The sequence below is a fragment of the Lactuca sativa genome, chromosome 2 (assembly GCF_002870075.4).
Source record: "Lactuca sativa cultivar Salinas chromosome 2, Lsat_Salinas_v11, whole genome shotgun sequence".
In the NCBI taxonomy this organism is placed as follows: Eukaryota; Viridiplantae; Streptophyta; class Magnoliopsida; order Asterales; family Asteraceae; genus Lactuca; species Lactuca sativa.
In genome coordinates, this window is record NC_056624.2 from 211,569,344 (window position 1) to 211,641,432 (window position 72,089).

The following is a 72,089-nucleotide window of genomic DNA, read 5'->3' on the forward strand; positions in this document are numbered from 1 at the left end:
GGCTCCCAAGCCTGACCCACTCAGTTTCTTTGTATTACAAGTAGTGGCGCCAGAGCATAAGTTGGATGACTTGTCAAGTTATTTTTGGATTATAGACATGTTGTTGTAAATAACTGTTGTAAGGTCTGTATTGAAATGTTTATGCTTTTGGTCTGTTTATCGGAACATGACATCCCGAGTATTGTAATATAATGAAAAATACATTTCTTTAAGAAATGCTTTGGTAAATCTTATTTTAACATATTTTGTTTTGGGAACGAATTCTGCAACTCTTTAAATCAAATGATTACTCTAAAATCATTTTAAAAGCATAAATTAAGCCGGTCTTTTCTGGCCGTGATTTTGGGGATGTCACATAATGTCATGAGCTAATGCGTCTTTACGTGAAGCGTATGTACTTTTATGCAATCATTTTAGACGAAACAATTGGTTGCAAAGTAATAGGCATATAAGCGTTGAAGTAAAGATGGCTATGTTCTTGACAACTATAGCACATAATAAACGGTTCAGGATTATCAAATGAAGGTTTCAACACTCCATAGAAATAGTTCATAGATGCTTTCATGAGGTGCTAAATGCAATGATGATTTTTGCAAAAGAAGTTATAATGCCAACGAAATCAATGCAATCGTAAATTCCTCAGAGAGACATCGTAGGTTAAAAGAAATCTTTCCTGGAGCAATAGGTACTTTAGATGGAACTCTTGTACATGCAGTTGTGCCTGCTGATCAACAAACTCGCTACAGGGGAAGAGGAAAAGGTGAATGCTTTCAGAATGTTTTAGGAATTTGTGATTTTGATATGATATTAACATTTGTATGGGCCGGTTGGGAGGGTATAACACATGATTCGCGAGTTTTGAAAGAAGTTGCATGTAATCCAACTTCAGGCTTTCCGTTCCCTCCTCCAGGTTTGTAATTCTTTTTAAATTTATTCTAAAATACAATTTTAAATTTCTATATACAATACTTCATTCAATCATGTGTATAGATAAATATTACCTTTGCGATGCTATATACACCAACACTCGTGGATTTATGACTCCTTACCGCAACACGAGGTATTGGTTAGTCGATTATTGACGGCGACGTGCGTTAACTAAGGAAGAAAAATTCAATCATGCACATGCGCAACTCAGAAATGTTATTGAACGTGGTTACTGTGGTTTGGTTGGTTAAGGAGATGGACAATTTAGAGGACGATGTTCCAATTAGGGGTGTTTGAGATTGCTTATTTGAAATGTTTATTGACTTATTCCGGTTTGGTTTCGATAATAAGAAGCTTTTAGTGTTTGGATAAAAAGATTTCAAAAACACTTATGGACTTAAATAAGAAGTTTTTAATAAGTCACTTCTTACTTATTGACTTATTTAATGAGTTTTTAATAAGTTGTTTTATTATTATACCTAAAATAAGAGTTTGACAACCACTAAAAATAACTTATCCACTTATTTTAGTTAGATACCGGATAAGCAAATTCAAACACTTTTTATAAAACTTATTAGATAAGCTAATAAATAGTTTTAAAAATAAGTATAAGTTGATTTAAATAGGCAATCTCAGACACCCACTTAATATTGGACATAAGACCCTCCCCTTAAGATGGTATGTGGGGGTGCTCTTTATGGCAACCTACTTGTCATTTGCCCATTAGATGTCTAATAATTGTTACCTTTTCAAGCTCTTCCCATTCATATAAGGTGGTAAAGGACACACCCTCTTATGGTATATAATTTTATGGCACTTTTTGAATAGTCAGGGCACAATCTAATTTTGACAGTGTGATTTATCTTAGAAAATACAAGTTATGATCACAAGGTAAACCAATACATTGTCATCGTCTACATGTACAAGTATTTGCCTATCAATCAAAATAGCATTTTTGCAATAATCATATAGTTTAAATTTGTTTTTTCCACTGGTAACACTTCCATGCCATACTTTCATTCTTTCTTCATTAATTTTGTTCTCAACCAAAGGGTGACTTCATGTCAAAAATTTGTTGCAAAGGATAAAAACGATAAGTTATTTTTATTTTTATAAAACTACTTGTATGTATAAACATAGATACTATGTATAAACTACTTGTATGTATAAACATAGATACTATTTGTGTCCCTCAATTATAAACGACGCATTCATTGATCACTTAATATTTTCGAAGCCATAAAATCATATGACATCCATAAGAAGCAAGATCTTGCCCATTTTTCATGTCCATTACGGTCAACCCAATCATATATTTGTGGTAAAACATGGTGGAGTCTAATTGTGTGATCTTCGAAGTCATCTGTTCAAAACATTTTTGCATGAATCCAAATATATATTTTCATTTCTCTTTATTTTCTTTCATTTCGAACAAATATTCATTAGCAAATGTTTACAACGTAATCCATGATGTTTGTTTGGGTAAACACACCTAATAGTATGTTCAATGGATTTAGCTTTATCAAATATGATGCCAAGCCCTCCAAATCACCGATTGCTCCATGGAGTTTTGATTAAAAATCAATTCCATGATTTCTCATCCTCTATCTTCCATACTCGGTAGGCTATATGAAAATTTTGGTTCTTTCCACCTACGAGTACGACTAGGAACAACATTCTCAAGTATTTCTCTTTCAAGTGAACAACATCTATAATGAGCACTTATTACGTGATGAGTTGTCTTGTGTATCTTATAAACATTTCAATTAGTTGCACTTTTCATGCCAATATTAAGCTTATGGAATGTTTATTTTGAGTCGATGTCAAATTTATCGATTAGTCTTTGGAGCTTTAAAATAATTTCATTTGGCATATGGGCTCAAGATTAACACCAGAAGTCGAAAATATATGACATTGGAGTTCATATGGAAAGTTTCACATGATGTGGATTGAATAAGCTCCTATTTACTTATCTTGGTCTTCCGGTTGGATCTAATTTGGATAGGGTTCAAGGATGGAAAGTGTTAATTAAAGATTTGAGACAAAGCTATTTAAATAGAAGGTGAAGATGTTATCGGTTGGGGGCCGCTCTATGTTGCTTACCTTAGTTTCTTAGCTCTTTTGGAATTTATTACATGTTAATTTTTCCAATGTCATTCAAAGTTAAAAAGTACTTGGATTCTTTCAAATTTCATTTTTTTGGGGAGTTGGTAAGGTTGAAAGGAAGATGCAATGAATTAATTTGGTATTGGTCGTAATTGTTAGAGATAAAATATAAATTGGAATTGGATGTTGGGGGCATTTAACCATGCCTTACTTCAAAAGTGGAGACGACGACTTGTAAATGAACAAAATGCACTTTGGGCTATGGTCAACAAGTCAACTCATGGTGATAAATAGAGGTGGAAATGGTGTCACCTATTTGAGGAAGCATGAAGGAAATTCAATTGGAAGGTATGTTGAATATTTTGAATAATTATCATCCTGATGAAATTGTAGATAAATGGATATGGCATTTTGACAATTCACAGTGGATGCTACCAGAAGGTTTAGTTATGAATTCGTTTGGAAGATGCTAGTGTTGCTACTAGATGGAATCACTTTGTTCCAATAAAAGGTAAACTACTTGCTTGGGTTTTCCTGAATCGTTTTCCAACTAGACTAAATCTAGTCGATAGAGGTATGTACTATCTACTTTATGTCTAAGTTGCTCCACCTTCAAAGAAGAAATAAAGCATCTATTTCAAGAATGTGAAGTGGCGGCTAGGAGTTGGAGTGTGATTGTTTGTTCATATGATGTCTCCCTTCCATCCACAAATGCGACTTTAGATATGTTTACGTGGGTGAATTCCATGCACTACTCAAAGACTAAACGAGAGGTATCGGAAGCGATTATCATGACAATTTTGTGGGTTCTATAGAACTTTCGCAAATCTCTCGTCTTTAGCTTGAACAGACTTCGAAAAAAAACTATTTTTGACGAGATTGTTGAATTTTCCTTTAGATGGTATGTAAGTAGAAAACACAAACCCATGGTCAACTAGGTTAGTTGGTTACAAAAACCAATTTTCATCAAAAACTGTTTTTTTTTCTAGCATCTAGTTATATAAAATTTGAAACATTGGATAAAAACTTGTATTTGGGTTCGTCTCATATATAATTTTTTGTTATTATTTAATGAGAGAATTTCATAAACATCATTTTTAAACATCAAAATATCATATTTGTCCAACTTAATTTCTAAATATCATATTTACCCTTCATAAAAATTTAAAATATCGTATATGTCCTTAAATATCAAAATATCATATATACCCTTCTAAAATATCAAAATATCATATATGTCATTCTTAAACATTTAAATCTCAATGGTAATATCTAAAATATCATTCATCTACAACATGACAATATTCAACAACAAAAACTAATCAATCAATACAAAAACTCCATGGAGATGGCTGAAGTTTGTCAAGAAAGTAATATTCCAACAAAGTATATGTTTTATTATTATAGACGTAAAGATAATATGGTTAAAAATTTGAATTATTATAATAACACTAAGAAGATATAAGAAATTATTCTTTGTTTAGTCGACAGTTTAAGTTAACATATATGAAATTATTCTTTATTTAGTCGACAGTCGTGACTCTTGCATTAATTTATCTTTGGGGAGTGGAGATGTGATCAGTGAAGATGTGATTGAATCTTTTTGTAGGGTTTTGAGAAAGCCAACACTTTCCTAATAAGGATGCTAATAATAACCACTTGTAATTAAAAAAATAAAACAGACAAACATATTGTTCTATCTTATTTATTTATTTATTAAATAATTATAAAGTTATATTTCACAAATTGCATGAATATAATATTCCATCAACTCGCCGAACATAAATTATAAATTATTGATTAAGCGAATAAAAAATAAAACTGTCCCCCCTCAATTATTATTAGCATCATTTGTATGTTTTAAATTGAACATTATTGTGTTTAGTCGATCAATGGTGGGTTAACACGATGTAAAAACTAAAAGAAAATATATCAGTAACACAAACTTACCAAAATACTTTACAAATTACAACCATGGTATTAAATCACACAAATACTTGTTTTCATGCTAAATCAAATCCAGCCTTGGAAATGAAGGGCAAAAAACAATACATAATTAAGTCTAAAAAAAACATGAATAAAGAAAGCATTTGAAAGCAAAACACGAAAAACATTCGTTCTTTATGAAACAACTTTCTCATAAGTCATATATGAAGAACGACATGCTACAAGCTACAAGTACTTGGATTCGTTCAAGTTACATATGAAATGTCATCATCTACCCTTCAATCTTCATTGCTACCCTCCCCACCATGTCTGAATTCATTACAAAAAAAAAAAAAAAAAAAAAAAAAAAGCAAAATTACTTTCCAAAAACTTATGCATTTATAATGATGATGTGGCATTGTATAAAAAAAAACGTAACGTACTTTGGCCAAATTTCTATTCTTTGTAGTGAACTTTGTTTTGCCCCACGAAAAAAAAAACGTACTTTCAAAAACTTTGTTCCATTTTATACACGAAATCTTTGGATAATGACACGTCAGCAGAATTATAACTAACGCACATTGTGTTTTCTTCTGATAAACAAATTGGCCAAAGTAGGTTTACCTTTGTTTTATATGCAATTTTCCCAAAAATCAAAATAATAAAATGAAGAAAGGAAGACAAACCGCCAAGAGGTGGTCAAATTTCGAGCCTTTCTATCCAACTGAAGATTTTCCAAGGCAATGGAGGCCCGATTAATATCCTCTGAGGTGTCATCATTTTCGTATCTCCAATTGTAATCATCTTTCTTGTAGCTAGAGTTTGAAGACCCTCCACCTCTTCGGTCTGAATAATAATCACAAGGCTATTTCAGTCATTTTTAACAAAAATGTTATGAGAATTGAATTCCATCTTGAAATCCCACGGAATCCAAACGGCCCCTTGTTATGTGTAAAGGAATAGTAATGCTTACCAGATGCCTGGGAACCAGAACCTTGTCTAGAATACAAAGAAAAAAAAATATCTGTTAGTAATAATAAGATTAAGATGGAATTAGATGATAAGGTAAATGTAAAAAAAGTTAATAATAACCTTCCAAGAGGAGCTAATCCCCCAATAACAGATGATGAAGAAGGTCTACGGTTTCTGGAATCGGAATCCTGCTCTGGAATCATCGATCTCCTTCCACTACCTCTTCCTTGAGATTGATTCTGCAACCAACCAACCAAGATACTGTATTGTTTCTTTTTGACTTAATGAACTTAATGGGGTAAGTTATTTAGAGGAAAGAAAGAGTATGAAACCTTAAATTTCAAGAACCCTTCAAGTACATCCAACAGCAATGGACCACTATCTCCATTCCTGTTTATATCATATCCATTCTTGTTACTGAAATCTCGTAACTCGGTTTTCCATGCGTCCTTTTGCTGCAAAAAGAAAGAAACGTGATTGAACAAAAACTACAGAGATTCATGAATATGGAAGTTTTTATGAAACCATATGATTACCAAATTACACTCTGGTAAATAAACTTTTAGTGTGTGGCCAAGCTGTGCCCAATCCAAGTATTCACATATTAGTGCAGTTAGAAGCCGGCCTGTAATCATATTAAAAGTTTAAAAACAAACATCATGCTCTAACGAGTTAAATGCCAAACAAAATATCTAAAATAAACATCAAGAATGGTAACCAGAGGGTAAAATGGTAAGTTTGATATTACAACTTTGCCAAAAAGGGAACTGTTTGATCGATCGATTTTAAGACATCTTGGTAAAGGAAACTATTGCATGTGTTTTGGAATTGAGTAGTTTAATGTAGATTATATGTCAAGTGGATCTTGATACTAAAGCAGTTTATATCCATGAGAATGATAGAAAGTTACATGCTGTTTTTTTTTTACTTGATGTATTTAATGGGGGCGTGACTTAATCCGGTTGTTCCTTTTTTACTTAATGCAGAATGAACGAATTAATAGAGAAAGTTAGGGAAATGAGGCTTTTCCCATTAAGTCCTAGCTTTCTACATACTTGGCCTCATTAACTTTTCCTCTCATTCCACCGAGTGTGCTATTATTTTCTGAAATAGCTTTTATACATCATTTATGCCGGCAACATTTTATCTAAACAGCACTTAGTGGAAAAGAAAAGAAAAAAGCAGGACCTTAGAAACCTTAATAACTAAGAAACATGAGAACATAGCTCTGATGATGGAAGTTTAGAAGATACCTGAAGGGGAAGCATGTAGTTGTTTTGCTCGATCATTGCAGCTACCCAACAGTGCAGGAGGTAGGCCCTCATCTTGTTCAATTGCCTTATCCTCTTCCTCTATTGCCTCAAATACACTTGCTCTCAGCTCAGCCTTTCACCAATACAAAATGTATCAGGCATACCATTATTGAATTGATCAAAAAAAGAAAATATCTTTGTAGTTTCAATAGATTCCTACTCGAGAAATTAGGTTAGATACTTTTACAGATCCTCTCTAAACACATTGTATATCAAACATAGTTTTCATCCAATAAACAAAAGAGAATCGTTTCGCTACACAAATCCTCCATTTGAAGCTCAAAACTCTTGACCGAACCTAATGGGAAAGAAGTTAACATTGAACCTGAATACTTGCAGTTTTCTATATAACTGTTCAATAAATGTTAAAGTTTGAAAGATAATGAACAGCAATATCCGTGTCCAACGGACAATATTAGTCTTAATAGCTTGAAAAATTGAACTACTTCACAACGAAAGATCCCATCACTAGCAAGCTCAAGAAAACAAAAGTAAGATCACAAGCTTGATTATCACCTAAGACACTCATGAACACAGCAGAAAACATTCACATTTTGGTCGATCACCTCAGAATCTAACATATACACGATATAAAATACATAAAACCCACCCGATCCAACAACCCTATGCACCCCATTATAAGCGCAAAAATATTTTGAACCAATTCGTGAAATACCAATATAATTGAAACTCTATAAAGAAATTTAACCGAAATCCAAACGAATTGAAGAATAGAAACAATTTAAAGGGAGATGTGTTTTACTCGGATCTTAGCGAGAACCCCTTTCTTTTCTAGGGTTCGAGTGACAAGGGTCTTCAGGTCCATCATTTCTCTAGTATAATCATCCATCTTACAGAGGTTGTCGTGTCGCTGTTCGTCTTCTCCAGTCCTCGGAAGGAAACTTGATTTTGGGGTTGTTTTGAATTCTTTTTCGACTGTCTTTGTGGTAATTCGGGTATGCAACTGCAAGACGTGAACCGATTGTTCGAAGTTGAAACGGGTTCTCAATTTCGGGGATATGGAGTCGATGTTTGCAAAAAGCCAAAAACAACAATTATTTAAATTGCTATTTTAGATTTCAATAAATGATAATAATATATACGAGTACATTTTTTACACCAAATATTTTTAAAAATTTCACACCAACACACTGAAATCTAAAATTGCTATTTTAGATTCCAAAAAATATTTTCAACCTCTTCTACTCTAATAAATAAGAATCTTTTTGCCACATGTCACGTTCTTATTATTTTGCCACATGTAATTTATAGTAATTTTAAATTAAATTTTATTCCACATGTCATTTTATGGTTTTCCATTTTATTAAATTTCACATAATATTAAATGTACTAATAAATGCATATCAATTTCATTAATAAACTATCCTTTAAATTTCAAAATTATCAAGTTAAAGTTTTATTAGTTTCTTTTATTTACTTATCTAAATTATTTGTTTAAATTTAAAAGAGAAATAAAACACCTTAATTTTTATAATTCAACATTTTTTTCATTTTTCTTATAAATTCAAAGTTCTTAATGTTTAGAATTTTATATTTAATTTTTATTTTAAATAAATCCATGTAATACATGGGTCTCACACCTAGTTTACTAATAGATTAACACGATGTGAATATTAAATAATTAGGACTTTTTCAACTCATTTTGATCCAATCTAAAAAAGATGATGCTCTCATAATTCAATGTTGGTTAGATCCTTGACGCATCCCGATCATATATGCTTTAAAAATCCGTTTCAAATCCATTGGAAAAAAGAAAAAATAAATAAATAGGAACAAAACCATAATTTAAATATGTTATAAATTAAAACATAAACCAAAAATATGCCACCTATCAACATATCATAATAATGAAAATTTTCTCTTTCGGTTTTTTAACTGAATTTTATTAAAATCCAAATATCCAATTTTGATTAGAGCATATTAGCCCTAAGATATAGGGCCTCATATGTGGTTGTAAAAGAAATAAACCCCAAAAATAAAGATGTGGTTGTAAAAGAAATAAACCCCAAAAATAAAGATGCATATAAATATTGGACTTGGTAAACATGTAAAGATAAGGTGTCATGTTGAATTTTTTATCTTGAAATATAAATGGGTTGAAAGATCTTAACATTAACTTTATCCGTTTAATTTATATGTTATATCATGTCAACTTGTTACTTAAACGAGGTTATATATCTCCCACAACCATTTTTGTTTTGTGTCGGGATTAGGGTTTAGACGTTATAAACATTTAATGTCATGTTAAGTTGAAACACTAAACGGGTTGAAAAAGTTTGACTATAATCTTATCGTTTAATTTTCATATTGAGTGGTGTCAACTCGTTTACTTAAATAAGTTGTGGTCTCTTACCCAACACGATTATTTCAATTCGAGTATGTGCTTAGTTAGGAGGTTTAGGATTTAAACCTTATAAACATGTTAAGTCATGTCGCATTGAAACACTAAACGCATTGAACAAACTTGACCATAAACTTACTTGTTTATTTTTTTTTGTCTCAACTCATTTACTTTATTTTCTGTCGAGTTTGTATCAGGTTTAGGGTTTAGGGTTTAAACATTACAAGCATGTTGTATCATAATCAGGGGTGGATGCAGAATTTCACAGTATGTGTTGCACGGAAAAGTCATGGGTTGCACGATAGTAGAAAAAATAAAAAATTTTGAAAATTTTCGAATTTTTTTTCACTGCGGTCGGAAAAGTCAGGGGTTATCGGTGCCGCCCTGGACACCCCCCTAAATCCGCCCCTGATCATAATGCGTTCAAATACAAACATCGTATTGGGTTGAAACACTAAATAAGTTGAAAGAGCTTGACCTCTAACATTACCCATATAATTGTGTAACGTGTTGTGTTAACTCATTTGAATGGGTAGAGCTTTAGAAGTCTTTTAACTAAACTCGTTTATTTTATGTAATATTCGTGTCAGATTAGTGGGTCTTGACAGTTTTTCTCGACTTCTAATACATATGACCCATTTTAATGCGATTTTCATTTAGTATATTGCCCAAAAATTAAGGTTTCATTAGTTCAAGTAAACTCTTCAGGGTAATTTTCAATGCACCAGCCACCAAGCAAAGTAGCAAACCCATATTCTATACCATTTTTTAAAAAGTCGTTATATTTTATGTAAAGGAAAAAAAAAATGAATTTCATGTATTTTATTTGATCTAAATAAGCCATAAATACGTAGATTTTCATGGAAAGTGAAAAACGTTTGATCAAGTGGTTATCAACTTATCATCCATTTTTTGTTGCAAAATCAGCAATTTATTAAAACGATATTCAAATTTGAGATTCAAATGTGAACCGCATACTTTTTTCGTCTTTTAAATAAGTTTAGATACTGTTTCACATTATCATTAATCATCGAATATTGGAGCCGAATTGGTGTTACTTTAAATTAAATACTCAATATAAAGTGTGAAAATTGATAAAGAAACATTATATTGGCTATAGAATTTTAGATTGGCTAACCGGGTGAAAATTAAAATGATTATTTTTGTATCAGTCGAGATGAATTGATCTAAGACATCTCTTGTACATTGTCTTTACCTTTCTTATGTATGATACTATGATTGATACAATATTAAATACGATTATAAAAACTATATTTATAATTTTAAAACAATAGAATATACTTTTCATCATCCACTGTGATCAAGAAATATAACCCATAACAAACAAATTTATTTAGATATGCAAACCACACAAATATAAAGAAAAATATAGTGTGAATAACGAGAAGAATGCATGATGAATCAGGATCAGGATCAAGAAAAACAGCTACAACATGAAGATCTTGGTTTTTTCATAGTAGTCGACAACCCTGTAACACCCTTCACTTCCTTCTTTAACTCCTGACAAATTTTGGCTTTCACCTCTCCTCTTTTTGGAATAAGCCTCGTTGTTGTTCTCGTCTTTTCCATTTTTCTCCGTTGATCTTCCATTGTTCGAATGCCAAAGAAAATGAATAGAGACAAAAACACGTTGTTTAATACGCTAAAATAAAATTCCTTTTTCTGTTTATCGTTAGATCAAAAGGTTATGGTTCTGTGTCTGAGAAACAATACGTTTTATTTTGCAAGAAAGTGAAGTGAGGAACAAGAGCAAGTTGGGAGGCGTGTCCTCTTGATAGGATATATATAAAGACTATAGTAATCGAATTCACACATTCTCAACGTGTGTGAACATGATTTAGGCATTAAGAAAATAGTTTTAATTGGGGAATTTTTCATATCTTATTGATTATGGCATGCCAAAAGGTTTAATATACACACAGATATATTGATGGCGGTAAAAAAAGAATATAGAATCATAAAATTCTAATGCCTTTATTATTTTACTTATATATAAACTGATGAATTCTCGTTTTCTTATTTAAAATGATTAAGAAAAGTATAGCATCTTATGCCATTATATATATATATATATATATATATATATATATATATATATATATATATATATATATATATATATATATATATATATATATATATATATATATATATATATATATATACTAGCCGTTAATCTGTGCTAAGTGACAGAGACGAATAGTTTGTTGCGTTAATTATTTCCATTCGCAAACATATGTTATATTTCAAGGAATGTAAATTACTTTTCGACGAATTGTTTTCTTTCGGTGTTAATTTGTCATTCAGAAATGTCTATATTGCTATTTTAGATTTAATATAAAAGTATGTTGATGTATTTTGTTCAAAATAATGTTTTGTTCTAGATTAAAAATAAATGTATTTTGTTTTTTACAAGGCTCTAAAAAGTTTGTCATGGCTCCAAGGCTTGTACCTGCCGCCAAGTTTTACTAAAACGTTGTCTTAACTCATATATGTGTATAAAAATGAATAATAGCTGAAATACCATATAAAAATATTAATTATACACAAAATTGTCGCCTTATGTCATCTGATGCGACCTTGCCCTCGTACTCTGGCTCGATGTCTGGTGCGGCGCTAGAAAGTATCTTCAAGGTCACAAGAGAAAATCGCCGTCATCCGCTTCCCGAGAGGAGACTCCCGGAAAAACGCTCCGACAGTCAAGTTAGATGGGGTTTAGGGTATTTCTGATAGGAATAGCTTGGTGAAGAGTACTTACCTTTAGCGCACTTGAATGCGTCCTTTTATACTTAGCGACCCTGCTCGTCCGTACGAGACAGGATCGCTTTTAGGGGACAAGGTCAGAGGCGCTAATTGGAGGGTTGTGCGCCTCTTTCTATCAGAGCATTGCCATTGGCTCCGTCAGTAATGTTCTGATCCTTCGTCTTGTCGCTTGACCGTATCCTTTGTCTTGATGCTGGGAGTGTCCCTGGCGGGCGCGAGCCTTTCATCGGGGCGCTGGCGGGCGCTGAGTCCGCTTCTCCTGGCTCGGCCAGGGCGCCAGGTTTCTTGGCCGGGCGTGACTCTTCCGTGCCGGCTTAGGCACGTCATCATCACGCCTTATAGACGACGTGACTCGCCAAGGCTCAGAAAAACTTGAAGTTTGACATTGTCACCAAGTCACGCCTTAAGTTATTTAGAACTTTGGTTTTTATACAAATATACATTGTTGATTAAAAACCAATTAAATCTTCGTTTTCAACCCTTTTGGGCCAAATTAAACAAATTCAATTTTACTTTCTATTTACCTCTGTGAATCATCTTTAATCAACTTTGTTATTTTAAATTAAAATTAAACTGCGGTACAACCAGTATTTTGTAGTTTTGGTTGGTTTCTGAACAAATGTATTATTACTTAAATCATTGAAATAAAAATAAATGACCATTTAAATTCAAACGTACATCCATACATATATTAGTTTAGTCTTGCAAATTGTTTTATTATTTTTGGATTAATAGTTGTATAAAAAATTGGTCGTTAGATTGGGACAATGTTATAAAGTTATCTGTTATTATTAATTTCTAATATTATTAGGCCAAAGGTCCTTTTAAGAGGTACTCGCGCAATGCAACAGTCAGTAAATAGTTGCTTTCGAATAATAGTTTTCTTTCGGTAACTACTTTTGTTTCAGAAACATCTCATATCTATATAACATATTGTTTGTTGGGAGACGAATAGTTTCTTTTCAACGGTTAGTTTTCTATCTAAATAATGTTCACCTATTGAAAATGGTGAACGTTTTATGGACGAAGGTTTCCTAACGGATCTGGAGCAAACATACGGCATGGTATCATCTTTAGTTATGTATAGATATTGCCTAAGAGCAAGACATGAAAGATTACATGATACTTGTTACATTTAGGCCAATCAGGAGCCAAATGTAAGAAATAGTAACGTAGTTCCATTTTTTCTTATATAATATCTTACTTTCATTGCTATTTCTTCAAACTTTTTAAATTTTATTTTAATTCTTTTTCTTATTAAAACATTATACTTTCAAAGTATACACAAATATAGCCTTTACAATAAAAGCATTAAGAGTTGTAAACATACACACGTCGTCACATATACATACAATGTAACGACCAGCTTTTGAGGTATTAATTATTAATTATTTCCAAAAATTATAGCTGGGCCAAGTATAGATAAAAGGACTATTGGATTGGACTTAAGCAAAGGGGCCAACGAATTGGGCCGCCCATAAGACGTACGTTGGGCGTAGCCTTGGCGTACGTGGGGGGGGGGGGGTAGAGGCAGGCATCAGATGCGGGGGGCGCGCGCACGTACGCGCAACATGCCAGGAGTACGCGCAATGTACGTGAGCAGATACCAAACCCTAATTTTTAGGGTTTAATTAAGAAATATAAATACCCCATTATAACCACCCTTGGCCTCCCTACCACCCCCTCACCCTCAGAAAACCCTAATACGCCTCATACTTGATTGTTGTGTGTGTGTTCAACTTTTTTGAGCTCATTTTGGTGAAGAAAAACTTTGAAGAAGTGAAGGAGAAGTTGGAGAAGAAGCCTTTGAGTACCTTGAGCTCGGGGATCTGGATTAAGCTCATCATTTGGCATCAAGAGAAATTATAAAGCTCCTAACTTTCCTCCTCAAAGTCTAGAACTGGGGTTTTGGAAGATTTAGACCTTTTAGGTCTAAAGATTGGATCTTGATCATGCAACTTCGATTTTGAGCTTAGGGTTTCCACCCTTGAAGCTCAATGAGTCCCTTTAGTAGTAAAGTTGCAAGCTTTGAGGCTTTTATGAAGTCATGCAAGAGATATAGCCTTTTCTTTGGAACGTCATTGTCATTTTTAGTGTTGGGCTCATTTGGTGGTTGCAAGCCACCAAGTGACCAACTTTAAGGACTAGGACGAAGCATGGGACTCAAATTTGTAAGTTGGACATTCTGTCTTAAGAGATTAAGTCGTTTTGGAGAAGATGGCTTAACAGGAGAGTACGTTGGGCGTACACGCCATTACGTGCAGCGTACAATCCATTCAAGCAGCATGCGCAGCATACAGATACGTACGCTCAGCATACGCTCAGTCAGTGGGTTTAAGTTATTGGGCCTCAGTTTGGGCTTAGCTTTGGACATAACAGTAGTTGGGTCGTGATGGGCCTTCATAAGTCAGTTAAGGGCCCAAGAATTGGTTTAGGCATGGAAGAAAATCCCATTTGAAGAGTTGGGCCCAATTTAGAAAATTGGGCCATTTGGGGACTTAATGGGCCCTAGTGAGGGCTAGAAAGGAGTGGGCCTAGGTCATGGACCAAATTAGATCAAAAGTGGTAAAATAGTCATTTTACCCATAAAAGAGCCATCCGTTTTTGACTAAATGTTTATTTGGTCATTATAGCTGGGGAGTAGTTGGAGCAGTCGGTGGTGTCACCTTTGCACGAGTTATTCAGCAACCTATTGAGAGGTAAGTTACCTTCTAGTAGCGGTGGGTCTACGGCCACAATGTCGGCCCACTATTAGGAGATGTATGTTAGATGATTGTCTTTGTGATATTCATCTAGATTTGCTGCTACCTGTTATGTTCTATGTGCCAACATGATATGATGTTATGTGATAGTGGTAGTAGTAGGGGAGATAGTCCCCAAGTTACCGATCGATATGGCCGAAGGGGTAGTTTAGTACCCAGTTATGCTAGACAGATTATGATTATGTGATAGTATGTGATAGACCGGTCGAGAGGACCGAAGGGGTAGGCCAGCACCCATATATGCTAGGCAAGGTCATCGATCGAGAGGACCGAATAGGTAGGCCAACACCCATATATGCTAGGCAAGGTCACTGGTCGAGAGGACCGAAAGGGGTAGGCCAGCACCCAAATATGCTAGGCAAGGTCACCGGTCAAGAGGACCGAAGGGGTAGTCCAGCACCCAGATATGCTAGGCAAGGTCACCGGTTGAGAGGACCGAAGGGGTAGGCCGGGCACCCAGATATGTCTGACAATATGTATGCTATATGATTGTATGGTATGTGGTATGATGGCGGAACTCACTAAGCTTCGTGCTTACAGTTTTCAGTTTTGTTTCAGGTACCTCTTCTGAAAAGGGGAAGGAGCAGGCACGGTAGCGGCACATCACACTCACACATGATTTTCGCATTGAATTTTTGGGATTGTACTTTGGTTTTTATTGTTATTGATGATATGGTTTGAGACACGTTGTTACAGTTTTATAAATGGATTTGACATTGGTAAACTAATTTATGAGTTACTTAATTAAAAAAATGAAAATTTTGGCCTTGAAAATCGAGATGTTACATACAAACACTTAGGAAAGCACACACATACTTTCTTTCTTGCATTATAGTATTGTACTTCAAAATACAATCCTTAATTAAATAAGAAAAAATAGTTAAAAATAAATTGAGAAATAGAAATAAACTTACGATGCTATATTAGCCTCCATTACATTTTGTATTTAGTATAATCATGCCCTTTGTCATTTACTTGCCTTCTTTTCATGGAGTTGGTCCCACATGAAATACTTTTTTGATTTCATGAGAGTCAGTTAAAAACTATGACAAATATGCACTTGCTTTTCATTATTTTCTTCTTTTCAATACCAACATGTTGGCAACATCATATATGCAGCAACTAGTATGCTAAAAGAAAAGGTAAATCCAGATATAAAATAAAGTGACCCAAGAATCAACAACAATAATAATGATGATAAATAAGAAAGAAAAATGGAGATGATATGGTGTGTTACTTTAGTTTATTGCAATACCATCAACACTGGAGCAACACCAAAGAAGTGAAAGCATGAAAAAGGTGGTCACGCTGATCCAAAATAGCCAACACATATGCCCTTTCAAAAAAACTATTTTGTTAGGTCTCAGTAACCAAGTTATTGTTGCACACTTCAGTTCACATTTTATGCAATCGCGGGCAAACCTATTGTCTTACATCAGTTTACTTTCCAATATTTTCTGATTAAGACAGTGAACTTTCAAAAACCTACTCAATTATAGCATTGTACATTCATTCCTTTTACATTTGATTTTTATGAACTTGAAATGGGCATAATTATTAAAACAAATGTAGATGGTGAAAGAAATTTAATTGCCTACGGATGCTAAAAATTTAAACAATCGTACCTAGTTTTCACTTATGTTATTGGTTAAATTCCTCCTTTCATTTTCCTTGTACTTCAAATTAAAACAATGCACACTAAAAATAGCACATCTTGATGATGGTAAGATAAGCAAGGTGCTAAAAAATAAAATAACCAAAAAAATTAGGTAGATGCTAAGAATAAAATGAACTTTTGATTATTTTTTAGTGTAATAGTGAAATTTGTTTTGTGTTTAAATAGATGTTCTATAATAAAGATAAGACGTTAAATATAATAAAGGTTATTAAATATTCACAAAAAATCAAGATTGTCTTACTCATTTTATATATGTTGATATCAAGAAAACATTCAGATATTTCTTCTAAAGAGAAAGGTATACATTAGGCTTGTCCATCACAATTGATGTTTTAGTTTATTGTAAAAATTAATTATTTGGAATCCATATTATTATTATTATTATTATTATTATTATTATTATTATTATTATTATTAATTGTATTTCCCCACTGATGCTTAAATCTTTCCATTTAAATGGTAATGAAACACATAAGAGTTGAGAAATCGTTGATTTATAACTTTAAAAAACATAAAAATTATTAAACATTTTAAGAAACCTGAATTGCCTTCACCAAAAGTGAGTATTGGTAGGGGTTCCAAAGCTCTGTAACAAAAAGTCATTAACATTATAGTTCATCAACAATAACTTCAATATCAGAGCATTAAAATTATAATAATAAATTAAATCCACTAAATCTTATGATTGCATCTTTAATCCATAAGGATTTCATCATCTTTATCTCATAAGTAGGATGTTATAAAGCAAATAAAAATTTACATGAAGGTCATTTCAAGACTTCTTGCTTAAAAAACCCAAGTTAGGGAAAATAAATAAATGTAATAGAAAATAATGGCAATAGTTGAATCATAAGCATAATAATCAGTTTACACACAGAGCCAAACATATAGATATACACACATACATATAGAGATTAGATCTCACACATACATGCCCTTGCCACCTGTCACTCACACTAACTATAACAATGTACAAAAGAGTTTGAAAAGTCGAGATTTTGCTTACCTGTTGTAGAATCTATATACTACTCTCATAGCCACAATGAAGATTGTATCCTATAGATTCTTATTAAGTATATCTTCCACACCACAACTTCATTTTCATCTAAACCAAAATAATTATCCAAAGTGAATCTTTTTTGCCATTTTTGATAGTTGCAAAAAACTATAAATGTAGTTATGACATGGTATAAAAATCATCATAATGATAAAGTAATCTTGTAAAAACCTTATTTGAAAATTCCAATGATCAAATTAGATAAGAAACATTGATAGAACGAACATCTCATTCTAAAACATAATGAAAACATAATCCAACCCTGTTTTCTGTTAAAAACATCTAAATTCACACCAGAAACATCCAAGACTCACCTTTTCACTCAATTAAAAATCAAATTAATCACATTGCAACCCCCTTTTTATCCTTTTGTTTTTTCATGAAAAATGAATCATTTACCTACAATATAGAGAATATCACTTGGTGATATCCTAGCACATGAAGCCACATTGAACAACAACAAAATTTTGAATATAAGTTATTTAAAACATACATTAGAAATATTCCAAGAAGGCAAGTACAAAAATGTAACAATTTGTCATAACTTAAAAAAAACATACTCAAATTGAAAACCTAAATCGGAAATCACCTCATAGATCAAACAAAACCCAATCGGTGCTTAAAATCTAAAGTTAAGACTTCAAGCAAGCATTAATCTTGACTTTCTCAATTGCAAACCCTTCTGTAAGAAACTTTAATTAAATTCCAAGTATACGTAATGTGATATCCCAATTTTCACGGCAAAAAAAGACTGATTTTGTTTATGCTTGTTTGAAAATCAGAGTAACATTTTACATAAAAGTGTTGCGAAATTTGTTCCCAAAATAAAAATATGATAAAGATTTATCAAAGCATTTCCGTAGAAATGTATTTCATTAAAAAGACTCGGGATGTCATGTTCGATACAGATCAAAAGCATAAACAATACAATATAAGCCTTACTACGTTATTTCATATCTACAGGCCTATATCCGTAATCCCTCATCCAAAACATCATATCTATGCTCGAACGTTACTACCTGTAATACATGAAACTGAGTGGGTCTGGCTTGGGAGCCTGGTGAACATATAATATTTTCAACCCATAATAAATAAATTATTTAATTTCATCAACAAACAATAACCCGATTACCCGTTTCCGTTATCCTCACTTTACGTCCCTAAACACCTATCATAAGGGACCTACCCTAAGGATCATCATCAGGATGGACACTACTGCTAAGGGGATTCCTCAACAATAAATGTCCTTAAGGCAACCATGAGGGGGATGGTGTACACCGGTGAACACATCGTTCACAAACACCTACAGGTTGCGAGCATGCTAGCGTTCCACTAGACTGTCTAGAAGAGTCTGTGGTCATCATTCATACTCCGCTAGATGACAGAATCAACAACAACAACATCGAGGCCTCTTATTATTTTATCACACATCGTCTATTACATCTACCCATGTTTTACCCCAACATTTTTGTAGATATAAAATACATATACAGTTCAAATCATTTAAACATGTATAAAAAAATTTTCATCAGCATATACAACAAGTTAGAGGTGAGCGCGGTGCGGTTCGGTGCGGTTATTGTCTAAAACCTCACCACTAACCGCAAATGCGGTTAATCCATTTTTAAAATCGCTTGGTGCGGTTATTTTTGCGGTGCGGTTAGACGATTATTTTTGCGCTGCGGTTTTGTTTTTTCTGTGTTGCGGTTATTTACCGCATGGATTTGGTGTGGTTATTTTGTGTGGTTTTTAACCATAGTTTAGGGGTCAAACGGTTTTAAAAGTTTAAACATATTACTAGTAATAATAAAAAATACCATAATGTATAAGACAATTAACTTAAATCACAAACAATTAATATCTTAAAAACATCAAATTAATAGTAATTAACAATAAATTTCTTAAAATTGTTTAATTTCATCATTTTTCAAAGTTAAAACATAAAAAAAACCATACTTTTGTCTTCTAGTATTTTATTCATCTTTCATTCATGAAACTTGTCTTATTTTTAATATTTAATATATTAACAATTAATACAAAAAAAGTTGTATATAATAAATGCGGTGCGGTGCGGTTTTTTTGCGGTTTTTAAAAACTAATAACCGCACCGCACCGCAAATTTGTGGTTTTTGAAAATCAGAAAACCTCACAATCGGTTTCTATTGCGGTTACGGTTTATCAGTTGCGGTTTTTGCGGTTAATTTTAGTTGTGGTACGGTTTTTGCCCGCCCCTACAACAAGTATTCAGACAATATGCACATATAGCATGTAGTTTATATTAAATACTTCATATATATGTGTAAGATGAAAGTGACTATGCACTCACTTGGTAAAGTGGTGATTCCGAACTCAGACAACGCTTCGTTACTCTCAAAACAATTTTATTCGACAAAACTTAGTATCAATACCACTAGGGTTTAGTCTAACGTTAACCGCGACTAATTAATAGTCTAACTATTCATACTATCACATAAGCGTTAAACAACACTCTTATATAACTCATAATAATAACCCAAATAATTATTTTAAGGTCCTAATAATGTTACTATAATTAATTAGAAGCTATATTAAAAATAGCGTAGGTGTATCTCACTTACAACAGATTTTTATTAAAAAAAATCGGGCTTCGCTAGAGCAGCGTTTCCGAGTCGAAAGTTTTTCTTCTCGGAGCCGCCGGACTCTCCGGGGCTTCCTTCTCGTGCTATGGAGGTTCCCTAGACTTGGGAGGGGTTTAAGGAGGCTAGAGAGAAATTATGAAATTATGAATGATTCGTCCTTTATTTATATGGATTTTATCGTAGAGTAGCCCTTAAGCTTCGTCCGTATCTTCCGTGTACGACCTCCGTTTTCTACGTTATTTATATCCATGCATTGGTATTTGCGAGTGCTACAACTTTCATTTAGACCTCGTCGGCTAATTCTCATTCTATCTCATATTTACAAAAACTGTATCGTATTTATCGCGCTCGTAGAGTAGAGACTAAGCTGCGTCCATATCTTTCGCATACGAGCTCCGTTTCCGATGTTATATATATCCACGCGTTGGTATTTACGAGTACTACAACTTTAATTTAGATCTCGTTGGCTAATTCTCTTTCTATCTCGGATTTACAAAACTGTATCGAATTCGCCGCGCTCGAAGAGTAGGGACTATGCTTTGTCCATATCTTTCGCATACGAGCTCCGTTTTCGACTGTCTTATTATCGTTTAAATCCTATTAGCGATATCTTCATTTCTCGTTTAGATTATTTTGGCTGAAAATCAACCGATCTAAAATTCGAATTTCTGGGCTGTGCACTGTTATGCTAAATCTTAGAAAAATCATAACTTCTTCATACAAAGTCAGATTTGGGCATTCTTTTTATGGACACTCTCGGTTTAACATATTCTAAGACTTTTGTTAAGATTGATAAGGCTAAAAATCACTCTATCGTAAATTCACTTTTTATGCTCCTCGGTGCCGTGCCGGTTTTGCCACGAAACTTCGACGGATCATAACTTCTTCGTTATAACTCGGATTTCGGCATTCTTTATATATCCGGAATCCTTGTTTCGACCTCTACAACTTTATGTAAAGATATCCGGTTTATCTGACATTTTAATTTTGACGCTTATTTTTATCCTTTATTTATTATACATTCATAAATAAGTAATAAGCACATAAATGCACATAATTCACATAATACTCAAATAACTCATCTTTATTAATTCAAAAAGAGTTACAGTAGTTGACCTAAACTATTACCTCATCTACTATTGTTTAGCCCTGAAACACGGACGTTACAATTCTCTCCCCCTTATGATGATTCCGTCCCGGAATCATACATCGGCAAACAGATGCGAATAGTGACTCATCATGTCACTCTCTGTTTCCCAAGTGAGATTCGGCCCATTTGTATGTTTCCAACGGACTAGCACTATGTTAACCATCTTGCGTCGTAACTTCTTAGCGATGCATTGTCCATTTGAAGCATATACATACTTATGAGTTAACATAAGAATATAATATGTTTGTAAAGTACACAAAATTCCACAAATGTAAAATGATATTTGGTCCTTAAACGTAAATAAAACCACATTCAAAGATAGTATATTTCTCGGTTGTTTTAAACATTCACAGTTTAATCTCAATTGCCAAAAAAGCAGCCACTTATGATCCCACCACAAACTTTTATTCATCTAAAACTCTACCATGCCCATTAAATAAAATTCTGACAACAAGAAAATTTAATAATAAAAAATTAAACCTTAATCACTTTTAAAACCAACACCACACGCTTGAGAATTTAATTATCTAACCCAAAAATATGCTCGGTAGGCACATTTGAAACCACTACACTACTTGGCAAGAATGATTTCGCGAACTTCATAACAAACCAAAGGGTCTATTTTGAGCACTTCCAAAGTTTCAATCTTTCCTCAACTCCTATCAAGATGTGAGACAACACGTTAGAAAATATATCAGTAAAGCATAATTTCTTCTCCATTTTTTTTAATCTGCGAGTGAGAATACAAAAATAATATCAAACAAAAAGAATAAAACATGATGCCATAAAAATAATATTAGACAAAAAGAATAAAACATGACATCATGCAGTTGAACAAAAAAATGAATGAGTTCAAATATCATAGTCTAGACATCACATTCAGCTATCCATTTGTGATATATTTAGCAATAATTATAACAATCAATAGGAAACAAAATCACTAATAAACTAAGTTCAACATAAAAAGAAGAATCACTCTTAACCTATTTTCAGTGGCTGCTTAGCAAATATATTTTTAGGTTGTACCTCAAGGATTGATGCAACATAGTAAGAAAATATAAGTTTTACATTATGTACAATTTCAGAATTTTACTTTCAAATATAAGCATATTATTATGACATCCTTTGGAATAGCAACCAACTTTTAAAGTAGAATACTATAATAAACAAATAATCTAAAGTTTATTGCTATTATAGAGTATAAGTACATTTTGTGACCTGTAAATGTAAGAGGATGTTTGATTCCTTGTAGGGTCATCCAATCATGCTCCTCCCATTTTACTTAATGTCACCAAACATTTTAACCTGTTATCAGAAAATGATATCATGTTTATAATCTTTGAAAATGACAACATAAGCTAAAGGATGAAATTTGGACACAAGCAACTTATTATCTTCAAAAAAAGAAACTCCATGTGAGAAAAAACATTACCAATAACAAAATGATGATACATACCTGATTCTAGAAACAACATGCCACAAAATGCCATCTTACAAACAACATAGAGATCTAACATGACACTATCAGCAACATAGCGAGGTTAACCTTCATTTCAAAGAAGAAAAACACTTACATTCAATAAAAAGACATAAAGATGATTATAGAATAAAAAAGAGGACTTCATATATATATATATATATATATATATATATATATATATAGATATATATATATATATATATATATATATATATATATATATATATATATATATATATATATATATATATATATATATATATATATATAGGAGTAGGATCAAATTAGAACACCAAAAAGGTTGAGAACGCGAGAACAAAGTATATTCATTTGTGATTCCATGTATTCATTTATGGACAAATCATAAATTTTTACGTCTTTAATTTCAATTGAAAAGAAAAAGAATATTCATGTTGATTGTGCATAAAAATTTATCATTTATCCACAAATGAATAAATGAAATCACAACTGAATATACCTGTTCTCAACCTTTTAGGTGTTCTCATTATATATATATATATATATATATATATATATATAACTAATGAAATTAGACAAAATCAAACATTAGATTAGCAAAAAAGAAAGAATGATGAAGTTGTGACACTAGTGGTGCTTCCTGCTGCCATTAGGGTGTTTGAATATTAACATACATATAGAAAGAGATGGTGAGATAATTCCGGGGTTACATGGTGTGTTAGGTCGTAGTGGTGGTTACGGTATCGAGCCGGTGGTGATTGTCGATTTAGGGTTTTCGTTGGAGATAATGGATGCGGTGGTATGGAGACCAACTGTTTAGCTTAAACCACATGTAGTTTTGTTGGGTTTAGTCAAGAATCAGTTCAAAATGAAAACCAAAATTGCAAACTATTAAAGAAAACATACCTGTCTTCGATGTATCCGCTTCAAATCTTTGAGGAAACAACATTGGTCGCTGCTTCATTCCGTAAACGGAGAAGCGCGGAAGGGAAGAGAGGGAAACGACGATGTTTTTTTTTGATGTAGGGGTTTCAGCGACAACCACGACTATGTTAATCTTAAATGAAATCGGTGGAAAATTATTTGTCTACGAAATTTAAACAAAATAAGGGCATTATGGTCACTTCAGTTTGAAGGAATATGGATGTGGAAGTGACATGAGGCAAAATCAAGACTCTTTTATTAGACAGGGATAGGGATTTACCAATTTAATTCTTTTTTAGAACTCCAAATTTTGGCATAGGAATGGTAGCCATAACAACGTGTAGTAGTAAAGTTATATGTTAATTTTTTTAAAGTCATGATTTAGTGAAAAAACGTTAAGACTCTTGAGTACTAAGATATATTACATTATAGTTTTATTTCGATCCTAATTGGGCACACATGATTATCTGCCAGAAAACAAACAACCGGTTTCTTAATTTAATATAACAAATTAAAAGATTGTCTACTTGTAAGATATAATCAAGTAAAATGATATCCAAACAATCAATCCTCAAAAAAAAAATCAACAACATGAAGAAAGAGATTTTGGGGTCTTCATTGATGTAGAGATTTTAACTTCCTTGATGATATGACCAAGAATTTTGGCTTTAATTTCGCCTCTTCTTGGTGGAAGGCTTACAACTCTTCGTATTTCTTTGCCTTTAACTTCAACCAATCTGCTTTGACTTTCCATTGGTCAAACAAACCACTTAATTAGTTCTAAGATAATATTAAGATCGGTTGGGGATATGGGTGTGGGTGTGGGTGATCATGGGTATTTATAGTCAAAGGAGTTTACAAATTGTAAGTGTGTTGTGAAGTGTGAACATATTATGATGTTGTTACTTTAAGCATATGGTTACTAGAGTGTTTGATGTTGAGTGATGAGAATCTTTAAAAGTTTTAAAGTAAAGAATCGTATGTCTCCTCTTTAATGAAACCAATTAACCAAATGTTAGTGCTTATGGAATAAAAATTGGTCGATAGTTCCTTTTTTAAATGGAGGAGATGTAAATGTGATGATGTGCATCCAATGATGATCGTTTATATATCCTTCTTACATACAATATATAGCACCTGTAAAACGTGGATATATATATATATATATATATATATATATATATATATATATATATATATATATATATATATATATATATATATATATATATATATATATATATATATATATATATATAACCAAATCAATTAGAAAACTTAATTGCGTGAAAACTAAAAAAGTCAATTTTGACCCTTAGTTTGTTTACAAATTGGTTGGACAATTACAACTTACAAGAGGACTGACCCTACAAACCATGGTGAACAAATGAATGAAATTACAAAATGATTGGATGGTTACAAGATGATAGACACTGCCAAATCACTATCAACATATTTGGCTATTCGGAGTGAGAAAGAGGAGAAGATTAGAGAGATAGATAGCAGGAGACGTCTGCAAGTGTAATTCGGACCATGCTTAATTACAATGACAACGACGCCGACTGCGCTACCCTTGAGGTGGTGTTCACGTCAGTATGCCCGAATAATGCCCAACTCAAGATAGCCTTATCATATAAGGGAAAACTGCAATAAAGTCCTTATATATTGGCCTAATAATCGATTTAGCCCGTATACATCTTTTTTATAAAAACAGATTGTATATATTTATATACTTAATAAATATATATTTTTATAACTAGATATTTCATATACAAAAAACTTTTAAAAAAAGTTTTATATAGAAAATATAAGATTTTTATGTGAAAATCCGTTTTTTATTTGTATAAATATGATTTTATAAAGAAAAAACATATTAGAAATAATTTTTTGAGAAAAAAAGTTGTAAAAAAACTAAAGTTAGAATGAATTCATAATGAAATTCTAAAATTTAGGAAAAAAAGGGTAAAGTTTGAACCAAATTTGTAACAAAATTTAAAATTTGGGCCAAAAGTATAAATTTTGGACCAAATTTAAAATAAATTTCGAAATATGGGCCAAAAATGTAATTTTTGAAAGATGGATGATTTGTTGACCGGGTCAGAGGGTCAAAATGAATACGATTACCGGTATTTGGGACTTAATTGAATAAAAAAAATATATAAGGACTAAATCGATTATGAGACCAATATGTAGGGACTTTATTGCAGTTTTCCCTATCATATAATTACAAAAGGATTGGTTTGTGTTTCCAAATTAACATAAAATAATAAATTTAACAATATATAACATTTGGAATTCTATTTTGGATATATACTTTTTACGTGGTCTCTGGTCAAACATACTTTTAAAGTCAAGATTTAAATATTTAAATATCAAAATTTTGGACTTTGTCGATTTGATATATATATATATATATATATATATATATATATATATATATATATATATATATATATATATATATATATATATATATATATATATATATCAATTGCTAAAAGGGTTGGGAAACAGGAATCTATTTGATTTCTGACTTTTGCCACCAAAGTTTTATGATTTTATACTTTTGCCATCTTATTTTCGTTTCTTTGGTTTGTCCACACTATTTTAAAGGGTTCACACTTTAGTCCGTGCACCGTCTCTCATATCCAATCAACTATTACACCGCCTTCCTACTGCTTCCATTACTCCCAAAACTCATCCCACAACTGATTGATTGTCTCTACTTTTTTTCTTCTATCCACCGCCATTTCCAGTCATCACCGTTCTATCTATCCTTTTCTCAACTTCGATTAGAAGCAACCATCCATCCACCCTCGATGTCACCTCATTTGCCTCAGTGTCGGCTGCCTGGATTTACAGCGACTTCTCTGGTTTTAGTCGGACTTTTCTTCACTCGTCACCTTAATCTCTCGTCTCTCTCACCCCACATATACAAGCGGTGTCTTTTTGGCTTGCGAGTTTTCTGGGTTCATTATGTATTTAACAAAATTTAATCAGGTTCAATTCTAAAGGTACGAATTATACTACTTCTTGACACCTGTGTAACTACTCTCTTAAGAGGTATCGACTTGAACTGTCGTTTCTATGCTTTCCTCCAACGAAAGTTTGTCCAGGTCTTATGATGTGGAATAGCTTCAATATGGGTATATAAATAAATACTATATTACATAGTAACATACCTCACATAGTGACAATTTCCACATAAATATTTATGATCATTTAAATGCAAGACAACACCAAACGCGCACACTTGATTCCTGCTAGTTAAATTAGTTGTATGACCAACCCTAAATATCTTGGTATGGATGCTATAGTATTTTAACTTTTTTTTTTTTATTTTTTATTTTCTAATATCTAGCAAAATGTTAATTTTAGCAATCTAGCCAAGGTTCTAAATGGCGTGAGGCGTGGCGTGGCGGCAAGGTCAAGCCTCAAGCTTAACGAGTCATGGCGTTTTTCAAGGCGTGATGTAAGGCGGCGATTTTGTATTAATTTAAAATTATATTACCACATAAATATAAATTTATATTAAATATAACTGCTTTTTAGAAGTGTTAGATCAATAAATAATACCAAAAAGTTAACAAAAACTACAATACTTGTATCTCCGATTTGAAAAGACATAACACAGAGCAAAAAATTATGTCTCGAACAAAAAAACACGCGCCATAACACGCCATGGTGCGCCATATCACGCATTGCCACACGCCACGCCTAACAACAACGTTATGAAGCTTTTCGTAACGGCGAAACCACGCCTCACGCCATGGCGCACCTTTTAGAACACTGAATCTAGCAATGATGGTTAGGGTTGTCAAATCGGGCAGTCGTGTTGTGTTTTTGTCTAACACGACAAAGTTTTGTGTAACACGAACACGACACGACACGACACGATGTCATGTTTTTTTTTTTTCATTAACACGAAAACGAACCAATTAAAACACGACAACACGACAAAAATAATATTAAATAACTATTAGTGTATTTCATTCGCACTTAAAAGATATATAACACGATAAAAACGACAAATACAGAAATCCCGACAACCACATGCTTAGTCGTTTAATCGTGTCAATTTCACAGTTGATTTACACGACATTGTGTTTTTTAATATGGAATCTAGAGATACACCAATTCAAATTTTGAATACCCGATTTAGTTCGGTGTCCTTATCATAAATTGACACCATGCTCAATTGAAAAAACACAGTAACACAAATCAAGCATCGGAAAAACCGAAAAACACAGGAACACACATCCAGAAGAACAACTCCCACGTCTTCAATTTTTAAATATCTTTGATCTTGACCGTGGTGAAATTGGTGCTCAAACTCAAAATCAAGCATCAGAAACTTCATTGGGAGATAAAAATGAGAATTTAGCACTTAAAGCGAGTTTAAGAAAAGTTAAGATCTTCAAAGAGTACCAATCCTTATCATGTATGCATGTTAGCTCTTCCTAAATAGTCCCAATCGCTACTCCCAACCGCTTAGTACTCTTCTTGCTGGAAATTGGTAAGTGCCGAAAAAAATTACATCTTTCTCGTTTCAATTTCAATTCGAAGTAATGTTTATGTTTTGTTCATATGTTGCTGCTGTTTCATATTTTCAGAAAAAAAAATACATCTTTCCTGAGTTTGATTAATCTTTATTGCTGGAAATTGGTAAGTGTTATGTGTTGTTTCATTATGCCTTCCAAGTGTTTGATGTTATGCCTAAAGACTAGATCGAAACGTATTGGGTGGTATAACAAATTTCCAATGGATTCCAAGTGTTTGATGTTCCTGTGTTGTTGCTGTTTCATTTGAAATGCAATCTCTAAGAATCCAACATGTGCAGGTAATCACATAGTTGCATTTGGAGGTCAGAGAACTCAAGACTTATGAGTCCAATGCATATACATCCTCTGAGCACACCAATGCCTATCAATATTTATGAATCCAATGCCTATACATCCTCTGTAAAATATCATTTATAATGGAATCTCTCTCTCAAATTTAGGTTTCTGCAACTGCTAAATAATAGTTGTTTTGTTTTGTATCTCATAGGGAACTGGGATACACTTTAGGTAAAGCCAAAGGCAAGAGGGGTAGATATAAGAGATGAACTCCTAAAGGGTGTTTATGAATTATCATGCCCAACTTTCTTGCATTATGAAATATGAATCGTTGGTTTACATTCTACATCATATGTGTGCGTTTATATAGGGTTATATTCTTCAGCTGGGAGAATATAAAGTTTTCTAGTAGTGTGAAGATCACATCTAATAAATCTGTTAATTTCTTGTTGCAGGTATCCTATCATTAATCGAATCACTCAATGCACCGAAGATATTTATCATCATCATCATCATCATCCATTCTCTCTCATTTCAATTCTCTGAACAAATTCCAATCAAGTCCAACCCACCATTTATGTCACTCAAGAACCCTAACAACAGTAGACACAACCACAACCAGAGATCATTCATATGCAGACATACCAAAACCTCCCAAGAGCAAGTCCGAGAGAAAACCCTACCCAACACCCATGAAAATTCTTGTTCAAAGAGCCAAGCAAGAAAAAGAAGCAAGAAAGGCACAACCATGTAAATTACTAGAAGACCCCCCGGAAAACGGCCTACTTGTTCCAGAACTCGTTAGTGTAGCCCATCAAGTTTATCAAGCTAGAGAATCGATATTACTCGGTTTATCAAAGCTCGTGAATGTCATTCCAGTTCTTCGATGCAGGTATAAATAAAAAAAAAAATACAACTTTTGTCCTATTGTCAATTCATCATCGCTATTAGTCAAATACAGTACAACCTGTTCTGTTCTGTTATGTCCTGTATTGGTTTTCAGGCATTGTTTTGAGGTTCACATCGGTCAGGTCGGGCACGAGATCAGGACATGTAGCGGTCCAAAAAGCGGTCTTCGAAATGCTACCCACGTGTGGCGAAAAGGAATGGTACATGACGTAATTTATTTTCCAAAATGTTTCCATCTTTATGATCGTGTTGGGAAGCCAAGAGTTATACATAATGAAAGCCGCTCCTTTAAACAACTTCCCGCCATTGTTGAGCTCTGCATACAAGCCGGATTGAATCTTGAAAACTACCCTACAAAAAGAAGAACAAGACCCGTGTATAGCATCGAAGGTCGGATTGTAGATTTTGAGGATACTCAAGTTGATTCTAGTTTGGATTGTTCTTTGAACAGTGAACTGCAACCCAAGGGCGATTTAGGGAATTGTGATTTGAATATAAGGGAAGTAAGTAGCATGGTGTTGGATTCATGGTTTGAGATGATATCAGGGGCGAAGAAGATGATGGAGAGATATAAAGTGCATACATGTGGGTATTGTCCGGAGGTTCAGGTGGGTCCCAAGGGGCATAAAGTTAGGATGTGTAAGGCGTCAAAACATCAGTCTCGAAATGGTATGCACGCGTGGCAGGAAGCAACGGTTTTTGATCTGGTGGGACCGAACTACGTGTGGCATGTTGCTGACGTGGCGGGTGAGGTCCCACTTTGTAATGATTTGAAGAGGTATTATGGGAAGGCTCCTGCGGTTGTGGAGATGTGTGTGCAAGCGGGGGCACGGGTCCCGGATGAGTATAGGAGTATGATGAGATTAGATGTTGTTCCTCCGTGTCGTGATGAATTGGATCTTGTTACATGATGAATTCGATTTATCCTGTGAACATATGGATGTAGATGATCAAATATCATTTTCATATTTTCTTGTGTTTATATGTTTGTATTCCTTAGCGTTAGAAATTTGGACATGATCTATGACATTTGAGTTTTGAGGTTATAATTTACAACTTATATGAAAGAAACAGTTCATTATGGTGAGGTTTTTCAACCAGGCTTTGATTTTACAATTCTGATAATACGGAGTAAAAAACGATTCTATGTAATGTCTCAATTTTGATACTCGTGATGGATATACTTGCAAGTTTTATTTATTTCTTTTTGGCTTAGTATTTATTGTCATTTTTAATATGAAAAAAAAAAGAAAATAACATATGTTCTCATTGGTATTTTGGTGGATCTAAGCGAATGATAAGTAGAACCGTGATGAGATGACATGATAAATGGGTATGTGACCTTATGAAAACTTAGACAAAATAGATTTGGACTAAAACCAGCATATGTTATCTGTAGTATAAGCATAAGTTTATTTTTGTAAATCAAGCATATGAAAACTAGATCCTTATTTTATATATTTGATAATTTTAATAGGATCTAATGTGAACTAAAGTGATATGACCCGTTTTGTTAGGGTCGTAATTTAATGTCGTGTTAGTTCTCACACAACGACAGAGAAAACACTCGTGACCCTTTAAAATACCAATAGAAAAGGACAACACATACTAATCTCAAACTCCAAAACTATATTATTGCTAAGGTTGTGTGGTTTTAATATATATAATGATTTGCTTTAAAGATAGATATATATCTTTGAGAAAATGTAAGAATGATCTTTGTGGCTTCATTTCGAAATAAATTTGGACTTGTATCTCTGTCTAAAATCGGATACATTTTGGTTTTGGTCCTTCCCAAACTTCAAAAAAAAAAAAAAAGACTACTATTCCTTTTAATTTAATCTTTTTAAATTATTTATTAAGTAATTAAAAATATAAAAATAACCCACAATATCTTACTATTCACCATTCCATCACTCACTCATACACAGACACTAGAGAAAACTTTAACATTTTACTATCATCCGAACTATCCTTCTACCATTGACCACCACTATGTCACCATTGTCCGGTGCACATTGAGACCAAAAAGGTGGTTCACCACCATGTCTAGGCCTGCAAATAAAAATCGTAAATTTGTCTCAACTACGTTTTCAATTAATTAAAGATTTTGTTTGAATTCAACATATATGAACACATTTCTCTTTCTCTCTCTCAATCTCTTTCCGATTCAACACGCACATGCACGATGATGAACCGTATAAAGATTTGGGTTCAAATTCAATACACATGATCTCAAACATACTCCAAAATTGATGCACCCATAAAACCTAAAAATCGACACACACGTAACCCAACTTCGATTCCGTCTGTTGACCCCAAATTTAATAAATCCCTAAAGATCTTGTTTTGATTTTGCGTTTAGATCTCAAGATTTAACACGAAACCCTCAAGATTTTGTTTTGATTTCCTCTTCAAATATCCATATTAAATAATAATAATAATAATAATAATAATAATAATTATTATTATTATTATTATTATTATTCAAGAGGTGGATTAATAATTTCGAGTTTGGTATGGACTAAATACAAAAAAGATTAAGTTTGAGAGGGATATAAAGAATATTCAATAATCAAATTCTGTTGTAGTAAAACCATAATTTTATTTATTTATTATTATTTTTTGTAGTGAACTCATTTTATTTTTTTGTTATTATTATTATTTTTTTTGGGGGTAGTGAGATTATAATTTTTTGAGAACCGATAAGTTATGGGCCATTCTTGCATTTTTCTGTATATCTTTTGAAGGTTATATAGTTTGACGATGGAAGACTATAAAATGATTAGACATTAATTCCGAATATAAATTTTGTACTTCGTTTCCACTTTCCATTACATACAACGCGTAACTTGCTCACAGAAAATTATCTTATTTTTCACCTTCGTTACCAAATAAGAACCCTAATTTCACCCTCTTAAATCTTAGCATTCTCAATGATCATCCCTAGCCTTTCTATTACAATTGCTACGACGGTGAAATAAAGGCAACGACACATCCCTAACGATAGAGGATTTCAAGGATCCCCCCAAGAGGTATGTCTTCTATATTTCTGTAATTTTAGAGTCCCGGATGGCACTTGCCTGACAAATTAGGGTTACAGTCGTAGATTTTATCAATGGTCTTTCTGAGTTCGGTGCGTATCTGTGTTTTCACTTGTACTAATTGAATTATTTTTATCGCCAATTATGCAACGCACTCCTTTTTCGTTATAGAAGCATGGTATAGTGAACGAGCCAGTACACTGTAGCTGTATGTGGTTCAGTTTTTTAATGCTGCTATCAGTTAATTAATTTGTGCATAAATATAAACGAATAATGAAAGATGGAAGTGAATTTGTATACTGAGAATTAGTTGAGCTTTTCATGTAGGTATTTGTGGAGTTGAAGGATCTTGGCGATAAAATTGCATCAGAACAACTGGTAGCTCAAACTCTGATCTTTATTGGAAGAGTTTTTGCTCTTTAACTGTTATGGAACACCCTGATGATGATTCCCATGGAGTTGGTGAAAACCAGAGCAAGCAAGATGATGAGGTAATAAGATTCTGATGTATGAAATGTATAAATTTTTTATAACAAAAAGATGTGATGAAAGTGGTCATGTTGTTCTACGTTTTTAATGAGTATTGAAGTCAATTATGTCCACAGATCAACTCTGTTTATTTCTTGTTGCAGGTATCACGCCGTGAAGAATTAAAGAAATCCTTAGTAGCAAAATTGGCTCTTCGTCAGAGTAATTTGAATCCTGAAAGACCTGGTTAGTAGTCTTTCAAGCTTCTTTTTTAAGCTTCTGTGAATTGATTATTGAAATTCTTTTTAACTTTTTTTTCACCAGACTCCAGTGCCTTGCGAACATTGGACTCTAGCATCAAACGTAACACAGCAGTTATCAAAAAACTTAAACAAATCAATGAAGAGCAGCGTGAAAGTCTGATGGATGAATTAAAAAATGTCAACTTAAGCAAATTTGTTAGTGAAGCAGTGGCTGCAATCTGTGATGCCAAGTTAAAAAGTTCAGACATACAGGCTGCAGTTCAGGTAACCACCTTTTTCAGATGCTTCATCATCACACATTTCAATTTGAGTTTTATTTATTTATTTTCCTGTAAATCAGGTCTGTTCATTGCTTCATCAAAGATACAAAGATTTTTCTCCAACTTTGGTCCAAGGCCTTATGAAAACATTCTTTCCTGGGAAATCTTCAGAGGATGTAGATGCAGACAGAAACTTAAAGGCCTTGAAAAAGCGAAGCGCTTTAAAACTTCTACTTGAACTGTTTTTTGATGGAGTTATAGAAGATACTGGAATTTTTATAACCATCATTAAGGATCTTGCGAGTTTAGAACACCTAAAGGATAGAGACACAGCTCATACAAATCTGTCTCTTCTTGCTAGTTTTGCTAGACAGGCAAGGTACTTCATAGGACTTTCACATGCTGGAGAAGAACTTGTTGAAGAGGTGCATTTTGGTTCTAATATTGATCATGGATATTTTCAATCAATATGGTTTAGTAATATGATTTAATGTTGATTGCAGTTTTTTAAGGGGCTTAATATCACTTCAGATCAGAAGAAGGTGTTTAAAAAGGCGTTTCATACGTATCATGATGCTGCAGTTGAGCTACTTCGGTCTGAACACACTGTAAGTATTGGGAATCATTTAATACCTAACTATTGTTTTTCCGGATTCTGTTTGTAGGTTAAATGCAAGAAATAGCAACATAGAATCCTACTTTCATTTCTCTCTATTACAGTATTGTAGTTTTGAAAAATTTACCTAGTTATAGCAATGTTATCCAACTACAAAACAATTATAATGAAAAATTTAAAGTATAATGGTATTTATCCTTCTGTACATATGAACAGTTTTTTAATTAAATTGTTCTTAAATTGAAGTCACTTCGACAACTGGAGCATGAGAATGCAAAGATTTTAAATGCCAAAGGGGAGCTGAGTGAGGAAAATGCTTCATCATATGAAAAATTACGCAAATCTTATGATCAACTTTATCGAGGTGTTTCTGCGTAAGTAAAATATTTACTTAATTTTTTTATATCCTTTTTTGACATATACATATTTAATTTTGTTCAAATTTTTGGGGTGATTAGGTTAGCAGAAGCACTTGATATGCAACCACCTGTGATGCCAGAGGATGGTCACACGAGGCTCACAACAGGTGATGATGTCTCATCTCCTGGTACTGGAAAAGAGGCTTCTGTTGCTGAAGCTTTGTGGGATGATGAAGACACAAAAAGTTTTTATGAATGTTTACCTGATCTCAGGTATGCAAGTGTTATTATAATACATTTTAAAACCACAAAGTGTAAAAATGAGAAAAAAACACAAATTTTCTTGTTTTTAGGGCATTTGTTCCTGCTGTATTATTGGGTGAAGCGGAGCAGAAAGGAAATGATCAGTCATCAAAAGCATCAGATCAACCAAGTGTAAGTTCTTTTAACAAAAAAGTTTTTTTTGTTTTCAGTTGAAATAAAAAAAAATAGTAACAAAGTTTTCAATTGACATGATATAAATATATTATTCAGGACTCAACAACACCCGAGTCTGATCAAGGTCAGATTGCTGCCCAAGACACTGCAGAGACATCTGTAAGTGAGAAAAAGAAAGATGATGACGAAAAAGATAAAGGAAAAGAAAAAGAAAAAGAAAAAGATGGTGAAATAAAAGCTGAAATTGAAAAAGAGAAGCTTCGAGGTCCTGAAGGAACCAACTTAGACGGCTTAATACAGAGGCTTCCTGGCTGTGTGAGCCGTGACTTGATTGACCAATTGACTGTAAGTCCTCTTCCCTCCATAACATAAATTTTCCTTACAGACTCTCTCTACTTCCATTCTTTAAACTGTTTTTTCTTTATTATAATTACTTTTTTTAAAAAAATCAGGTGGAATTTTGTTATTTAAATTCAAAAGCTTCCCGCAAAAAACTCGTTCGTGCTTTGTTCAATGTGCCCAGAACATCTCTGGAACTGTTACCCTACTATTCACGAATGGTTGCCACACTGTCAACTTGTATGAAGGATGTCCCTTCTATGCTCTTGCTGTATTTGGAAGAAGAATTCAACTCTCTAATAAATAAAAAGGTTTTTCTTTTCTTTTCTTCTTCAGTTCTTCTTAGTGCACTTATAATAATAACATATCTTTTTCGCTTATCCTCATCGTTAAATAAATACACAACAGGATCAAATGAACATCGAGACAAAGATCAGGAACATTCGGTTTATCGGCGAGCTTTGTAAATTCAAAATCGCACCAGCTGGGCTCGTTTTCAGCTGCCTAAAGGTACTAAAATCTGTGAAAGAAAGAAAACGTAAGTAAAATATGGTATAATAAGCAAATCGATGAAAGTAGGTTGTTATTTCTTTGAACAGGCATGTTTGGACGATTTTACCCATCACAACATAGATGTCGCCTGCAATCTTCTGGAGACATGTGGCAGATATCTTTATCGTTACCCTGATACTAATGTACGCATGGCAAACATGTTGGAGATTCTAATGCGTCTAAAAAATGTGAAAAATCTGGATCCTCGTCATAGTACTCTTGTTGAGAATGCTTATTATTTATGCAAACCACCTGAACGTTCTGCAAGAGTCTCCAAAATTCGCCCCCCTTTACATCAGGTTATAATTTTTTTTCATCTTTTTTTAATGATGTTGCATTATTACTGTTTGTTTTGTTTCAATACTCACGTGACATAATTATATAACCTTTGCAGTATATCAGAAAGCTACTCTTTACAGACCTTGACAAGTCTTCAATTGAAGATGTATTGAGACAACTCCGGAAGTTACCATGGAGTGAATGTGAACCCTATCTTTTAAAATGCTTTTTGAAGGTTCATAAAGGAAAATACGGTCAAATTCACCTGATTGCTTCACTAACTGCTGGGTTGAGTCGCTACCATGATGAGTTTGCAGTTGCTGTAGTCGATGAGGTTTGTTTATTTTTATTTTTAAATTTGTGTTTGCTTTTGATTACTTATTTTTGTGTTCTGAGTAATTGGGGTTTTAATTTCCAGGTTTTGGAAGAAATAAGGTTGGGATTGGAGATAAACGAATATGGAATGCAGCAAAGACGAATTGCTCATATGCGATTCTTAGGCGAGCTATACAATTATGAACATGTGGATTCTTCAGTTGTTTTTGATACGTTGTATCTCATTCTCATTTTTGGTCATGGAACAGAAGAGGTACAATTCTTTTTATTATATGCTTAGGGTTTAGAAACTAACGGATTGTTTTTAATTTAATTAAATGTCCTGTTGTTGTGTTGTGTTGTAGCAAGATGTGCTTGATCCACCTGAAGACTGTTTTCGCATTAGGATGATCATCACACTTCTGGAGACCTGTGGGCATTACTTTGGTCGAGGTTCATCAAAGAGAAAACTGGATCGATTTCTGATTCATTTTCAACGTTACATACTCTGCAAAGGTCCACTTCCTCTAGATATCGAATTTGACTTGCAGGTTAGTTGGTTGTTTGGTCTTTTATTTAAACTCACTTTTTTTTTTTTTTTTTCTTATTTTATTAATAACTGAAAAGAGGAATGTACGTGTAGGATTTGTTTGGTGATTTACGTCCAAACATGACTCGTTATTCCACCATTGAAGAAGCTGATGCTGCTCTGGTTCAGCTGGAGGAACATGAACGGTCAGGTGAGAAGCACCACACAGAGCAGGAAAAGCCAAGAAGCATGTCGGGCAGCTCGTCCTCAGTCAACGGTCAGGTTGTTGTTGCAAATGGTATGGAAGAAGAAAACGGTGGGACCCATCATGAACTGGAATCCGACAGTGCATCTCAGGGCAGCACCATGGATCCAGACGGGAACGATGACGAGGAAGAGCTCGATGACGATGCATGCGACAGCGAGGATGATTACGCTGGCCCTGCTTCTGACGAGGATGACGAAATCCACGTCAGACAGAAAGTCATGTTGGTTGACCCCGAGGAAGAAGCCGAATTTGACCGAGAATTTAGAGCTCTAATGCAGGCATAAACCCTGAACCCTGAACCCTAAACCCTGTTTATTCAAACATTGACCTGACATGTTACATACAGGAAAGCTTGGATTCAAGGAAGCTGGAGTTGCGGGCCCGGCCGACACTGAACATGATGATACCGATGAATGTGTTTGAGGGGGGGCAGGGGCATGGGAGTGGAAGGGTGAGTGAGGGTGAAAGTGGGGATGAAGGAACAGAGTATGAAGAGGGTGGTGGGCGAAAGGAGGTGCAGGTGAAAGTGCTGGTGAAACGTGGGAGCAAACAGCAAACGAGGCAGATGTTGATACCGAGTGACTGTTCTCTGGTTCAGAGCACTAAACAGAAGGAAGCAGCAGAGTTGGAAGAGAAACAAGATATCAAGAGGTTGGTTTTGGAGTATAATGATAGGGAAGAGGAGGAGCTTAATGCCTTGGGGAATCTTCCAGTTGGATGGAGTCAGAGTGGTGGGGGGAGAGTGGTCTACAGAGGCCACTCTTGGGAAGGTCATGGCGGGAGGTCGGGCTCCCGTCATAGGTACCCCCATCATACTGGCGGGGGATACTATTATAGCAGAAGAAAGTGAAAGTGAAAGTGAAACTGAGTCGGTATTTTTTCTAGCCCAGTGTTGTGGTCTTGTGGGGTGTATTGTGTATATTTTGTCAATATTTTACCCTTTTCATTTTTATCATGACTAGAGATGGGCGATGGGTAAAAGTGAAACAGTCCAAAACTGAAACTGGTTATGAAGGAAGCATCGGGATGCTATAATCATATTTTGTTTAGTTTTAACTTTTAACAGATGAGATCATAAGGATACTTGTACTTGGTTTGTTCTCTTCATATTATATTATTATGTGTTCATAGTTGATGGATGGATGTTAACCGATGCAAAATGTTAATTGGGTTTTTTTTTGTTTTGGTTTCTCTCCGTATTCTCGGCTCTCTGGACCTGATCTATCACACCAAAAAGCTCAAGATAGCTCTTCCTTTCACTCTACACACTCAAGCTCGCTAGGGTTCTCACTTATAAGAAAGGTAGTCACAATTGAAGGTCATAAGTGCCTTTAAATATGGCTCGGGCCCAAAGATTTAGGGTTTCTGCCAACAACACGGACTCGTTGAGTCACCTCACCGACTCGTCGAGTCCATTCATTAATCCGAGTCATCAGTCGCGACCTTACTCGACGAGTTGAGGCGTCAACTCGTCGAGTCTCTCTTCTTAACTCAAAAGAAAAATACTTAAATTATGATACCAAGAAATCCGGATGTTACATTTTATTTTTTTATTTCATAGATTTCTTCATCAACAAATGTTGCTACAATTAAACAAAAATAAATAATTTGCTAAAACATAATACAATAGGAAGTTTGTTCACATTTAGTCATTGAACTTTTTAGAGGGAAACGAACTTTCGATTTTGTTCACATTTAGTCACTAAACTTTTTTTCGTTGTCTATTTGTCACTAAGCTATTGAAACTGTTCACATTTTACCCTTATGACCGGTAACAGCCGGTCATAAGGGTAAAATATGAACAGTTTCAATAGTTCAATGGCAAATAGATAACGAAAAAAAGTTTAGTGACTAAATGTGACAAAAGTCGAAAGTTTGTTACCCTTTCAAGTCATTATCCCTAGTTTTTATGGGTCCCATACGAATTGGCTAGAGCTTCTGGAATAACAAGCTAAGTGAAAAAACTTTGAATTAAAAAATCTCACTATAGGTTTTTTTATTTTTTAAAAGCTCTTCACTATTGTGGACGCTTTTAGTAATCTTGATTCTTAGTAATGTTGATATGTACATGTGAGCTATCCATCAACCAACAAGGACATTTATCATTATCGGTATTGCTTCTAAATAATATAAATAATATGATATTTATAATCCATTCATGAGATGAGTCTCTTTTGGTTTTCTTTGAGAAAGTAAGTGACCTACTTAACTCAGCAGAGCGGTTAAAGTATTGCTTTCATACGACGAGAATCATTGGTTCAAATCCAATAGTAGGTAGAACTTATTAGATACCGAGGTCCATGGTATCTAATAAGTTTTTATACCGATTTTCTTTTAGTGATATTGATTTTTTTTACTTTTTCTATTTCTTTTTCGTTGCACCAAAATCTGATTTTGCATGATTGTATTTACTCAGACAGAATCAAGTCAAACAAAACACCCAAATGATGTATAAGTGTATAAATTGATGATTATTTGGACGCACCTACTTGTTATGAAATCACATTGATAGCCTCTACCCGTGTCATTATGATATTTTAACTATGTACGTCATTGTGAGTCTTGTACGGTTGGTCTTTGTAATTTGAATCTTAGGGCATATATGGATTTTTTTAAAGTTTATTATTATTAATTGGTTTTTTATTGACCACTTATTATCATATAGAAGTTAACCATTAGAGATGTCATTTAATTAAAGGTTTAAGTTAATGAAATGATAATGTGAAAATAATGAAATGCTCTTATATTTATATGTTTATAAAGTGGTCCGATAAACGTCTTTAAGACAATGCTAGATCAGACCATTTTATAATACTTTGTAAGCTTTTTCAGGGTTATTTAAATATTTGTTTGTAATTTTATATTTTTAAATCAAAGTGATGTTTGTGTGTGTGTGTATATATATATATATATATATATATATATATATATATATATATATATATATATATATATTCTTCTAACTTCTTGTTAATTGTATGCTCTTTATTTAAGATGCATGAGAGCATATGGTTCGGGCCCGTTATAGGGGTGTTATGCCCGTCACGTCACCCAAAATGCTGATATAACACCAGCTATATCACCCCCTTTCTTGTTAAGGGGATGTTAAGGGGATTCCAGTCATAACAATGACGAGATAAAACAACTTTGAATGGCTACTCGTTTGTTGACCGTAGGGGTTTGAAGAAATATAAAAAAATCTTTTATTTACCAATAAATACATAATATCTACCATTTTCAATTCACACAATTCCCCATTTTCTCTATATTTTCTACAATTTCAAAAAAAAAAATTGTGGATCATTTTGACTCGTCCGACAATGAAAGTGATGATATATTCATCAATATGATGTACCAGTATTGCACCAACGAGTTACTACAACTTGAACCAACCTCTCCACTAACAAGATGTGCAATGTTAAATAAAAATCCTGAGGAAGGACACAAACATCTCAATCGCGATTAGTTTGCGGATAATTGTATATACGAGTCAAAAGAGTTAAAAAAAGATTTTGTTTGAGCAGAAATGTGTTCCTATGGATCACCAACGTGTTGGAAACCCGATATCCTTTATTTAATTTTAATACATATTTACTATATCTTTATACAAAATAAATACAAATTTACTACATTTTTAATACATATTTTCTATATTTGTAATACATAATTAATATACGTTTAGGTATAAATTTTTTCAATTGAGATATGATGCTAGAGGTAGGTAAGGACTCACAATATTACAGAAATGTGTTGCGGCCATTCGTTTGATGACTATGGGCGAGTCACTTGATGCCATGGATGATTATATGCGAATTTCTGAAAGATCTGCGAGGGAAAGCTTGTATAGATTGTCAAAAGGTGTTGTTGAAACATTCGAAGACGTATATTTGCGGAAACCTTCGTTGCATGATATGGAAGAACTTTATGCGACACATGAAGAAATACATGGGTTTCCCGTAATGCTTGGATGCATTGATTGCACACACTGAAAATGGAAAAATTGTCCGATAGCATGGAAATGACAGTATGCAAGTGATTATCATGGATCGTCTTCATTGGTTTTAGAGGGTGTTGTTTCTCAAGATTTATGGATTTGACATGCATTTTTCGGGGTTGCGGGTTCCAACAACGACGTCAACATTCTTGATCAGTCGTTAATATTCAATGATACTTTTGTAAGGAAAGGCACCAAATGTTCATTTCATAGTGAATGGAAACGAATACAATTTTGGGTATTACCTTACGGATGGAATATATTCTCCGTATTCCACACTCGTGAAGGCATTCAGACACCCGGTTGAAGAAAGAGAAAAATTATTCAAGAGAAGACAAGAATGAGCACGTCAGGATGTGGAATGTGCTTTTTGTAAGAAAACTAAGGCTTTTTGGTGGAAATCTGGATACCAACTTGGATTGTGAGTACACTTTCCGAACTGATATTTCTACCCTATGCATGGGTTGCAAGAAATTCAGCCTAGGATAATCCAAGTGGACACTTACGATTCTAGGCACAGAAACCATAAGCCAATTTACTAGAGAGATTATGTGAGAGTTTGATGAAAACAAGAGCTAAAATTTGTAACCCTCTTCTGTGAAGGAAGAGTCGTTTTTATATTAAACGAGATTAAGGTTTTAGTAGGGTTGGGCTGTCATTAGTTACTTTGGAAGCAAGTCAGGACAATCCGAATTTAATGAGGATTTAGGGTTATCAAAACTAAAAAGTTTTGTTAGTTTTACCATAATCACCCTTAAGAAATTGAATTTTCCACTATGTTCTCATATGTAAAATTCGGTGAGGTTTTAGGGCCCCAGCCCAGCCAAGGGCTCTGCCCCTTGGACCCCGCTAGGGGCGCTGCCCCTAGACCCCGCCAAAGGGGTGCTGCCCCCAGACTAGTCGTCGAACCGACTTCTAATTTGATCTTATACATGCGTGCACTCCGCACAACCCCATACATATATTAAAGTACAAATTATGAAGCCCTTTAGCTCACATGTTAGTTCCAGTTACTTAAAATGATATGGTGACACTAAAATCACCAACCCTTTTGGAGTTCCAAAGTCGAAGTGCCACATAGTTGAACATGCGGCACGACCATTGGACTTAGAAACTCTACGATATATTATGTATGCGTGTATCATAATGCATACCATGGTAGTAGAAGATAAATGACAAAATATTGCACATTATATCACAACGGAGCCCAGACACAATCAATTTCAACCAGAAATAACATAATATTTGCATAGAGTTGTTGACATTCAAGACACAAATAAACACCGACAACTTTGATAAGACTTGGCGGATTCGATGGTAACGATGATGCATATCGTTGTTTTTAGGAAAAATAAATTTTGTACCTTTTTGTCTTGTAATGTTGTTGTTATTATTATTATTATTATTATTATTATTATTATTATTATTATTATTATTATTTTAATTTGGATGTTATATCTCATTTACATGCTATGTTTATTTTAGTTTATAAATATTGTGCTTTATAAATATTTGATTTAATAAAAAAAACACTACAAAAAAATGATAACATGAAAATTAATGGGTGTTATAACATGTTTACATGTAAAATGACACCAAAAAAATATTATAACAATGTTGTTCATATCACATACTCTTAATATTATTATAATCTTTTTTTGAACAAGATTCTTGGCCTGGGCTTTTCTGGGACTAGGCAAAGAACGAGTTGGAGATGATGGTTTTAACTTTTAATACCGTCGGATTCGGACCCATTTTGAGTTTTGAGCCTCTATTATTCTATTTTTATAGCACATGAAACAAAGCTGTGGTGTTGTATGGGTGTTTGAGTAAATGGGTATGTTGTTGGGGGACGGGCAATTGGGGAATTCTGAATTAAAAGGTTGGGTAAAATGGGAAAGCGACAGGAACTTTTGATTGATTAAATTAATAATGAAATGAAAGACGAAGAAGAGACCACGTCTGCTATGATGTCCACCATTACACTCCTCCAACAACACAATGCCAAAATCAAACAACTAACACTCATAGAGATAATAATTGTTCATAAAAGTAATTTACACGATTTTTGACATTTCCTCATTAGTATATAGGTTTAGAGACTTTAATGTTACATGCCTTCTCACCGATGTTTTAAAAACCGGCTTAACCAGCCGGTCGAAACAGTTGAACTGAAAACCGAAAAATGAAGCAGTCCAACTAGTATCAACTGTATGTCTATTTTTGAACCGGAATGAATCCATTAATTTTTAAACCTAGTTGAATAAAAACACATGGAAATAAAACATTTTACATAACAAAATTTTATCGTCTTGTCACATCTATTTGATTTTTGTTATTACTATGTATATCTTTTATTTTACTAGTTAATTATTTATTGACTCAATTCATAGTTAATTAGTGATCACAATACAATGAGTGAGAAAACAAACGGACAACAATCTAGGCCGTTAAACCTTTTTGTAGGATAAAATCAATTATTTTGAAAACTACATCCATATATCTAAGGGTCATAACATCACTATGGATGATCCGTTGTACCCTATTAAGAAGTTTCACCATATACGACGCGAGCAAACCAAACGTGTTAAACAAAAATGATATGAATACGTGTTGAAACCTCCAACCCTTAAGCCCACGAGAGGGGATACCCCTGTAAGTTCCACACAATTGTGTTTCCTCCAACCCATCCAAAAAAAAGTCTGTCGGTCTAACGGTTGACCTTCCTTCTACCAGATCAGTCAAAAAATTCATAAGTATCTTTTTCTTGGCGAAAACTCCAACACATTTAAATATGTTAAACAAAACATTCCTAACTATACAGTGTCAGTATTTGAACCCAGAGAGTTCTTTACAAAGAACCACATGCTTTTCAAAAGAGTCCAAACATGTCTTGCGACACCAGACATATCTCGTTAGCTATAAATATTGAGATCATGAACCAATATTTAAGAATAGTATGATATTCCACATGAGACATATGTTGGTCGATCCTATTTATAAGAATATCTAGAAGAAAATTTTAAGCATGTGATGCTCGTAAACACTCGAAACTGCTTTTTGCTAAACCCTCATGTCGAAATGCACTTTCATATCTTGGACAATTTTTACTAAAAATAACACTCGCCAGTGTATGTTGGGATTTAGGGAGGGAGATGGGTGTCCTTATTAGTGAAATTGCTACAGTCAATGCCCGAAAACTTGTTACAAATTTCAGATCCATTCTTTGCAATTTCAAAAAGTATATATGAGAATCGTTTGAATATGAGATAACTAGATAACATTTGACTAGATTTTTTAATGTTCATTTTTAGTCAACTTTATAGACCATCAAAATGATAAAAGAAGTCGTCTGTAGGATATTTGATAAATTTTTCTATAGAAAGAAAATTAAAAAACAGGAAAATTCTAAAAACCTAATTAATGAAGGTCAAACTGGGAATCAATTATCAGGTTCAACTAGCCGTTTTTTAAAACATTGCTTCTAATTCATCTTTAAAAATATATAAACAAAATGAATATGATTTAAAAGCAAAGTAGTGGTTTCAAATAACAATCCTATTAAGCAAAAAATATACTAGGGTGTATGTGCGACTCCTTCAGATCATGAACTAGAACAAAGAAAAGAGAGCCATGTTCGAATATCAATGATCAAATATGATAGAACGGAAAATGAACTACATTTCCTATCTAAAAATAAGAAAATGGAGCATATCCCTTTTATTGTGTATGAAATTTATGGTTTCTATTGGTGTAAATCCACTCACCTCAATTCAGATGAGAAGCAATTCTCCATTGGTAGCAAATGGTTATCCATTAAGCGGAGGAAATCTTAGTTAATATAGACCCCTCTTGTAAGAACGGACTAACAGGGTCAGCTACCCAACCAACCTTCATAATTAATAGTCTGAGTAAGTCTTGAATGAGCCCCCCGAAAGCTTGATGCAAATAAACGAATTTTTGTTCTACGTCTCCGAGCGATATATCCCCGTCTAATTCTGGTCATTGAATAAATGAAACTTTCATGAATAACTAATATATTTCCCATCTTTCAATTATTCTTTTGCCCCTTTCCTAGTATATCCCACGATAAAAGTCTAGTAGTTGAGAAGACCAATGATTGAAAATCTGACACATTTAGATATTGCTAGTTCACACAATTGATGTTACACATACATCTTTGGAAGGGTTGATCACTTGGGGATCGCAAACTTGATTTGTTTGCGTGGTTTACCATTTGTTATGTTTAGATTGAAAACTTACTAAAAAATAATGAGTTATTGACAACTCAAAACTTAGTGTTGGATTTTTTTTTTGAACAAACAATAGTATAAAAGTAGACAAAATGATTATCATATTTTTTTATCAAGTTGGGTATAACCCAAAATAATTCATGCTTAAAAGCTAGCAACCATATAATTACACATTAACTTCGTCATATCACTGTCAGATTACTTAAAACAAATTATTGATTAATGTTGAAATAATCAACACATAATGTTAACTTGTTCCTTTACTCGTCTTATATTACCGACATGACCTTTATGATAAACAATTTGATTGAAATGGCCAGGTCATATAATTATATTATTTCATATATATATATATATATATATATATATATATATATATATATATATATATATATATATATATATATATATATATATATATATATATATATATATATATATATATATATATATATATATATATATATATATATATATATATATAAAGTTTATTGTCTTAAAATGAAACACACAACTAGCGTATAAATTCATATAATTATATGATTTCAATTATATTAATTATATTTTATGATTTGCTTATTTACATGAATTTCCTGAGTAAAAATGAATGTAAATCTTTCATATAATAGCTGTTTAGACATCGACTGATTTGCCAGCGGAACATCCTAAACATGTTTTTACGATTGGATGTTGGTCTATTCTCACAAATATTTTCATGTCATATAATATAAATTATATTCTTTCTCTCATTGTTTGTATGTTCCATGCTGATATTCTTTTATCCATTTTACAAATATTAATATTATATTTGTTTGTTTGTAAAATATCTAGAATATATTTTATCATGGTGATGAAATAGAATATACACTTCAAATACGTTGTTTAAATGAACTGAAATTAAGACAGAAAGAGAGAGAGCTCAAATTATGGGAATGAACTAAAAATATGTTTTAATCAAAACACCATTAATGTTTTATGTTAATACGATGGGCTTACAAGAAATGCAAGAAAAATTGAGAAAAAAAATCGATGCGTATATACATAAGTTAGGGGTGATAATTCTCAATACAACACGAACACAAATAAATGAGTTTGAGTCAAAGATTTCAACTCATTTAATTTAACTGGTCACACATAACACGAAAATTAATGTGAAGTTAAGATGTAAACATCCAACACAAAAATGACCCGTTACTTACTTGCAACTTCTAATAATATTTTAAGTAATCTGAAATTGCCCAAAATCAAAATCAATTGTAAAAGAAAATTTTAGGTTGAGTCGATTTGGAATATAGAATACACTATTTAATCGTTTTCGTCATTTTTTATTTTTTATTTTTTCATTACTATCACATGCTCCATAATTACACACCTAATCCCGGTTCAATATGACTTCCCTCCTCCAAAGTTATTATGAATTTCGTTTTCCCGTTTTCCAAACTGCTACTCCTTCCTGTTTCAGTATAAAAATTTTAAGAGGTAGTATTTAGATGATTATGAAGATATCTCAACTATTAGTACTAACACAAATCTAACTAAACATTTCGTCAAACCCAATCTTCCAAATAGAATTTGTCAGTGTTATTGTTTTCTTAATATATAAAACTAATTAATTAATAAAACCTAGGATTATTTGATAGTAACAACGTACGAAATGAACTGTCGAAGGTATCAATTTGTTATAAAAATACAAGAAAAAACATTCCAAAATAGTTATTTTTAAACGTACGTAAAACTCAAAGCTAATGCTTTGATTTTCTCATTGTCCTAATTTTTTATTTTTCTGTTCTAGGTAGATTACTGTTTGTCGTTTACATCGTTTGTGTATGAATAAGATATGCACACTTGGTTGGCTAAGCCATCAAATGATGATTGAATAACTATCTCACTATAGTCGAAATTAAAAATTCATAAATTAATTAATATAGTTATTGCATATCTTAATTTATAAATCCAAGAGTAATATTTTAATGTTATTGTGCTATAGATCCAAGTGGATGAATAATATTTTAATGTTTATTTTCAATCATAAGATTTTGTTTTGATTCTTGCTTATATGATCATTAAAATAAGAAAATCCCATTGATAGATTTACAATTAAAAACTATCCAAAATTTGGTTTATATGTTGGAAAGAATCAGATTTAAAAAAATAGACAGTTTTTGGTTTACCCGTCGGAGAGTGTTATACAGCTTCGATTTAAAAATAGATATCTAACACTTATGGCAACGAAAGCATTTTCCTCTCGATTTTAGTGTATATATATATATATATATATATATATATATATATATATATATATATATATATATATATATATATATATATATATATATATATATATATATATATATATATATATATATATATATATATTAAGAAACATTAATTATGAAATATTACCATACTATATTACAACTGTTTGAAAGTTTTATACAAAGCTACATCATGAATGTTGCATTTCATGTAATTTATTTGGTTGCTACAAATTGTAACTAAAATTTTCTCAAAGGAGTTTGCATGAGTTATAATGTGTAAATAAAACTATAAAACTGAAATATTTAATAGAATAGATAATTAGTGCAAATTATATAAACAATACTAAGTTCATATAAAATTTTGATTTTAGTATTTTTTTTTCTTAATTAAATCACTAAATTTATGTATATTTTTTCAAAATTTAACAAATCCACTAGTTTGCTTCATGTGTTTCATATTTCTCACTTGTTGAATAGGCAATATGATCATAGTTAGACAAATATTTAAGTTAAATTGAACACTTACATAGATCTCTAATCACTAAATTTTGTATAATGGTTCATCATCCCAAATTGGTGTAAGCAAGTCAAAGAAAGTTTCCTTTACGAGATGATGAACCAATTGAGTGAGATTGAGAAACCATTACATAAAATCGTGATTCTCTGATAAAAAGAAAATAAGAAGAAATTAGGGAAAGTGCGTACAAATTTACGTAAGGATTCAATTTAACCCATATGTAGAGCCATATCTGATATTTGTCAAGTCAGCAAATAAGAAACATGAAACACCTGAAGTAAACTGGTCGGTTGGTTAAATTTGCACACACACACACACACACACACACACACACATATATATATATATATATATATATATATATATATATATATATATATATATATATATATATATATATATATACTTAGTGATTTAATTGATGAAAAAAAATATGAAAATCGAAATTTTATGTAAACTTAATGTATTTTATGTAGTTTGCCAAAATTTATTTTACTTAAAGCCAATTTTTTTGGTCCATAATGGTTTAATCAAAAAACAAAAAATAACTGAACCACATCGTTTTAGTTACTGCATTTAGGTTGTTAAGACTTAAACTATTATCACTTTCACCCAAGGTTGTTAAAATTTCGATTTTGATCTTAAAATCTTGTGATTTTAAGATCCTACAAGTGAAAAACGATTCTGATCGCACTATGATCATGATATCCACTCTTTAGTTTTATGATATAACCGGGTATCAAAATATCATCTATTCAACTTGAAGTTGAGCATCGCAAGTTGCAAGAAATTTTGTAAAGCATCACCATTTCTTCAATTCATCTTGAATTAAGGGGTCAAAGATAAGGTTTTGGGGAAAACCTTATGCCACGATGTGGTGCATGGAATGCCACGACGTGGCATGACATTGGATGAAACACGTATTTTGTTGGACACTACGAGGTGGCAATAGGGATGTCACAACGTGGTGGCTGCTGCAACCCAAGCCCATGATTTTTAGAGTTTCTCCTATAATTAAACATCTTAAATCTTGAATTAGGTCATATCCTTCAGCCCCACCTCCCCATTTCAAAACCCTAGCCTCCTTTCCATGATTATGAGCTTGGTGGCTCGACATTGAGGTTGTTTTCTTGATTTTGTGAAACTTGTGAAGGAAGGAACTTCTTCTTGATGCAAGGATGCAAAGAGAAAGTTTAAATCTGTAACATCCGGATCTTGAGGTATTCAATTTTAAGTTATTTGAATCTTTGGTTGCCACAATGTTGTGGAGGCACCACCATGACATGGCATGGCTGCAGGAACCGCAACATTTATTTGATCCCCACAACGTGGCAATATATTGGCCACGATGTGGTGACCATTTGATGGAAAAAAAAATCCTATTTTCCAGGCCTTGAGCCTTATTTAAAGGAAAATGAGGGCTAGGGTTTGTTCACCCTGAGCCTCCATCACTCTCAAACCTCTGAAACCTTAACCCTAATCCTTTTTGGTGATTCTTGGCTCATTTTAGTGCTTTTGATAGCTTGAAGAAGAAGAAGAAGAAGAAGGTGTCCTAATATGTTGGTTCAACAAGCAAACATCATCATCACCCTCTTGTGCATTCTTTGGACTCTTTTAAGTGTTCAAGATCCAATCTTTTTGTTCTAATCTACTAGATATAGGTTTCTTGTCCCATTTCTTCATGATTACGGAAGTTTGAGTGAAGGGATTCCATAAAGTTAGCAACTTTATGGATCCTTGAGGTCCCTTTGATGTTATATGTTCTAGATATGGAATTCCTTGGAAGTATTTTGGTTATACGTTGTGTTCATTTCTCCCATATTTTGACCTAAAATGGAATAGACATGCATTAGAAATGCATGCCCATAAAGCACCCATCTTTATGTTCCATTCGGTGAAGGAAAACCTTGTGGAAAACAAGGACGAGTGTATTTGGTGATTAATAGCTTAATGGATAAGTCACGCTTTGATGTCTTTAAGAACCTAAGTTTAGAAATCTTGCCTTATTGGAATGTCTTAATGGATAATTTTAGAAACTTTATCCATCAAGACCTTTGGAAAGATCAGATCTAAGCTTTGGAGCTTTCAGACCCAATTCCCACAATGTGGCATTTAGGCTGCCACGACGTGGTGACTGGGGATCAACCGACTGTTTTGTCTTTTTGTGACCACGACATGGTTAAAGGGAGGCCACGACGTGGACGCTCACTGATGTAAATTATGGACTTTGAATTGGACATTAACCGTTGAATTTGACATAGGTTGACTTTTGGTCAAATTGCTAGTTTGGTAGGTGAATTAAGGTTTCATCTTGTATGGTTGATTAGGTGGTGTTTAGCACCTGTTCCTCGACTGCATAAGAGCTGTAGGATTTTGACTGCATTTACGAGGTGAGTCTTCTCACTATACTGTAGCATTCTAGATGGTTTGTGTGACTCTTGCATGTATGTTGGGTGAGGCCTGTTTGTATGCTACGAGATTCCCGTTAGGTGAGACCTGTTGTATGTGGGCGAGGCCCATTATATGTGTTGGGCAAGGCCCATTTGTATGATGAGCGACGCCCGTTGGGTGAGACCCATTTGTATGTTGGGAGAGGCATGTATAGATATATGGTATTTTGGAGAACGCACTAACGTGTTCAAAAGTTTTGAGGTACCTCCGGGTCCAAAGGAAAGAGCTCGACATGATCACAATGCATACCCCTGAAGCTTATTCCACACTATCTTTTCTGATTTATCACAGTTGTTTTGAGGATACATTATACAATCTGATTATCATTGATTTGAATGAATGAATGTTACAAGTTGGTATCAAAGCCTTTCTTTTAGGGATTTGGGCATACTCTCAGGTGTGTCTGAACTCAAACTGAGGAATTGATAAAAATATTTTAAAGAAAACGGATTTTTTAAAAAGGTTTTATAAAAGGAAAAATGGATGCAATGCATGCAATCAGCCAAGTTCAAGTAAGTGTCTCCCAAAATACCTATATATCTTGATATGTTTCTTATGTCCAGTAAGTAAATATGTTAATTACATGCTAGGATATGGATACGGATCTGCTCAAGATTGTATGATAAGATTCATATTTAGGGGAGATGCCTTATGCATGATATGTGAGCTGGCAGGGATGCATGCTAGTGATTAAATATCTTCAAGAGTTATCATATAGGACCACCTGATTGTGTGATGCCTGTGACAACCCGTTATTTTCAAGTCTGTAAAAGTCAACCAAAGTCATCAAAACTCAAAACTTGTTAAATAAAAGTCAAATTGTTGATTTATTAATTAGTTAAAGCTTCTCCAATGTTTTAATATATCTAAACCTTTATTTGGATAAGTGTTGCAAAGTTAAGAACCAAAATGCGAGGACCGAAAACCCTCGCATAAGTCAAAACCCTCGGACCGAAAACGAGTTAACAACCGCAATCATGCGTGGCTGCTTCTTCGGACCGCAAATGTGTTCTCGACCGCAAACTCTTCGGACCTCAAACCTTTGCATGTTACCTCGTTCTTAGACGAAAACCATTTTCTTGGATAGAGTTCCTAACTGAAAACAGCCCAAATTCTATTCGTTGGCACGAGATTCTAGGTGTTTTTCAGGTCCCAATGAATGTGTCCCGTCATGATTTCAGTCTTATATATATGGGTGGACCGAAATCAACCCTCCATTCTTATTTTTGCTAACCGAAAACACACTTTTCCTCTCAAGAACACAACCGAAAATACCCTTTTTCTCTCAACTATCATCCGAAAACACCTTCCAATTTTCATATATTTGACCGAAATCACCACTATCTCCTTGTTTTCAACAAGAACACTTCACACCTTCATGTGACCGAAAACGCCCAGGCTGACCGAAAACGCCTATCAGCCCTCACAGATTACTTCTAAGGCTCTTTCCTTGTAAGTAATTCTTACATAAATCGTCATTCTTTAGCATAATTACTATTATTTCCACTAATTATACTTGTATTATGCGTTAAAAGCCATTAGGATACGGATTTGTTACGGGTTCTATCTTGTGGAAATAGCACCGCTACTCCATACCCCTCGCAAACAATCACATAAGGTGAGTTCATACTCCTATGTTTTACCATTTTTAAATGATTTTAAGGGGAGAATACAAGCAAAACACAAGATAGTTGTGTTAACACTTACATACGATTACAAATCATTTTAAAATATTAAATACTTTTATAAACTTATCAAACCATTTAAACTGTTTTTCAACCTCTTAAATTACTGTTTTATCAAACTATATTCATATATATATATATATATATATATATATATATATATATATATATATATATATATATATATATATATATATATATATATATATGTATATATGTGTGTGTGTGTGTGTATAATTAGGATTTAACAGACTTAGGACTATTGCTCTTGTCTTAACTCTTGTTCCTTGTTTGGTTGTGGGCTTAGGATATGATCACATGTCCGACTGTCAGTTAAACCTTAATTATACATGCCAATTATACATATGAGTATTAAACTTATTTCAATAACATTGTTAATCATTTTCAGTACAAACATAACACTTGTAAACTATAATATGTATAGTTTTGAGATCCATTCACACTATTTTCTAGGTCAATAATACATTACATGAATCAATACATAAGTACAAATTACTTTTCATTACAAGTAAATTATTCATTTACAAGAACAAGAAAACATATACACACTATAGGTAAACGAGTTAATACTAGAATGTGAGCCACTACTTCATGGTACCTCCTAAGGTACATGCTAAGTCCTATTTTATAACCAGATTCTCCTGGAGGGAGAGCATGAATTTGTGTATAGATCTATATGGGACCGACAATCCTGCACCTCAACTTTTAGCTACAGTTGAACTGACAAGCCTAGGGGTGACAAATGCCATAACATTCCGACGCTTGAAGAACGTCGTGTAGGCCACTAGTTAGTTCAGTATGGTTATAATCACATTCACATTAAGCATTAACTAAACATTTTGGTTTACAAAACAAACATTACTTCAATGGTTTTATTTTAAGTAATAGGACTACCTATCATTATTTTCCAGCACTAATACACATCAGAGTTCATATAAGTGCAATACATTACTTTCTACCAAAGAAAACATACATTTATGGTAAACATACAGTTACACTATTTCAGAGTACAATAACATACAAACATTTTTGTCTTAAGGCCTAAGACTACTTTTCATTTAAATAGAGAAAATATGGGATTTTCTGAGGAACGTACTAACATTTTCATAGAACAAATACAAACTTCAAATACTAAATGCTTATGAACTCACAAACTTAAATGTTGATACTCTCTTTCTCAAAATAACTTGTATTCTCAGGAATCAGTAGACAAATACATTTACTCAGGTTTTTGAGAAGACGGAGCTTGTTCAAGACTCTTCTTTTATTTTACTATACATTTTTTATGTCATACAATCAATTCTAAGAACACACATGTATTAATTATATTTTTAATACAATGTATGTGGTTGCTTGTTTTACTATTATGCAATTGTTATGATACTGTACATGACGTCCTCCGCCCCTGAACGTTTCCACCGTTCCGGTTTGGGGGTATGACAATGCCTGAGTGTTTGATATCAATGCTCAAATGTTGATTGTTTTGTGCTATGTAAATCTTTTATTGGTGTCGAATGACTGTTAAGCGAATATTTTAGGTTGCATGTTGCAGGGGTTAAATAATCTTAGAATGTTATGTTAAGCTTTATTACGCAACTCTTATTTGAGCCCAATCGTCGTAGTGTAAGACCTCATAATCATAAGATTGTTTAATGTATGTCACATGTGATTGTATTTATGATATAGCTAGTGGACATTGGTGGAAGTTTCTTCTGCAGCTGATGGCGGAGACGAGGAGAGGGGAATCCTAGGAGAGCCTAGGATGTAATTTAGTTCAATAAGCACGATGGTTAGTAGGGTTTTTGGTAATTGTTATGGATGTAACTTAGAGGATTCAGGATTGTCCTTGAGGAAAGTACGGATAGGTGTGGATGGTAGTATTGGGCCAATACTATTGAAAGCACAAGATCCGTACTCGAATCAAGGGACGTCACGAGAATTCTAAGGAGCTTGTAGAGTGTGGAATTCCTTGAGTATGTTCTAATAGTTTTGTGTTTACCTTTCAGCATGGTGACAAATCGAGGAAGAGCTTCTGGTTCTGGTTTAGGTTCGGGCTTTGGCGCCAAACCTATTTATAAGGGATTACGTGCGTTCATCACGCCGGGGATTATGTATGGTATCTTTGATGCGACCCATATGATTTTTGAGAAGATCAATGAAAGTATAGTATAGATGGTGGAGGAGAGCTTTCGACCATTTCGAGTGGAGATGTCATCCGATCAGTATGGAGCACGTGCGCTCACGTACTAGGATTTTTGAGCATGCAGTGTGCCAAAGTTCTTTTGGAAGAAAGACCCCATTATCGCTAGGTGATGGATTGCAGACATGGAGAGAGCACAAATGACGAGCTTCTGCCCTGAGGGGTGAAAGGTGAGGTTTGTTGTGGGATTGTTGAGGTATCGAGCTCGTGACTGGTGGGAGGAGGTTAGTCATGCTCTGGGAGCACCAACTATTGAGGATATGACATGGCCTGAATTTGTGGCCAAATTACGATCCGATTTTGCACCAACTATCGAGCTACAACAGCTGGTGCAGGAGTTCCAGGACCTGCACCAGATGACTGAGACAGTGGCGGAGATCACCGTCAAGTTCAGGGAGAGAGATTTTTCGGTTCTGTAGTATTCTGCGGACGAGGAAATGAGAAAGACTTGGTACCATAACATGTTGAGAGCTAATATCAGGGAGTTTGTTAGCTTTTCAGCTTTTTAGACTTTGGAGGATATGATAGCCAAGGCTCGCGAACGAAAGATCGATTTGGAGCATATGGGAAAGAAGAATCAAGAGCAGGTTCAGACAGCAAGGGGTCCCGCGAATAGAACCAAGGCTTTTGATTAACGATCTAGAGGCCAGCAAGGTTGGGGCCTTTATGTCAAGTGTGGGAGGTCACATGATAGGGCGGTTCGTACCGGAGGATCGAAATGCTTCAATTATGACTAGAGTAGACACTTTAGCAGAGATTGCACTCGGGGAGCACTGATATGCTTCCTTGCAATTAGACGGACCATAAGAAGGCGGATTGTATACGAGTCTATTTGGTGGGGGTGGTGAGGGTACCCGCCCCAACTACATTAAGTATTACTGATGGCCGCGAGGGCAAGGCGACAACCCACATGGTGAAGAGTAGGGCATTTCAGCTGACAACCGAGGAGACACGTGTGACACCTGATATAGTCACATGTATGTTTCCATTTATTATTTCGTTTCATTATTTGATTATGCTTATGTTTTATGTTGTGATATTTAGGGATGTGTATGGTAAATGGGTTATCTGCTCTTGTCCTTTTTTATTTGGGTGCTACTTGATCATTTGTATCTCTTGTGCTTAGCAAGAAGTTTGGCGACGCTCTGGGAGCGTTGGATTTTACTTTAGAGGTGAAGATAGTCGATGATCGGATGGTGATTGCTTCGAGGATTCACCGAGATTATATTCTTGAGTTGTGCGGCAAGAGCTACCTGATTGACTTAGTTCCTATTTCCTTGCGGGAGTCGAAGGTCATTATGGGTATGGATTGATTGATTTGAAATGGGGCGATGATTGATTGTGAGCACTAATTGATGCGGGTTCGTACCCCAAGTAGGGGAGAGCTGGTTATTCATGGAAAACGCATAACATGGGCAAACTACTTGCTCTGCTGCGGGGGAAGGAGGTATTTACATTAGAGATGTTCGAGATTTTTTATCTTATGTGGCAGATACTTGCGTTGAGGAGAAGAAAACTATTGATGATGTGCCCATTGTTTGGGAGTATCTCAATGTTTTTCCTGAGGATTTACCTAGAGCGCCTCTTGAGAGGCAGGTGGAGTTTCATATTGACTTGATTCCAGATGTGACATCGATAGCTAAATCCCCGTATTGTCTAGCACCTCCGGAAATGCAAGAGTTGTCAACACAACTATAAGAACTGTTAGACAAGGGATTCATCCGACTAAGTAGCTCACCATGGGGACCACTGATCCTATTCATGAAAAAGAAGGAGGTTTCACATAGGATGTGCATTGACTACCAGGAGTTGAATAAGTTAATGGTTAAAAAACGTTACCCACTCCCAATGATTGATTATTTGTTCGACTAGCTTCAGGGTGTGTCATGGTTCTCGAAGATCGACTTACGTTCGAGTTATCACCAAATGAGGGTTCGGGATGAGGATGTCTAGAAGAAACCATTTAGGACTCTCTATGGTCATTACAAGTTCGTGGTGATCCCTTTTGGGCTCACCAATGCACCAACAATGTTCATGGATCTCATGAACTGGGTTTGTAGGCTGATGTTGGATCGGTCGATAATTGTCTTCATTGATGACATCTTGGTTTATTCTAAGACCAAGGAGTGCCATGAAGAGAATTTGGGAGAGGTTTTAGATATATTGAGGAGGGAGAGGTCATACGCCAAATTCTCCAAGTGTGACTTCTGGTTACGTGGGGTGTAGTTTCTGGGGCAACTTGTCTACCAGAATCGTATATTAATCGATTTGGCCAAGATCGAGGTCGTGATGCAATAGGAGGTTCTGAGGTCTCCATTTGAGGTTCCGAGTTTCCTTGGTATAACAGTTTATTATCAAAGGTTCATTCAGGATTTCTCCAAGAACGACGTTCCCTTGACTTGTGACATCCCCAAAATCTCGGCCAGAAAAGACCGATTTTCATTTATGCTTTTAAATATTTTCAGAGTAAATTCTTTTGATTTGAAAGAGTTGCGGAATTTGTTCCCAAAAACAAAACATGATAAAACAATGTTTACCGAAGCATTTCATAAAAGAAATGTATTTTCATCATAATCAAAACTCGGGGTGTCATGTTCCGATACAGACCAATAAGCATAAACGAATACATTACAAGTCATATAACAAATATAAACATATGCAGACTTGTAAACAAAACAACTTGATGGTTCATCCATCTCTTTCCCTTCCGCCACTTCCTGTAATACAATTTAAAACTGAGTGGGTCAGGCTTGGGAGCCTGGTGAGCATATAGGGTTTTCAACCCACAATAAATATCATATTTAATTTTCACCAACCAACAATAACCTAATTACTCATTCCCGTTATTCTCACTTTAATGTCCCTAAAACAACTAACATAAGGGACCTAGTATAAGAATATTTCATCGGGGCGACAACACATGCTTCGGGGGTACCTCAGCAATATAAGTCAAATAAGGCAACCATGAGGGGATGGAGTACAGCGAATGAACACCCAAGTTCATTAACACCTACAAGTGGCGAACCTGCTAATGTTTCCACAAGACTGTCTAGAATAGCCAGTGGTCGTCATCTAAACTTCGCTAGATGACTCAATCAAACAACAACGAGGCCTCTCATCTGTTTATTACACACCAACTGTCTACCCATGTTCTACCCAACATATTAGTAGATAAAAATATACATTTGCATACATAGTTTAAAAACCTGTATAGCATGCTTTAATCAACACATATATCACATAACAGATGAGGCACACACACACATAACACATATCTCATAGAGAAATAATCAGATCTATAAGATAGAAGAGAGTGAATACACATTCACACATAACACAACCAAATATATACACATAGCACGTATTTTATATAAAATACTTCGTATTATTGTATTAGAAAGAAAATAACTACACACTCACTTGATCAGAAGATGATCCGACAGCACTACGGCTTATAGAAGTAGTAATCCTCAGCAGATCTGGAAGATCTCCTCGAAAATCGAACTTCTCGCGGGTAGAGCTTCGACTCGGGAACCGCACTTCTCGGGATCTTCGGGATCTCGGGACTTGCCTCAGGGCTAGAGTATGATACCGGGGCTTCGGGGTATTTCTGGCACGCAAAACGATGCAAAACGGGAGAGAGAAGAGAAGAAATGAACAAAACTCTCGGCTGCCTTCGGATCCCTTTTATAGAGGCTGGAGCCTCGGAGTACGCGGGGCGTACTGCAGTACGCAGCGCGTACTGCTTCCGAAATCGTCACTGCATGCGTCATCCGAAGTGTCGACACTATGCTGAGTACGCGGTAGCGTAACCTCGTACGCGGGGCGTACTCCGGATCACACCGGTGACTCGCCTTCGGATAATACCTCCGATTTTGATTTAAATTTAATTACTAAATGATTAATAAACTTCGGAAATTCATAACTTCTTCATACGAACTCCGTTTTCGACGTTCTTTATATCCACGGAAAGGTGAGACCACGCTCTACGACTTTCCTTTAGACTCCGTCGGCAAATTTTGACTTTATTTTTATTAATTATTTTTAATAGGCCGCGACAGAAACTTTCGTTATAAATTCATAACTTCTTCGTTTGACGTCCGTTCTCGCCTAACTTTTTATCGTTTCGATACCAACAATGAGATCTTCGATTCTCATTTAGATTGCTTCGGCTAACAACCGCTCGATCTCAAATCGAGTAAAACAGACTGTATACCGCTAAGCCGGAACTTCGATAAATCATAACTTCCTCATACGAAGTCAGATTTGGGCGTTTTATATATATTCGGAAACCTTGTTTCAATTACTACAACATTAACCAAAGATATTAAGTTTATTTTACACTTAAATTTTGATGCTTATTTTTATTCTTAATTAATCAAACCACATAATTAAGCAATTAAGCACAAAACACATAATACTCAAATAATACAATCTTATTATTTCAAAACGGGTTACAAAGGTTAACCTAGACCATTACATTGCTAAAAATGGCAAGCCCGGAAACACAGGTGTTACATGACTTGTCTGACGAAGAAGGCGATTACTTTCCAGTGGAGGCCTGAGCAACATGCGACGTTTGAGAATTTGAGGCAGAGATTATGAGATGCTCCGATTTTGACCCTACCCGAGGGTATCGATGACTTTGTGGTTTATTGTGATGCTTCAATCCTGGGTTTGGGCGCAGTACTCATGCAAAGGGGTAATGTGATTATGCACGCTTTTAGGTAGCTGAAGCCTCACGAAGCGAATTACTACCCTACACATGATTTGGAGCTGGGGGTGGTGATTTTTGCCCTCAAGATCTTCTGATATTATTTTTATGGGGTACGTTGTACCATTTTCATGGATCACAAGAGCTTGAGGTATCTGATGGATCAACTAAATCTGAATATGAGGCAACATAGGTAGCTTGACGTCGTGAAGGACTACGGTTTTGAGATTTTATATCATCCCGGGAAGGCTAATGTGGTAGACAAATCCTTGAGTCGAAAGGAGATTAGTGCTCCTATCTGAGACTTATGTTTGTGGATGACGGTTGTCTCCCCACTGTTGGAGTAGATTGGTGAGGCACATCTTGAGGCTATGAAAAAGGAGCATCAGAAGAGTGAGCAGATCATGGGTCAGGTCTCATATTTTGATTATGACAGCCGGGGGTTGTTGACCTTGCATCGATGGATTTGGGTTCCCTATTGGGGAGGTGCACAATAGGTACTAATGGAGGAGGCACATAAATCGAAGTTTTCGATTCACCCTGGCTCGATGAAGATGTATCAGGATCTCAGACATGACTATTGATTACCATGCATGAAACCGGATGTGGCCTTGTACCTGGAGCGGTGCTTGACATGCAGGAAAGTCAAGGCCAAACGTCAACGACCTCATGACAAGATGCAGTCGTTAAGCATTCCTGTATGAAAATGGGAGGAGATCACTATGGACTTCATCACGAAGTTACCACGGACAAAACATCGAGTGGATTCGATTTGGGTCATAATGGATCGATTAACTAAAAGTGCACATTTTTCCCTATTAAGGAGAGTATCTTTGAGGAGAAATTGACAGATATCTACATCCGGGAGGTTGTTGCAAGTTATGGGGCCGCCTTACGTATGCTAGTCACACATAACACCAGATTCGATTGACAGTCAAATAATAGATTCTACCCTAAGCCCACAACCAAACAAGGAACATGAAATAAGGCTAAATTGTAACGCCGGGGTTTCAGGGCTAAGCATTTTTAGACAATGTAGTAGTCTAGGTCAACTATTGTAAATCTTTTTGAAGTAATAAAGATGAAATATTTGAATTATATGTGAATTATGTGTATTTGTGTGCTTATTACTTAATTATAAAGATATAATTAATAAAGGATAAAAATAAGCATCAAAAGTAAAGTGTAAAATAAGTCCAATATCTTTACATAAAGTTGTAGTGGTCGAAACAAGGGTTCCGTACATATAAAGAACGCCGAAATCCGAGTTATAACGAAGAAGTTATGGCCCGTCGAAGTTTTACGGCAAAACCGGCACGACACCGGAAGACGTAAAAAGTGAATTTATGATAGAAGACTTTTTAGCCTTAGTGATCTAAACCAAGGTCGTAGAGTATGTTAAACCGAGAAAATCCATAAAAATAACGCCCAAATCTGACTTCGTATGAGGAAGTTATGATTTTTCGAAGTTTCGGCTTAGCAGTGTACAACCCGAAACTCGAATTTTAGTTCGAGCGGTTTTTGGCTTACGTGACCTAAATGAGAGTTGAATATCTCATTAATAAGAACTCAACGGTAAAAAGAAAGACAAAAAGAAGTCCGTAAGAAGGAGTTACGAATTCTTCGCGGTCATTTAGCAGTCTAATCTCCTCCTACTGTTAAATTTAAGATCGGTCGAGAATTAGACGACAGAGTCTAAATGAAAGTTGTAGATCTTGTTTTTACATACGCGTGGAAAAAAAGTACGTCAAAAACGGACTCGTATGTGAGAGTTATGATTTTTCTAAGTTAGGAGGCTGCTGTGCGAAATCGGGTGACGTGGCGCAATCCTGGCCGTTGCTTCCTCCCCAAGGCTAGCCACCAGATGGTGACACCTGGCCTGGAACTCAATGAGTTTGCAGCCAACTCGATGAGTTTTTGGCTTTTCCAGCCTATAAAAACGGAGTCGGGGCACCCTCATTTCTCACACCTTTCCCCACTTCTTTCTCTCTCTAAACCCTCTATCTAACCCCCCCAAACCCCCCTAAAAGCCTAGGTAAACTCCCTAGAACCCGAAGAAGCCTCGAGGCTCCCGGAGTCCCGAGAAAAAGAGCCTTTCGGTTTCGAAACGCTGCTCCGAGCAAAGCCCGGTTTTCTTTACAATCCACTGTAAGTGAGCTACGCTTATGCCATTTTTAATATAGCTTTCAAATAATTATAGTAATGTTATTAGGTCTTTAAAATAATTCATTGGACTATTTTTATGAGTTATATTGAGTGTTATTTAACGCTTATATAATAAAAATAATAGCTAGACTATTAATTTGTCGCGGTTATCGTTAGACTAAACCCTAGTGGTATTGATACTAGGTTTTATCGAAGGAAAATTGTTTTGAGAGTATGGAAGCGTTGTCCGAGTGCTGAGTCACCACCTTTCAAGTGAGTGCATAGTTACTTTCAGCTTACACATAGATATGAAGTATTTTATATAAATTACGTGCTATGTGTGCATATTATCTGAATACTTGCTGTCTATGCTGAATGAACGTTTTTATACATGTTTTCAATGATTTGAATTGTATATGTATTTTATATCTACGAAAATATTGGGGTAAAACATGGGTAGATGTAATAGGTGATGTGTGATAAAATGATGAGAGGCCTCGATGTTGATGTTGTTGATTCTGTCATCTAGCGGAGTATGGATGACAACCACAGACTCTTCTAGACAGTCCATTGGAACGCTAGCAGGCTCGCAACCTGTAGGTGTTTGTGAACGATGTGTTCACCGGTGTACTCCATCCTCCACATGGTTGCCTTTAGGACATTTATTGCTGAGGAATCCCCTTAGTAGTAGTGTCCATCCCGATGATGATCCTTAGGCTAGGTCCCTTATGATAGGTGTTTAGGGACGTAAAGTGAGGATAACGGGAACGGGTAATCGGGTTATTGGTGGTTGATGAAATTAATAAACTTATTTATTGTGGGTTGAAAACCCTATGTGCTCACCAGGCTTCTAAGTCTGACCCACTCAGTTTCTTGTATTACAGGTAGTGGCGCATGAGCATAGATGTGATGTTTTGGATGAGGGATTACGGAAATAGGCATGTAGATATGAAATAATGTAATAAGGCTTATATTGTACTGTTTATGCTTTTGATCTGTAACGAACATGACATCCCAAGTCTGTTAATGAAATACATTTATTTGGAAATGATTTTGATAAATCTTTATCATATTTTGTTTTGGGACAAATTCCGCAACACTTTTATTTAAAATGTTACGCTGATTTTTAAACAAAGCATAAACAAAATCAGGTCTTTTCTGGCCGTGAAAATGGGGATGTCACATAAATCAAGCATTCTCATGATACAAAATCTTAGTTATGTATAATCATGATGCATAAACTTAGTAATTGCAGTAATAATGTCGGTTTCCTATAGCGTAAACAAGATATCCCTTAGGCTATCAGGTATCACAAATCAGACAATTCTATAATGCAATTCCTGAAGATCCCTAGCCTATGAAATAGTATGTAGATTTAACACTTTAATATGTCACCAATATACCTATAACAAGTGTCGGTATCTTGGGAATAACTCTCTCATGAGCTCCAGCTGACTGTACACATCGATCCTCCCCTGTTAAATTTTTATTTTTAGAAAAATGCTGTGAAAAAGCTTTTTTTGATCCATAATTTAAGTCTGGAATGACACAAATGTTCATCCAGATCCCTCAAACCAGAGGTTTGATACCAACTAGTAACATCCCAAAAACCATAATATTTTTTTTTTCATTTTCATAAAAATCATAAGTTATCCAATTCATTGTTTTAAAACATAACCATAAAATCAGAGTATTAAATAACATCTCTCAAACATAAATCCATGGATGATGTGTACGATCACAACTTCACCTTCCCCCGACCCTCTAAAGTACCTGAAACATTTAAATCCACAACTATAAGCCAAAAATTGGCGAGTCCCCCCCCCCCCCCCCAACAACCCTATACAACAATACACATACAATGCATACACCCATGAGCCTACAGTCTGACTGAACCGCCTTGGAAGACCTATAGTACTGATAGCTTCATTTTATTTACTTCTTTTTATAGTTTATTTTAGTACATTTCATTCGCATTTTAGTTAACTTCCATGCATATTTTCCCTTTTGTTATTTTTATGACCATTTCAGGGTACTTTCTAGTGTCTTGAGCATTATTGCAGATTTTCTTGGAAACTAGCAAAGCGGCACTCTTGGGAGGCGATCGGGCTTGAAAGGAATTGGGGATTTCGTGCTTGATGGCTATGAAGGTGACTCATGGGGTGGACCTGTCAATTGCTTGAAGACTTGGAAGAATTGAGCTTTAAATTTGAAAAGCGTGGGAGAATTCTTGAGTGTGCAAGATCAATATTTGGGAGTTTGCGGAAGTTTAGAGTGATGTGGATAGACAAATTGGGCTTTAATTGAAGATATATTGAATAAAAATGGGCTAGGAGTTGATTGGATTCGAACTGGGCCAATGGATTACCTGTGGGGGCCCAAAACTTGAAGAAGCCCAAAATTACCCGTCAGAGCCCGCGGCCCGCGTAAGATTCCCTGCGGCCCGCGTGGGTTCCTGACTAGGGCAATTTCGGGATTTTTCTAAGAGCTCTATTTTGGGAAGTTTGGTGTGCCTCTTTAGCCTTATCTTGAAAGTCCGATTTTGAGACTTTCTCTCTGGAGTTTGGAGCACTTTTGGAGGCCAAGAACACTTGAAGAATATCTTCTTATCATCTCTTGAATCTTGTCAAATGTTTGGTACAATCTCATCTAACTTTGTTCATTTGAGTTTAGCCATGCTTGGCTAAGCAAATCTTGGTTGACTTTTTGTTGAATCCTTTGAACTTTTGTTGAATGTTGAAGAATCCATGAACTTGTTCTTAAATCTTTATGGAAATGTTTTGTGTTTTACCATATTATCACTACTAGTATGTTTTTATTCATGAGTTTAAATGTGTTTGTGGTGATTAGTTGGCTAATTTCTTGATTAAGTAAATGATCCTCAAATTAGCAAGCAACAAATGATTTTTGTGTTGTTTTTGCTTCACACAATCATAAAAACATTTCCTCCAACATGGTGGTGAAAGCATTTGACCCCTCTTGGATTTGGTGACTTTTTGGTTTTTAATGCTAGTTGACTTTCACTAATTACATGCTATTTGGAATTAGTGACTTTGACTAAGGAAATTGTTATGAGCTTCTCTAGCCATTTCAACAATTAAGAAAAGTCTAGGTAATCTCAAGCTCCTTGGATTACTATAGCCAAATTAAGGATTTAAATCAAAGTATTGCACCATTGGATTCTAATGATATGTTCATCAAAAGTTAAAGTGAGGAAACTTTAAGTCAACCATCTCTCCCTTATTGATTTTACATCAAACTCTTATTTTTGTTGCATTTGTCTATTTAAATCATAGTTAATTCTAGTTTGTTTCAAGTATTTCAAAACATCAAAACCCCCCATTTTATTTTTATTGTCATTTTACAAGTATTTTTACAAAGAGATTTTTCATAGAGTTATAAATTGAACCAATCTCCGTGGATTCGATCCCTTTACCACTATACACTATTTTAGTGTGTAATATTTAGGGTTATTATTTGTGTTGGCCTCGACAACCAGCAAGTACATATGGATTGTTCTAATTGGCATAAAATATAAAGTTGGAACGCTCTTCTGAGCCTACTGCACAAGGCTATACCGCTCTCCTTGGGCCTACAATATCAACTGGACTGCCCGGGTATCTTGGCCTATATCACAGACCAGGACCGTCTCAACCCAACCATAATATGTCGATATATGCAAACAAACAAACAATAACCTGCTAACACATGTAATCATAACAAATCTACCAGACTAACATATCACTACAACATGACAACATCCTACACACAAGGATACATATCATAATACAAAGTATAATGAGAAAACTCACCTCGCAAGCTAAATGACTATCAACACAGCTCACACGAAACAATGTGTGGTGCTATGAGGCACCTATACAGCAATCAGAGGTACATACTTAGTCTATAGCCCAAAAACCCTCAAGTTGACCAAAAGTCAATCTTTATCAAATAGTCAACGGTTAAGGTTAACAGCCACAAATCAACTTTGCTGGCCACCACGTCGTGGCTAAGCATCTGCCCTGACATGGCAACCTCATGACAAAACAATCATGAGAAACCCCAGTCGCCATGATATAGTAAGCATATTGTCATATTTTGGGAACTGTTCCTAGACAACTTAATGGATTAATCCTTTAATCCATTAAACCACACACTCATCTCTTCTTAAAGTATTTCTTACACCCATAGACCTCATAAAAATCCTTGCTTTATGGATATGCATGTCCAATGCATTTCTTGAACTCTAGTGTAACATCCCAAAATTCAGGTACAGCTATTTAACCCTTCTCTTTTCTCAAGTTGTCAAGATTAGCCCTTGAGTGGAAATTATTGCAAATGAGTACGCTGGGCGTACTGGAAAGTACGTTGCGTGCACTCATGCGCTTAATTTGGATGCGAACTCTCCTAGTTATGCTGGGCATACCCAGGGTTACGTTGGGCGTAGCGGGCCCAGATGCAAACCCTAATTTATGGCTTGTGCACTATAAAAAGGAATGCTAAGGCCTTATCCTTAGCCACCATTTTAGAGAGTGAAACCCTAAGAAAGCATTTCCTTCGTCCTAAAGCTTGTGTGTGAGTGTTTTGAGCTAAAAGTGCCTTTGTGTGTTAGTGAAGAAGAGTGAGAGGAGCTTATGGAGGCTAGGGTTTGAAGTTCAAGTTTGGATCTGAGTTCTTCAGAGGGAGGAGCTTCATTTAGAGGTAAAAAGCTCAGAACTTTCCTCTTTATTTTGGTTTGGTGTTGCATGGACCATTTATAGGGTTAAAGTCCCAAAGGTGGAGACTTTATGAGCATAAAGGACTCCATGGAAATAAATCTGTCCCATTTCAGTGATATATGTGTTGTAGATCCATAAAAATCCCAACTTGGTCGCTGTTATGGTGTCATGCTTGAGTTATGAGCTTTTCTAGGGTTGGAAATGGAAGGTTATGGGTGTTGGTGACTTTTACAGCCATGCAAAGGCTTAAAGTCACCAACTTTATGGATTAAGAGGCTTAGGGAGGGTCAGATCTAAAAGTTGGACGTGTGTCTTAACTGTTTAAGACCCCAAAAGCTAAGGAGTCTGAAACTGGGAGTTACGCGAGGCGTAATCCCAGTACGCGCAGCGTAGGGGGGTCGCGTTCCCCGTTTCTGTGAGGTCACCGGGTACACCCAGCGTACAGAGTTGGTACGCGCAGCGTAACCTGGAGAGCTGACTTTTGTTGACTTTTAAGGTTTGGTCAATGTTAGGGTCTTTGAGCCATGAGAGGGGTAAAATGGTCTTTTACCCTTCTGATAGTGTTAAGAGAGGGAATCTTCTAGCCTTGAGAGTTGTATTGATTAGAGTGCTTATTCCATGTGATTAGGCGAAGGCTAGACCAGATTTTACCGAGTTCGAGATTACAGAGTTACCCGAGGTGAGTCTTCTCACTATACTTTACCTAGAGTGGTAATTAGAGTTATATGACAGAGTATCTTGTATGTTATTTATGTGATTGTGATGCACTGCATTATTTCTATGTGATCTATGTCGTGTATGTTCCATAGTTACAGAGTTAGAGTCGGAAGGTTCACAGAGTTAGAACCGGAAGGTTCACAGAGTTAGGACCAGAGGGTCCACAGAGTTAGGACCGGAGGGTCCACAGAGTTATAGCGCCAAGTGGCTATTATGTGTTATATGTGGTATTTTGGGGAACTCACTGAGCATTTATGCTTACAATGTTGTTTTATGTGTTTCAAGTACCAGTGAGGATCGCGGGAAGGCGCCGACATGATCAGTACACACATGAGGAGTTTATATACATTATAATATTGGGTTGTGTTTCTATGGATTGATATGTGATACAATGACATTTTTATAATATTTATGAATGAAAGTATGTTTTTGAAAATGTGAAAAATTGTTTGAAAATTTTGGGTGTTACATTTAGTTTGGTAAAAAATGGTTAAAATCAGGTCAAAACCTCATGCATGGAATCAAAACTCTATAATACTTCATATCTGGAACAAGAAACTACAAAGGGACCTCAAGGATCCATAATGTTGCCAACTTTATGGAATCCATTAGCTCAAACTATCCCAAACATGGAAAAAAGTGCATGAAAATCTAGATTTAGAAGAACAGCATATAAAGATTTGAACTTGTGGACTTACAATGGTCCAGAATATGTGCAATAAGGTGGTGGGGGAACTTACTTGTTGGATCTATGCTCAAAGGACACCTTTTTCTCCTTCAATATCACCAAAAATCACCAAGAAGCTTCAAGAACTCAAAAATGGGGGTTAGGGTTTGTTTAGGTCGAAAAGGAGATGATGGAGGCTGAGGGTGAAGAAACCCTAGCCATCACATCCCGTAAATATGAATAAAGCCTCGAAAAGTTAGGGTTTTGCATGTTGGCCGCCACTACGTCGTGGCCAACACCATGCCATGTCGTTGTACCTAAATGAAAGGCACAATTCCATCGGGTGAGGCCATGTCGTAGTGACTATACCACCACGTCGTGGCTACAAAAAATCTCATATTTTTAAGTACTAAATGCCAAAATTATAAGAGCAATTATACCTGAAACTTGGTGTTACATTATGTTTTTGGAATTCAGCAAACTCTAATATATATATATATATATATATATATATATATATATATATATATATATATATATATATATATATATATATATATGTGTGTGTGTGTGTGTGTGTGTGTTTTGATTTAATTTATGATGTTGGAACGATTTGATATTTGCTATCTTTTTTTGAAAAATGGTTTTGGGATTGTTTATTTATATCTAAAAAAATTGGTTGAAAATTTTACGTTACATGGGGGGGGGGGGGTCTTACTTATACTAAAATGAAAAAACATAAATACTCCAAAAAATGATATGATAATGACTTTTGTCTTTTTACAGGTTGTCACATGTCAATTTGAATTGAAATATGATGTCAATGTGATCTCGTGTCTCATTTGATTTAAAACTTGGAGTTTATCAGGTTTTTGGTGGCTTCCAAAAGATTAAGTCTGCTTATCCATTAAATCAACGCTTGTCAACACGCTAATCAGGTCGGTCCAAACTGATTTCGATCCGAACTTGCCAAAATAAAAGCTCCATATCTCCGGTGTGGTGTGCGCAGTGCAAAGTGCGTTTAAATCACATCATTTTTCGAACCTCGCATCTTGCGTTCTCGACGGGCATATGGGCTTGACCCGTCTCTTATTCTTTAATAAAACCTTTGAAGGCTTAACAAGAGAAAAACCTTATAAGCACCCTTTATTTCCTTCCGCCCACCAATATGAGATCAAGGAAACTTGCCTAATTTCAAAGCAAAAATTAAATTCTCAACAATCCCCTACCAACTTAGAAACGTTTCTTTCACATAGATAAATAATATTATTTGGGTGTCATGAAGATTAAACACAAGTTTATTGTGAATACATAAGAAGTAGGGGTGTTCACGGGGCGGTTCGGCTCGGATAGTTATAAAATTGTGAACCGTAAACACGGGGCGGGTACCTCACATGGACTAACCGAAACCGAACCGAATTGCTTAAAAAACCGAACCGTATAAACACGGGTAACCACGATTCGGTTCACGGATAATCGCTAAATTTAAACATTCATCAAAACTATAAACTAAATATAAACCAATTACATGTTCAAAAATAATTTTTCAACCAACAAATAAATTAAATATGACTTGCAATTTGCCGATGTTGAACTGTGTGTGGATCAATCATTTGTACTTTAGAACAGATTCTTTACAAACTCTCTAAAATACTTTGGTTTAAATTACCCGATACAAAGAAAATAATAACATATATGGGGCTAGTTTTCTTTTATTATAATCTAAAAAAATGCGTTGCATTGCAGTAACTAAAATAATAAGCTAGAGTTTGTTTTTCTATTCACTTTATATATATATATATATATATATATATATATATATATATATATATATATATATATATATATATATATATATATATATATATATATATATATAACGGTTCGGTTCGGGTATCCGCGCATATCTAAATATCAAAACCGACCCGTAGATACCCGGTTTTTTCGGTTTCGGTTTCGGTTTTTCCGGTTTCGGATTGGTCGGATCGGCTCGGTTTTTCGGTTTTACGGTTTTTTTGCACACCCCTAACAAGAAAAGACAGTGGTATCTTATAGATTTAAATCTTATTGATTTAAACCAATAACTTGTGACCTCTAGTTTACCCCCATGTATCACTTGCTATCATAGTCAAAATTTCAAAAATCATAGTTAATATATACAAAATCAAAATGAAACTGACATACTTTTATTGAGAACAATAAAAACTACATATTTTTATTGAGAAAAAGAAACTAAAATCACAGGTCAAGCAAAATGAATTATAAATGGCTTTTAGCCATCTGTGATTTCAAAAATAAATTTTAAAAAATCATGTTTTTTATACTTGCACAATTTTTAACTGGATATGAGATTTCATATTCCATAGAGAAAAATCACAAATGATATAGCTAAATTCACCGATAGCCTAAATCACATATTATTTTAATTGCTATTTTTAAAAAACTCTTTGGATAAAATTTACTGAATTAGATTTTTTTTAACAATATTTATAATTTCCTCTCATCTTTTTTCTACCTACTAATTGGTGGGCCTAGTCCGTAACTGTAGAAGCAATCATACTTTCAAACGAAATCATTCCTTTTATGGTAAGTTCACAATATATCTTTTTTGAAGTATCATATGAGATGAGGTGGGTGGATGATATTATGATATTTAAGGCCTATGGCTACACCTACTGATATGTGGGACCCAGCCCACGAATCATAGAACATTCATACATTAACTAAACCTTGGATCCACTTCTACGTTTTCTATTCATTTTAGGAAATGTACTTTTGTTATTCTAAGTTTCTAACAAAATGATAACACAACTTAATTTTTTGTTAAAATAACAATTTTAATTTTTTTTATTATCTCGCAATATGGTGGTCAAAACAATCATAATAAGTCACCATTTAAAAGATAGGTGAAAATGGTTTATATATATATATATATATATATATATATATATATATATATATATATATATATATATATATATATATATATATATATATAGTGGCGGACGCAGAACATTTTCATAGGGGTGACACTAAAAAAAAATTCCAAATAAATCTATATTAGGGCCCATTTATTTACCTCTTAATTGAAAAATTATGAGGTAACCTCTTAAAAATTCAGATTTGGCATGTTTGGTAACCTCTTATTTTCTACCTCTGAATTTGTTAAATAGCTCTTAAAGTTTCAGACTTGAAGGCGCGTCTGAAAAAAAATAAAGACACAAATGTCGTAGCTCTAATTGTATCGCCTTTTCTATTCTTCTCAACACCTCGCCTCTTCAGAGTTCCTTCTCATTGACGCACAACAGCTAGCGACATCGCCTCCAGCCGTCTTCCGTCCCCGCCATAACAGTCGCCGACGTCTTCTTCTCCGACGACAGCTCCGACGCAGCACCACAGCACTCCGACTCCACCTTGACAGCAACGATTTCTGCAATTCCACCTCTTGACAACAACGATTTCTGTAGGTAAACCCCTCTGTTACTTTCTTCTAAAATCCATGTTGAAATCATTACAAGTTCTCATCAGTTTTCTTCTCAAACAACTTATGAAATCAGTTGTTATACAAAGCTTATTGTGAAATCGGGAATCAATTTTTGCTGAAATTAAATGTAATTTTTTTTTTCCTGAAATCAAACTCTTGATATGGTGAAATCTCGAATATGGTGTTATAATGTTATGAATGATGATGTTAAATGTGCAGAATTTGTCCATGAAATCTGGTTCTAGCTATGAAATCTTATGTTAACTGAAATATATTGTCAAATGTTGATGAATTGTGCACTTTTTGTTGAAATTTTTGCTGAATTGCATTTTTTGTTGAAATTGTTGCTGAATTGCAATTTTTGTTGAAATTGTTGCTGAATTATGCATTTTTTTGTTGAATTTGTTGCTGAATTGCATTTTTTTGTTGAATTTGTTGCTGAAAATGTGTCTTTGTGTTGCTTAAATTGTAGCTGAAAATATGCATTTGCAATGCTTAAATTGTTGCTTATACATGTATTTGTTTGTTGAATTGATGAAAGAAATGGGAGAAAAGAAGGATAGGATTAATTTGAAGGTTGAATGTGAAGAGAAAATGTTTCTAGAAGCTTGTTTACATGAAGTTACAATCAATGGACGGGAAGGGAGCAGTTTGAAAGCACGAATCAATTAGGGTCAAATTAAATTTGTAGGATTTTATTTGGGTTTAGTATGATTTTGTGGATTAAAAAATATTTTATGTTTGATTTGG

At 34.4% G+C, this 72,089-nt stretch overlaps 3 protein-coding genes and 1 long non-coding RNA gene across 10 annotated transcripts; 2 read left to right on the forward strand and 2 right to left on the reverse strand.

The window, feature by feature from the left end:
* Positions 1-4,944: 4,944 nt before the first annotated feature.
* LOC111888291 (protein TONNEAU 1a) lies at positions 4,945-8,273 on the reverse strand. Its single transcript, XM_023884442.3, has 8 exons — positions 8,008-8,273; positions 7,185-7,317; positions 6,468-6,556; positions 6,264-6,386; positions 6,052-6,170; positions 5,933-5,958; positions 5,646-5,805; positions 4,945-5,289 (listed from the first exon to the last, which is right to left on the reverse strand). Exons 1-8 carry the CDS (start codon positions 8,092-8,094, stop codon positions 5,259-5,261), a joined length of 768 nt encoding a protein of 255 aa, XP_023740210.1. The 5' UTR covers positions 8,095-8,273; the 3' UTR covers positions 4,945-5,258.
* A 13,683-nt stretch (positions 8,274-21,956) lies between these two features.
* LOC111888288 (uncharacterized) lies at positions 21,957-24,893 on the reverse strand. The gene is made up of 4 exons (XR_002849151.3): positions 24,021-24,893; positions 23,112-23,201; positions 22,874-22,960; positions 21,957-22,314 (listed from the first exon to the last, which is right to left on the reverse strand). It is a non-coding gene; the product is annotated as an uncharacterized LOC111888288 (long non-coding RNA).
* A 3,293-nt stretch (positions 24,894-28,186) lies between these two features.
* On the forward strand, positions 28,187-30,866 carry LOC111888298 (APO protein 3, mitochondrial). Of its 7 annotated transcripts, XM_042899543.2 has the most exons (6): positions 28,187-28,554; positions 28,652-28,703; positions 28,879-28,999; positions 29,088-29,107; positions 29,332-29,768; positions 29,880-30,866. In XM_042899543.2, exons 5-6 carry the CDS (start codon positions 29,359-29,361, stop codon positions 30,694-30,696), a joined length of 1,227 nt encoding a protein of 408 aa, XP_042755477.1. In that variant the 5' UTR covers positions 28,187-28,554; positions 28,652-28,703; positions 28,879-28,999; positions 29,088-29,107; positions 29,332-29,358; the 3' UTR covers positions 30,697-30,866. The 7 variants fall into 7 exon arrangements, with proteins under 7 accessions (XP_042755477.1, XP_042755475.1, XP_042755474.1 ...); XM_042899541.2 differs by having other exon boundaries at positions 28,879-29,232; XM_042899540.2 differs by having other exon boundaries at positions 29,088-29,768.
* A 1,712-nt stretch (positions 30,867-32,578) lies between these two features.
* Positions 32,579-38,650, forward strand: LOC111888292 (regulator of nonsense transcripts UPF2). Its single transcript, XM_052768668.1, has 18 exons — positions 32,579-32,820; positions 33,157-33,320; positions 33,462-33,543; positions 33,622-33,824; positions 33,901-34,245; positions 34,324-34,428; positions 34,683-34,810; positions 34,895-35,068; positions 35,149-35,230; positions 35,330-35,578; positions 35,686-35,883; positions 35,981-36,082; positions 36,172-36,423; positions 36,519-36,737; positions 36,822-36,992; positions 37,084-37,269; positions 37,362-37,793; positions 37,862-38,650. Exons 2-18 carry the CDS (start codon positions 33,258-33,260, stop codon positions 38,363-38,365), a joined length of 3,495 nt encoding a protein of 1,164 aa, XP_052624628.1. The 5' UTR covers positions 32,579-32,820; positions 33,157-33,257; the 3' UTR covers positions 38,366-38,650.
* Positions 38,651-72,089: the final 33,439 nt, after the last annotated feature.

Bases quoted from the DNA above. Each gene is read 5' to 3' on its own strand.
- LOC111888291 (XM_023884442.3), bottom strand. From the start codon at position 8,094: ATGGATGATTATACTAGAGAAATGATGGACCTGAAGACCCTTGTCACT. The intron at 7,318-8,007 runs GTAAAACACATC...TATTGGTGAAAG, and splicing joins GGGTTCTCGCTAAGATCCGA to GCTGAGCTGAGAGCAAGTGT. The intron at 6,387-6,467 runs GTAATCATATGG...TTCTTTTTGCAG, and splicing joins ATTTACCAGAGTGTAATTTG to CAAAAGGACGCATGGAAAAC.
- LOC111888298 (XM_052768667.1), top strand. From the start codon at position 29,359: ATGCACCGAAGATATTTATCATCATCATCATCATCATCCATTCTCTCT. The intron at 29,769-29,879 runs GTATAAATAAAA...ATTGGTTTTCAG, and splicing joins ATTCCAGTTCTTCGATGCAG to GCATTGTTTTGAGGTTCACA.
- LOC111888292 (XM_052768668.1), top strand. From the start codon at position 33,258: ATGGAACACCCTGATGATGATTCCCATGGAGTTGGTGAAAACCAGAGC. The intron at 35,579-35,685 runs GTAAGTCCTCTT...TAAAAAAATCAG, and splicing joins ACTTGATTGACCAATTGACT to GTGGAATTTTGTTATTTAAA. The intron at 36,083-36,171 runs GTACTAAAATCT...TTCTTTGAACAG, and splicing joins TCGTTTTCAGCTGCCTAAAG to GCATGTTTGGACGATTTTAC.